General features: G+C 46.7%; 2 protein-coding genes and 1 long non-coding RNA gene across 4 annotated transcripts; 1 reads left to right on the top strand and 2 right to left on the bottom strand.

Annotated features, from left to right (window-relative positions):
- The first annotated feature begins 12,669 nt into the window (after positions 1–12,669).
- Positions 12,670–25,588, top strand: LOC139051394 (uncharacterized). Of its 2 annotated transcripts, XR_011509375.1 has the most exons (5): positions 12,670–12,929; positions 14,133–14,186; positions 15,249–15,439; positions 19,406–19,497; positions 25,445–25,588. It is a non-coding gene; the product is annotated as an uncharacterized lncRNA (long non-coding RNA). The 2 variants fall into 2 exon arrangements; XR_011509374.1 differs by lacking the exon at positions 25,445–25,588 and having other exon boundaries at positions 19,406–25,429.
- A 4,878-nt stretch (positions 25,589–30,466) lies between these two features.
- On the bottom strand, positions 30,467–34,904 carry LOC139051246 (uncharacterized). The gene is made up of 2 exons (XM_070528237.1): positions 31,992–34,904; positions 30,467–31,175 (listed from the first exon to the last, which is right to left on the bottom strand). The coding sequence occupies exons 1-2, from the start codon at positions 34,607–34,609 to the stop codon at positions 30,635–30,637; spliced, it is 3,159 nt and encodes a 1,052-aa protein (XP_070384338.1). The 5' UTR covers positions 34,610–34,904; the 3' UTR covers positions 30,467–30,634.
- Positions 34,905–38,133: 3,229 nt separating this feature from the next.
- LOC139051370 (uncharacterized) lies at positions 38,134–54,723 on the bottom strand. Its single transcript, XM_070528388.1, has 7 exons — positions 54,682–54,723; positions 53,736–54,045; positions 52,056–52,339; positions 50,091–50,445; positions 43,556–43,672; positions 39,407–39,625; positions 38,134–38,217 (listed from the first exon to the last, which is right to left on the bottom strand). The coding sequence occupies exons 4-7, from the start codon at positions 50,373–50,375 to the stop codon at positions 38,134–38,136; spliced, it is 705 nt and encodes a 234-aa protein (XP_070384489.1). The 5' UTR covers positions 50,376–50,445; positions 52,056–52,339; positions 53,736–54,045; positions 54,682–54,723.
- Between the last annotated feature and the right edge of the window lie 16,686 nt (positions 54,724–71,409).

Raw genomic sequence — 71,409 nt, 5'->3', positions numbered from 1 at the left:
TCCCGGATGTATGCGGCGGCGCTGCAGTCGCACGGGCTGTACGGACGCGTTCTCCGTGTGCTGCGTTCTGTGGTGTTGCGGCCAGTTTCAGCGTGCTTGCCGTGTGCTCGCTCTGAAGGGCTCTGAAGGAATTCCTCGAGTTTCTGTCTCGTTGGGAGTCACATGCAAAAGGATTGCCATTTGTTGGGCGTGTTGGTAGACTGACTTGCAAAGCATATTTAGCGCCAGGGAACAAGGACAGAAGGGAGACGACACCACAGTGCGCTAATTCTAACTTGACTGTCAAGAAACACCCGCCTATTTAACTGTGCATGGGTTAAATAGGTGGGTGTTTCCTGAAAATCAAGTTGTTGAAGTTAGCGCATTGTGGTGTCGTCTCCCTTCTGTCCCTGTTCGCTGGCGCTAAATATGCTTTCCATTGCAAAAAGACTTTGCGGCTTGAGCCAGTCGGCGGCAGATGGGCTCCGTGTGACATTGTGCAGCACTTTGGCTCTGTTAAAATACTTGGAAGGAGAGGGTTTTAAATACCTATTGACATCTAGACTAAGCCAATAAATGTTGGAGAACTTCTTTTGAGGTAGTCGTGCGGATCCAACGATCACCCAACGCCGCCTCAATATTTAGTTGTTGGGAATTGACTGTCTATATCTTGGCGAAGGCAATGCAAACAGAGAACACAGTGGTCAGTAAACATTTGGTATCGCTACTTAACTCACCTGATAATTCTGACAAGGAAGGGGACGTTGCGTCACAATTGACGAGTTAGTTGAAGCTGGAAATCTTACGCTGGTATCAAAGGCTAAACATTACTCCGGCAGAGCACCGGGCTTATGTGGAGGAAAGGAGCGGTGATCGCCTCATCCGTTATATATGGCAGGGTATGTCGCGCAGAATTTTTTATCTCGCAAGAAATGTGAGGACTGCCGCTCTCTTCTTTTGCAGAACTCTAGTGTCAGTAGCAGTCTCAAAATTCACGAAATTTGTGACAGGGGAGGATTGCTGTATCCGTCCAACTTGCTTTTCGAAGCACTAAAGAAACTTGAGGGAATATATTTACAACCTTCTACCGCGAAGAGGAGCGTTGCAGCGACAGTATAGTTGATGTCATGATTCTAGTGAAAGCTTTAAATTTGGCTATGCCATATATGCTGCAAATTAGATGCTTATGATTTCACATCAGCAGTTGTGCGTTTTTATGTCCTAACAAGGCTGCACTTTTACGTGAAAAGTGTTAATCAGTGAAGAGAAGCATGACGAAAAAAGAAATTGCACTTTAAAGTTAGCAATACTGTTCTTAGCAGGCTGGTGCAACATATGTGTGCTGACCCTTCTTTGTCTTTTTCATCTAAATGCACAACTTTTTCTGGTGCATTCAAAAAGCTAATTTTGTTATTATAATTAAAAATGAATGAAGTAATTTATTTGCGCATATTAATTCCGCTGTAGGTCTCCATTGTTTGGGTAGGAATGTACTTGCACTGTTTTTCTGTGTTTTGGCATACTGTGTGTAGTTTTGCAGAGATGCCTTTTATTTAGCGTCTTTCCTACCTGTTTTATTCCTTCCATAAAAATGTAGGGTGTCAGTGTGTCTCATACTCGCACATGAGCCTGACGTTCAGGAACACTTCATGATGTAAATAAAAAAAATCACGAATAAACTTATGTAGTTGCGGGGGGCTCGCGAAACAGAACGAGGGACAAATGTTTATCGCGAAAGAAGGTAAATGCCAAGCAGGGAAGCTCTTTGGCTTTGGGCTATGTACAGTCGCCCAAATCTTTAACTGGTGTGCGGGAGCGGCGACTTTTCCGGGCGTCAGCGCCGTATGACGCGGCGAGGCTGGAAACAGCCTAGTAGACGATGGGCCCAGCTGAGCGCGCTTTGTCCGCATGCGCTTAGCCTCAGACTGTTTCCAGCCTCGCCCCGTCAAACGGCGCTGACGCACGGAAAAGTCGCCGCTCCCGCACACCAGTTAAAGATTTGGGCGACTGTACGTGCATGTTGTTTTGCCTTCTCTTCTACAACAGCGGCTGAGGAACTAAGCGCTTGACGTTGGGTCGCGGATGCCCCGGCCGCTTTCTTATGAATGCGAACCGCAAAAGAAAATGTGTGCACCTGGAATCCGAGTTGGTTTAAATCAATTCGATGTCCTTTACTACGGCGCTATTTGCAACCGACTCTTCCGTTCGAATAATTTCTGATTATGTGTCAACGTGGTTCAAAACAAATTTAACGGCTTTACGTCATTACTTCTGTGTCTGCAAAACCTTTGCTGTCAAGTTAATAAATGCGTCTAATGGGCGTTGAGATGCGCTAGGAGTGCACATACAATTCATCTCTTATTTGTAGTGAGTTTCGGGGATGCATCTTAACATCCGCCTAGCATTTGCACGTCTATTTGATTGCAACAGAAAACAATTATCAAAATATCAGCGTGCAGCGCTGGCACTGCGCCGTACGTTCCGTACAGCCCATGTTCCTACAGCGCCATCTCGTGCTATCTACATGAAGCGCCTCAGCGGCGAGCGCTTCCTAAACACACTGCCCCTATTCTAGTACACTGTAGTCCGGTACGCACATGCTTCCTCTCGTCCACCAACACCTTTGTGACTAGGACTGAGCTCACGCACGGTGCCTTTGCCCGTGCGGGGAGCGCGTACCTCGTGTTGCCGACGCTAAGCCGAAGAACGGGTGTCAAGTGCTCGCGCGAGGTCGCACCACGCCGAGCCGCACTCATCGGAGGCCCAAGCCGAAGGAGATTGCCCGAGCTCTCGCGAGTTGGCCCATCGGTTATCGCGAGAGCAAGTAGCATAGCCGCCGGGACTTTTCCTAGCGGCGCGTCCCAGCTTGAGCCTGTGCTCTCGCAGCGACGTGCTACAGGCGCCCCTAACTGTATTTTTCACCCTTGGTGCGGGACCCCTTTGGTTCCCCGCCGTCCCGGGACCGGGCGTTCGTGCAGTGTTGGGTGCCGTTGGAGACAATAAACGGTTTCCGTCAACTTAGGGCATTACTGTGTTCTTGCGTGCGTCGCTCGGTAGCCCCTTGTGGCCTGAGCTCGCGCGCAGCGGCGCTAGAGGCTGACGGCTGACGCAGCCCTGTGGCTCGCTAAGCTCGAAACCGCGGTGGTCGGTACTCCTGTGAGACACGTAGACCCCACAATATATAGAAGCAAGAATGCAAGAATTTATACATTGAATAAATCGCGATGAGTTAAAGAAGTTGCTGCTACAAATACTGAAAAGATACAGGCGTTAGAAAAAAAAATTCGAAGACAAGCCAGCTCTTCCAATAATTGAATTTTAAACGTTCCCTTAAAGGAGTATAGAGAAGAGGTAATCCTAATGTCTGTAAGAACTGAATTCCAAACTTTTCTACAATCGAAATTGAAAGCCAACTTTTTATAAATTGATGCAATTTTGGGTAAAATGAAGTTATTCCGTTCAGAAAATCTAGTACTGTTCGAATTAATGATGTAGCGTAAGCAAAGGACACCTGCAGATACGTTATGACGAATGAAGCGAAACATGAGAAACGATATGGTATATTGACCAATGCTGAAGGGGTAGGATACAGGAAAGCTGACAAACAGGCAGGGAATGGCAGCACAGCTGACTAATTGTAATGAGTTTGACTGCTTGATTTCGAAAATGGTGTAAACGCTTGACGTGCCTGACATGCAAGTTGCATGACGTTAAAGTTGCGACCAGTGCAATGCACGAACATAAACATTGGGTGAGAGTACACGTTTGCATAGGATGAAAATAAACACAGTATTACGCGTCACCGTTATAACTGTATAGCGTATATCTTGTATTGTTTGTAGTGTCGACAGAGTAACAGCCTGGACCAGTTCTCAGCAACGAAGACACCCCAGCATTTATTCGTGCTCGTTTTATACCCAGTACAGGAAAGGGCACACAAGAGGCGAGCATGCGCCGAAGATGCTACACGCAGGCACGTACCATTTCGGCTTATCTACCTGATACATATCTAACCGCTTCAGCAAACTTTCTTTTCAGATCGATTCCAGCATGTACGTTGGACCTGCATTTTTTTTTTCCAGTCACATAAACCATTTCGAACATTTCTTAGCTGGCGATGAGTATTCGAGCATGCCCGCAGTTTCAAGCTGAGTTTCGGACCTGGCAGGATCGAGGAACTCTGTTCACGTTTCCCTCTTGTCACCTGCATGGAGAGTGCGGCACGCCGGCAACTAGACAGGAGGGAATGACTAGACCAACTCAATTTTCATAAAAAGCGCACTTGCGTCCCTTGAGAAAAGGCGCAAGTCAACGTCAGTGAGAGTGAACAGCACAATCGCTGTGCTTAGTACGATGGAAAATTGCGGTAGCCCGTTGCCGTGGTGCCTTTAGTTAGTTCATGAAATGTACCGATCACCTTATTCCAATACACTAGGAACGCAGATAGACTATCCTCTCATTAGGCCATCGCTGAGGCTCATTTCAACTATTGTTTCATTTACAGGACAGAGCGAAAATTCACTAGAATAGTGATCTGGGCGAGTTGGAATACGTTCATTGGGGTGTAACAGCGGAAAGGCGACATACGGACGAGAATAGACAGCAGAAACGCTGTCTTTCTTTCAATTGAAGCGTAATTAAATGACACGTGACAGACACACACACACACATATATATATATATATATATATATATATATATATATATATATATATATATATATATATATATATATATATATATATATGTTGAGGATAATTGGTCTGGGCATCGGGCATGTATTAGTATGGGGTGGAGCAGTGCGAGTTTGTAGTCGTCGCCAGTGTGCGGCCTGCTCTATAATTAGGGATGGGGCTGGGGGTGTGTATTCCCTTCGTTTGTCCCGGCAGTACGAGAGAATAGCACGGAAGGAGAGCAGGCGCTTCCCGTCCAGTAGAGGGGGCTCGGCTCCTACTGCCCGGAATGTGAGACCTCGGGACAAGGAGTGAGCCTCCTCGTTGCCAAGGAGGCCGGCATGTGCTGGCGTCCGGATTAGGGTAATGCGGCGCCGGGGCTGCCAGAAGCGTAGCAAGCGCGCAGTGGTGCGGGATATGTAGCCATTGGCATAGGTGAGAATGGCGGATTTGGAGTCAGTTATAATTTTGGTGGCAGATGTAGAGATGAGAGCAAGCGCGATGGCTGCCTCTTCTGCCTCTGTGGTGGAATTGGTGGTGATTGAGCTGGTGGTTAGAAGCTTTGCTTGATTGTCGGTTACCGCCAGGGCCATACGGGAGCCTGACGTATATTCCGCTGCGTCCACGCAAACCACCTGATGGTCCTCGCCATACTGCTTGTGGAGTGCCCGAGCCCTTCTGTTCTGCGGTTCCCATCTCGCTCAGGGTTCATGTTCTTGGGGACCGGGGGAATGTTGAGGTTACAGCGGGGAATAGGAGAAAGGGGGACCCCCTCGGTAGGGTGTGTAATTGGGGTTAGACTTAGTTGGGATAACAGAGTGCGGCCAGCCTCTGAGTTAGACAGACAGGATATTTGTGCCGTAAAGTGGCTTCTCTGAGTTCCTCAAAGTGTTGTGGACACCGGGTTTGAGGAGACGGTCATTGGATATGCTGGGAGGAAGGCGTAGAGCTGCTTTCGTGCAACTCCGTAGGAGCGCGTTTGCCCGATCTCCCTCCTTCTGTCGAAGGGGTAGGTATGGAAGAGCATATGCGGTGGGGCTTATTATGTAAGCCTGGGTGAGGCGAAGCGTGTTTCCCGCGTGTAAGCCAGCCCGGCGGTTCGCTATGCGGCGAATAATTCGGGTGGTCTATTGAGCGTGTGTTTGAAGAGTCTATGACTTCTCCGTGCGCGCCATGAGAGTGGAGAACTAGCCCTAGGACTCGGATTTTGGATACTAGTGGAATGGGGTGGGTACCTAACGTAAGGGTGATGGGAGGAACGACTGAATCATGTTGCGTGTGGCGATAAAGAAAGAGCTCCAATTTTGAGGGGGAGCAGTTCAGACCACGCTCCCGTACATATGTGTCGATGGTGGTTAGTGCCAATTGTAGGCGTTGTTCTATTTCAGTGTCACTGCCTCGGTTTGTCCAGACAAAAATATCGTCGGCGTAGAGGCTGAAATGGATGTCGGGGATTTGAGCTAGTTGTTGGGGTAGGTGAAGGAGTGCTATATTGAATAATACAGGGAAAAGGACGGCTCCCTGGGGCGTGCCTTGTGCACCCAGTCTGATACCTGGGATGCGGTGGTCGCCGAAAGTAAGTGTGGCTGTGCGGTGGCTGAGGAAGTCTCGCATGTAGTTGTACATCCTAGCGCCGACTCCCAAGGTTGCAAGGTTTTGTAAGATATCTGAGTGTGTAACGTTATCAAATGCCTTAGTAGGACCCAGACTTAGGATAGCTTTGGCGTCGTTGGTTTGGGAATCTAGAATGTGATGTTTCAGCTGTAGGAAGACATCCTGTGTGGAAAGCCCAGGACGAAATCCACACATGCCGGTGGACATCAGACCATTGCTCTCTAGGTACCGGCAGAGCCTGATCTGGAATACGTGTTCCATCAGTTTGCCGACAAAAGAGGTCAGAGTGATGGGTCTGAGGTTAGAGGTGAGCAGAGATTTCTCAGGTTTAGGTATGAAAACGACTTTGACCTCTTTCCATTGCGGTGGGAGAGTGCCCTTTTTCCAGCACCCGTTGAAGTATTCGGTAAGGGCTGCAATGGATTGGCCGTTGAGATTCCGGAGTACCCTGTTACGTACCCCATCTGGGCCGGGGGGCTGAGGACGTAATAAGTCTCTGGAGTTCAGCCTGAACTTCTGAGAATGCCTGCCAAACGCACCCAGCCCATTCTTATTCTTCTGATTATTTCCGTCTCATGATCCGGATCCGCCGTCACTACCTGCCCTAAGTAGGTGTATTCCCTTACCAGTTCCAGTGCCTCGCTACCTATTGTAAATTGCTGTTCTCGTCAGAGGCTGTTAAACATTACTTTACTTTTCTGCAGATTAATTTTTAGACCCACTCTTCTGCTTTGCCTCTCCAGGTCAGTGAGCGTGCATTGCAATTGGTCCCCTGAGTTACTAAGCAAGGCAATATCATCAGCGAATCGCAAGTTACTAGGGTATTCTCCATTAACTTTTATCCCCAATTCTTCCCAATCCAGGTCTCTGAATACCCCCTGTAAACATGCTGTGAATAGCATTGGAGAGATCGTATCTCCCTGTCTGACGCTTTCCTTTATTGAGATTTTGTTGCTTTCTTTATGGAGGACTACGGTGGCTGTGGAGCCGCTATAGATATCTTTCAGTATTTTTACATACGGCTCGTCTACACCCTGATTCCGTAATGCCTCCATGACTGCTGAGTTTTCGACTGAATCAAACGCTTTCTCGTAATCAATGAAAGCTATATATAAGGGTTGGTTATATTCCGCACATTTCTCTATCCCCTGATTGATAGCGTGATGATGGTCTATTGTTGAGTAGCCTTTATGGAATCCTGCCTGGTCCTTTGCTTGACAGAAGTCTAAGGTGTTCCTGATTCTATTTGCGATTACCTTCGTAATTAGTTTGTAGGCAACTGACAGTAAGCTGATCGGTCTGTAATTTTTCAAGTCTTTGGCGTCCCCTTTCTTATGGAACTTGTGCTTCTGTAATGGGTTCATCGAGGAAGTCGTTAGGGCGGCCTGCATAGTCGGGGTGTGTGGGCAAGTACAGATTTCGAAGTTCTTGGAGGAGTTCCATTAAAGGTGTATCGGAAGTATGTATGGGTTTGGTGAGGTTGTGTCCTAGTGTAGTCTTAGACTGTGGGGAGTCGATTAAGTGCCTAAAGAGGTACCAGGTCTGAGGTAAACTCATATTGCAATCTAGCTTGTTCCATAGTGATTCCCAGTTTTGTCGTGAAAGAGCCGCTGCGTGCGTCTCTATCTCTTCGTTGAAACGGGCGAGGCGGCGTCTAAGTGTCCGGTTCCAACGCTGCCTTTGCCAGCGTCGTTCTAGGCCTGCTTTAGCTTCTCATAAATGTAGGAGGCGGGAGTCAACTGTGTCGCTGGGGTAGTCCTCACATGGGGGAGGTATTACGAATCGGACATTACTTTGTCGTTGTTTGGATTTCAGTGACGCCCTTGATGGGGGCGGAGGTGCGGGCTGCTCTACATGATCGGAAAGAATTCCACTTCGTGAAAGTGGAGCCTATGGGAGGTCTGCGGGGTACCTGAATTTTTAAGAGAATTTCGATGACGCAATGGTCACTACCCAAATTCTCTTGTGTGTTGCACCATGTGGCCGAACCTAAGGTCTGGTGTAGTGTCTTTACAGACGATGGTTCCCATGCGTGTAGGAGAGGTAGGCTCGGTGAGTAGGGAGAGACTTGCTTGTTGCGCTGCTAACCACACCCGACGGCCTTTCGGTGTGTCATGTAGGTAACACCTGGCCGTATGCGGGGCATTAAAGTCTCCTACAACGAGTAAGGGGCACACGATTGCTATGCGCTTCGCAAGTGTAAAGAGGCGTTCGAAGTTGCTTTGTAGGCACTTTGGGTGGCTATATACACTTAGGATGAAGAGACTGTTCACTCGAGCGTGTTGCGGCACGAGCTCAATTAGAAGGTGAGCAATGTCTTGAATCGCTAGGGCATGGGAGATGGTGGTGATTCAGCGACTAACCAGAAGCGCTACCCGGGAGGGTGGGGGGGGGGGGGTTGTGGGCTTAATAGGAGTATAACCAGGAAGGGTAAGTGGGTTGGAGGGTTCCTGTGGAGCAAGGATGTCGGGCCCCTGCGCAGGACAGCTATTAGTGGAACATATGACGCTTCTGGCCAAAGCCCCGGCGGTTCCACTGCTAGAGTGTAAGATTACGGTTTGGAGCTGCCATCATGAGAGTCGATAGGAGGGGGAGGAATAACGGGGGATGGGAGTCGTGAGCTATGGCAGGCATAGGGTTGTCCTTTCCTTCCATTGCTTTAGCCTTCTTACGTCTATTTAGGGTGGAGTCCCGCTTCGGGAGGGCAGTTGAGTAAGAATTGAGCCGGGACTCAAGATCGCTACAACGGTCAGAGAATTCTTGGGTTAGCACGTCTAATCGTTCGTTAAAAGCAGCATTGTCTTGTGTTATGTAGATTACCGCGTTTTTTAGGGTTGCACATTCCTGGTTGATGTGAGTAATAGCGTCCTGCAATTTTGCCATAAAGCGAGCAGCGAAGGACTCAAGCAGTGTTGGAATGTCGTCTGGTGACGTGACGCTGGAGGGAGGGGGTGTTGCACACGGAGTTGAATTTGTAGAGGGTTCCGTGTCAGCCTCCAGTGCTAGCAAATCAGGAGAGGAAGTAGGGTTGGAGTGACTAGGCAAGGTATGGGCAGTGGGTGGGTTGGGGGTGGGAGACTTGGATGCGGCAGGATCGGGGGCAGATGGAATGGGAGATCCAGTGGCAAGAGCACTTATCTCGGCTTCCAGTTTGGCGATATGTTTACGAAGGGCGGCGGCTTCTTTTCGGGCTGCTGTAGCTTCTGCTTTGGCCGCCACTGCCTCCTCCTGGGATTTTGCAAGGACGTGTTGTAGATTTGGAGTCGCTGTCATGGATTCCGTGTGCTTGTGAGAAGACAGGGGAATGTCCCAGGGCTTGCTTCAACGGCGCTGTCCAGGCTTGCTTGTGTTGGTTGGGCGACAACTGGGGAAAATTGTCCCCGGATGTGACCAATTCTTGATGCTGGGTTTGTGTGTGGCTCGGCTTTTTCCGCATCTGGTGAAGGTTTCGTCCCTTGCACGATCCCGTGCCAGTAAGGTGAGGGCCCAGCACAGAATGCACTTAGGCGTGCAAGGAGGTTCTTGTTGCGGATGTTGTGTTCCACAGCGGGGGCAAAGATTGGTCTTGGGGTTTGGGCATACGTCATGACGGTGACCCGGTTGACTGCAACTGGTACAAGCATCCGGACTGCCGCGGTATAGGGTGCGGCGGTGGATGGCTCCCATGAATTTGATCGAGTTCGGGACTGCGCTTGCGTCGAAGGTGATTAGGATGGAGTGCGTCTTTCCCATGCGTCGAGCTGCTAGTATGGTGTACTCTGGATTTCTTCTGACCAGGTCTTGGTAGAGTTGCGTTGGGGTCTCGTCGTCATAGGCGTTTGTGATGACTCCTCTGGTAGCCCCCGGTGGGGGTGCCATGTAAGATGCGCTGGGGTAGGTTAGGTCTCCAATGGCGGGGGAAGTCGGCGTGTTCAGAGTCTCGGCTGTTGGGAAATGTGTTGTTGACATGGTGAAAATATTGTTGGTCGGGTGAGTGCGTAGGCAGAAGTCATCAGGTTGAGTGATTTGGAGCTGGGTCGGCACTGCCTTCCTGAGTCGAGGTGTTGGTATGTCTAGGAGTCGCAGTTCACCTCGCGGGCGAACGACCACTCTAATAGCGTTAGGTGGGAGCGGCGGCAGTTGCTTGCTGCGTTGCACTGCGAGGCGAGCCTCCTTGGTCGCAGCTGGTAGGTGGGCCGGTGCCTTGCCGCTGCTGGTTGCGGCTGCTGCGTCGCGCGCCACGTTCCTGGCGTTCGGGTTTGCTGCCTCGGAGGTTGAGTTGTCGGAGCGTTGAGGTGGTTTCGGCGAACTGGCTGGTAGGGAGGCGTAGGCTTTATATAGAACTGTTGTCCAATCGTCTGACTGGACCTCTTGTGCGGTTACGGTGTGGCCTTCAACCGTTACTTCCATGTTAACGGCTGGCGCCGCCGGCGCAGTACACTCTAAGAAAAAAGAGAGTAAAAAGTGAGTCACGGCAACTTGACTCTCTTTTTTCTTCCGAAGACCCACTTTTGCGCGAGTAGAGTCAGAAAGAAGAGCCAACATTCCCGCATGGGTCGTTTGACTCTCAATAGCACGCTAAGAGTCATGGAAGATCGCCATTCCTCTGATATTCGAGATGAGTCTGGCGAGAGAAAGATTTTAATGCAGGAGAAGAAATACCAGATAAACTCTTCTGTTTTAGGCAGGCCCTCGGGTTCCTGTCCTGGTTGTAATGCCGTGTATCATTCTTTCATCCTTGTGTTCTGCAATTACTTCGAACTCTATATATTGATTTTCCTTGACCATGTTTGTTGATACCTCACACGCTTAAGCGATAGCTGGATTCCCATGATAAGGAAAACTTGGATTTGTCACACTGGATTCTGACCATAAGTAAATCTAAAAAAAAGTATTGGCTACTAAAGAGAGCACAGCAAAGAGATAAGTTCAGTAGGTGCAGTCAACAGTGTCGATTGTAAATGTAATTCCGCGACTTAAACTAAATTTTGAAGATTTAAGTTCCAAAATCAACATCTTGTTATGAGGCGCACGGTAATGCAAAGCTGCAGATTTATTTTTAGCAGCTCGGGTTATTTAACGTGTACGGAATGCACGGTTACGCGCGTTTTCGCATTCTGCCCCCGTTGGAATGTGACTGCCGCGGTTGTGGTTGGACCCGTCGCGTCGAGCTCAGCAGCGCAACACCAAAGCCACTGGGCTACCGCAGTGCGTTGCGTTCCGCGGCTAGAAACAAATATTAGCGTACGCAACACTGCTTTGGAACCCCCTAGAAATATAAAAACAAAAATACAGCAGTTTCGCCCCAATGCTGCATGAACCACTGCACGAACCAAGGTTCGTTGTTTCATCGGCTGAATAAACTGCAGTAAACATTCGCTTACTCCTTAAATTAGGAAGCACTGGCTCACGCGCGTACGTGCAAACAACAGATCTCACTCAATGACGGCGAACACTCGCTGTCGCAGCGTTGGCGTGACGAAGGGCGCGAACAGAGCGGACCGAACGCTTCTGCTGCCTCTTCCGCCAAACCGTCCCCGCAAAACGGCTAGAGGAGGAGAAGCGCGCTAAACTAGCGCATCCCTCTCCCGGCTTGCGCGCGTTTTATCACGTGACCTCCTATAGATACTTGGGGCGCCCATCGAGCCCGCCTCAGCCTCAAAAACTTCCTTTAACGCGCACAGCCAACGGCGCGGGATAGGATCTTATCGCACTTGACTTTATACGAAAGCTCACGGTAACACCGACAGATATATTTCGACGGTTGTGTCCATATAATTGCTATCGCAAAATTCGCAATAAATAGAAATTTTCACTAAGGACCAACCACGCTGCTTCTCCATGCCGTGAGAGAGCGGTGAACGATAGTTCTAGAAAATGTGTTGATAAATCTCCGCCAAATGACTACGCTCGCATTTGGTGACAACAGCACACAGTCGCAAGAACTTGTGGAGGAAATACCGGAGTTCTGGCAGCTTCAGGTGCACTAGATCATTCAGTAACATGGGCGGCTTTGTAGTTCTACCTCACATCAGAGCAAACTGCACTCGACAGAAATAAAGGGCAGCCGCACCGTTATAGCTAAGCAAATTAAGGACAATTACGCCGCGTCTTCACACTTCGAGCATGCTCCGACAGCCCCCCGATAGATATTTCAAACGTAACCACGCTCGGACGGGCAAATTTTGCTTCTGCCAAGTGAACGTAGCGGGCATTTCAACACGCGTGTTAAATTCATGGCTGTTTCATTCGTGAACATTACTTAAGTGACGTAAAATTATCAGTGAGCAAAACAGTTTTTATTTCAACGCGAGGAAACAAAACCGAAACTAGGGCAACTGTTTTGCTCAGTTGTGCAGATACAAAATGATCCAAAGCCGAAGCCGTCAATAGCATGACGCCATTTTAAAAGTGCGTTGTCGTTGAGTGGTTCTGAAATCGCTGCGTTAGGGGCGACTGCAACCAAGTGTTGCGGCAAGTTACGGTGGGAGCTTCTGTCCGTGCTGTGTGATTGCGACGAGGGGACCGCCGCCAGCAGCAGCGTATCGCCGATTTCGTCTTTCGGTTTGCACTGCATCTTTCATTGTGATATGGGAGATCGCAACGGACAGAGACGACCAGATGCATACGAACCACTACCAGCGGGGACCTGTGACCTGTGCCATATTTCTCTTAACGTCTCAGGTAAGCATATCAGCTTTTGTTCCGAGTTTACAAACGGCGCGGACTCGGCCCTTCCGGTATGGCTACATTTTGCGCCACGTTTCTCTTGGCAGTTCACAGACGTTTCTTGGGCATGCGTGCGCGTATGTATGCGAAAATACTACTGGCAGACGGAAGCCTCAGGAGAGCATCTGAAATTATTGCAAAGCTGTACTGCCAGGAGAAACACCGTTCTTAACGACTCCGGTGACGAGTGGCCTGTCGCATCGAAAAATCCGTATAATATCAAGTACTGCGTAACTTGAAGTGTAGATACAATACTAGCACCAGTGTGACTTTCGCTGGCGAAGACAGGTAGTCGAAAAGACAGCTTGTGTATTCTGAAGATTTACTAGCGCTTTAGGTATATTACCGCGAATAATACAAGCGCTACAACGCTTTATGGCAGTGTCAGGCGATGTGGCAGCACAGATATCTTAAAGAGCGGTAAAGCGGCTGCATGCACAAGCGAACAGACACAGCACTTTAAAAGCGCTGAAACAGAAAAAAATTTATGTGCATTTGGCTGTAAGTAGAAAACACAAAACACGTTAGCTGACAATCTAAGCCGATGTATAATGTTATTTTTTATGTAATCTTTATTTTCATGGTGGTAAATATTTAAAAGCATGAATTTGCTGCAACCTTTATATAGTAAATCCTACAAGGCGTACAAAACCTGGCTGTGTTATGCACAGAAGTTGTGGTATTCCTACTGGATTTTTTATTTTGAGTCCGGTGTTTTATGAAAAAGAGGGTCTTTTTATTTGTAGTCTTATGTTAGTGCAGATATTTGGCAAGTAGAAATGAATTGATTGCAAAGTGGTACCTCCTGGTGATCTGCATATAAACCCAAGTTTATCCTGTCTTGGCTATTGTAATGTGCATATAACAATTTTAAGTATATACTGCTGTAGTTGGCTCACTGTCGCGTATTTTGTAAAAGTAGAAGGCTATGATTATTTTACTGTTTTCATGCAGAAATACCTTTCTTTCTTGTACCAAGAAACGCTCACAGCATTGAATGAAATGAAGTGTGGTGTATTATTCTACTAATTTAATAAAGGAAATTCCGTCTGCACTGCATCAGAGATTAGTTTACTTTCTTTTACTAAACAATGCGTTATCTCCTCTGCTACTGCTGTTCTGTGTATTTTTGTAATTTTGAAATGTACTTTATTTTAGGTATTCAAGAAATGCCAACATCCAGAAGACGCCATCTTATCCAGCACGTTATGGGTGAGACAGATCGTAGCAGGCACTTTCGCATATCTCATTAGCATATGATGCTATTTGTTGTAATTTTTGTGTCCACTTTCCTGGCCTTTATTCATTTCAGCATTATTGTGCAAAGGGTAATACTTTTACATCGAGATAGAGTAATCGTCCAAAGGAGAAACATGGCTGGAGGTGACGGCACACATAAGCCTCCTTTGTTCGTATCTCTATGTTGCGCAGTTACTCTGTCATTGTCTACCAACAAGCCCAAGTTCTTCATCAGCTACATTTACTAATTCTCCGTTATTGCAATTTCATTGATACAACATTGAAAGTACAGAGGTGCACAGGAAGACAGAGACTTGAAATGATGAAGAGGCGTAGAACAAGGAGCATCGCTGGAGCCAATGTTTCGACAAAGAGAAGGAGATAAGTTTTCTTGTCAAAACATTAGCTCCAGTAAAATTTCTTGTTCTATCACTATTTATGATTAAAAGACAGCATTATTGCTCTTGCTGAAGTATTATGCATTATGGAATAAAAATTAGCAGGGTTAAATGTCAGGAATGTGAAATTTCTTGTGTATTTTAATGCTACAGTGAAAGCCAGAAAAACAAGATGTAGAGAACCACATTGTTATTTGTCACTACCCAGTTTGGCCAGCTTCATCAGAGCATGCACTTTGTTGCATTATCGACCACTGGAATTCATTAATTGAATTGCTTCGTGATTACTTATATTTAGAGATGCTGAACTTGTTTTAATGCAGCTTAACATAGTGCGTGTAAAAAATATACAATGACATTTTAAGAGGCTTGCAGTTGACTAGCAGATCATTTCATGGTATGAGCTCGGGTTTCCACTGAGCTTCCATGCACAAATCGGATGCAGATTCTTTTTTTTTCATTGCTTGGATTTTCATAAGCATAAGTACCATTTCTTCTTTGTCGATGTTCTAGTTGTGTTGTAGGACCTAACTGTTTACATTTATTTGTATTGGTATCCATGTTACACAGACAGCTGAATTTTTCTTGTAAATTGTGACATGTTAGGACTAAGAGCATTTGTGCAAATTTGCTGCAGGTACACTCTGGTGGCTCCCGCCCTTGCATCCTACCACCACTGTGTCCTGACTACGTCCACTAGAGAGTTCGAAGCCTTTGGCGGCTCCTGCCACTGCGTCCTGCCACCACCATGTCCTGACTACGTCCACTAGGGAGTTGGCAGCCTTCGTGATGATGCCAAGCAGGCTGGAAGCCGACAGAAAGATTAAGGTAAATACATGTGATTAAGTGGCAACTTTTTGAGTGAAGTGGCTTGTAGCCACTCAGCAATGAAAGAGTTAACTTCAAAGCAGTTTAGACTCCCTGCTATCTGTGCAGGGATGCTCAAGTCCATGCAGTTTGCCTTAGCCGCCAGAAGGCTATGTGGATTACACGAAATGCGCTGCAAATTTTGAAACCAGTAGGAGACCACTTGTACAATTTTTTTTCTTGCTTAACAAAAAACTGCTCTGATAAAGCTTTAGCAATCTAAAAACAATACAGTGTACACTCATACATGGCAGTGGGCATAAATTTACTAGGACTGCCTCAATAGTAAGTATGCCGATAAACACACCAAAACTGACTTTTTTTGCTAGTTCATCCTCATCTCTGTGCACTGCTGCATAATTTATGTTCCTGAAACCAGTTTTTGCATGCAGCACAACTCCTAAATATGTGGATTACATAAATTTGCAGCTTTTGCTGTAAGCCAGATTCATGAAAATAAAGTTAATAGGCCATTTTGTCCATTTTTAATGACCCATAATAAACTGAGCAGTGGCTAATAAGCAGTTCAATTTTTGGTGTAAGGCCTCTCTTTATTGTCCTGAAAAAATTGGCCCCCTTAATGAAGGAACCAATTTTTCTGCTATGCCTTTTATGATGCATAGATTGGTGCATTACACAAAATCTCACTTAGTGCTTGCGCCAGTAAAAAAAACTTTTTAAGTTAAGTATTTCTTGAAATTAACATTTGCGCTATATTGAAGGGCCTCCAGTTTTTCAAAAAAAAATTTCAAGTGGTCGTGTGCCAGGTTGGTACAGCTCGCATGGAATAGCCTACTTACACAAATAGGGAGGGCCATGCCCTCCGTGGTTGCTCAGTGGCTGTGTTGGGCTGCTGAGCACGAGGTCGTGTGATCGAACCCCGGCCACGGCGGCCGCATTTCAATAGGGTTGAAATGCGAAAACACCCGTGTACTTAGATTTAGGTGCACATTAAAGAACCCCAGGCGGTCGAACTTTCCGGAGTCCTCCACTACGGCGTGCCTCATGATCAGAAAGTGGTTTTAGCAAGTAAAACCCCATAACCCCTTCAGGCGCGAATTAAGAGAAACACGAAGGAAAATTGTGGTTCCTTCAAATATTGCCTCTAAATAGCGACCCAAACTCAGTGGTATGAATGAAAACATGTTTATTGAGCCAACAAAAAATTTTTCTGATGTGTACATTTGTACACATGGCGCCTCCAGGACGTAAATTATCTTGACGGCCACTTACACAAGGAGTAACTGTTGTCAGGTGCTGGTAACTTGGCAAAAGTACTTAAGAGTGTATTTACAATGCATCTCAGCTTGCCTGCTTCGACGGATCCTACTTTTTGACGTGAAATTCATAGTAGCAATCCTTTGTGGCACTTAGGCAGAGAAAAACACCGCATTTGCGACAGCAAACTCGAGACTTTGAAGCACAGCCTGTGTTTCGGCACCTTTGCGGGAAGTTGGCACTGATGTGAATAGGCCAGTGGTTATTTCCATCAAACCTTGTGGAATTTGTTGGAAGGGGCATGCCGACATGTGATTTTCGGACAGGACTTGGAGAGCTGGTGCTTGGTCTACCCCTCCTGTTTGGCGCAGTCCTGTTGCTTGAAATCAAACTGCGTGCAATGTCTGATTGAAAGGCCATAACATCTTTCACTTCCTTTTTCGGCAGTCCTTCTGCATTCGCGTCGCGAATGTACTAAAGCCAGCTGTTGCACACTGCGAAGCAAATGAAGGGGGAGATAACTCTTACTGGCCATTTCTTCGTCTTTGCTTTGAGGGGATAGAGCGACACCAAAAAGTCCAGCTTGTCGACGCCACCCATGAAATTGATTGTAGTCCGCGATAACCTGCGGACAATCGATGTCGACATGTGCCTTGGCAGCTTCACTCCATCTCTTCACCTTAGTGATGTTGCCTAGTCCTACAACTGTAGAGACCATGTTGACTGGACCATTGTCGTGCCAGCGAACAATGACGACGTCTTCCTCTTGGGTAATCTTGAAGTCGTAGCTTCCACGCCCTTCCTTTTTCAATTCTTTTTCGCTTTTGAGCTCACAGCCTAGAATTCTGTTGGCCCTAATCGTACCAGAGGCGAAAATACCTAGCAATTTCAGCTCTCGGAAGAGCGGCACAGAAGAAAAATAATTGTCCATGTAGCATCTAACGTTCAGACCGCGCGGGAGCGATTCCACAGGCCGCATCACGACCGATCCACCAAGACCCAAATGTGAATGGTCCTTGCTTACGCCAGTGCCTTTCCCTTGGTAGAATTCAAAATCATGCGCCATGCCGTCTGAACTGCAGCGGACGAATACTTTTATTCCTTCACGGTTTGGCTTGTTCTTCACGAACTGCTTAGCAGGGACCCTTCCTGTAAAGGGCACCATCTGTTCGTCGATGTTGCTTTCGGCGAGAGGCTGCAGAGCAAGACATCGACTTCTGACAGCATCAATGATTGGTGCCACTTTCCAAAACTTGTTCTTCGGTGGATCCAGCGGAGCATTGCCATCAGTAACATGCAGTGCTGCTCGAAGCTTGAAAAATCGTTTGCATGTCATTGCATCCGCAATACATGGTATTCTTTTGTCCTCCTGCCAATACATGCGGATCCGAGGAAACTTCAAGATTCCCATGTGTATCATAATGTCAATGAGAACTTTGATTTCTGCCGATGTGGTATTTAGCTCAACTCCATCTCTTTGCAGTGCATAAATGTTGGTAAAATGTGCTATGTCATCAAAAATCAAAAATGTTCTCTGGAAAGTACTTCACAAAGTACTCAAGCGGCTCAAGGATAGCAGATCCTCGGTCAGGGATGAACCTGCACTCAGTGTTTACTGGTGAGAATTTCTTCTTAATCCACTTCACAACCGTTTTCTTCTTTTTTGTTGGCGGTGGCTGCACATTCTCTTCATCTTCACTGCTACTAATGTCGTGGTCATTTAGGAAAGGATCTTCATTTGAAGCAGCCTAGAATAAAATGAGAAAGTTATAGTACTAAATAACAGCAAAATATAAAATTTATTTTGAGTAGTGGCCGAACTTACCACAATTTCGGCAGATTCTTCGAATTCATCGTCTGAGAAGTCCCCATCTGAGATGTTCCCGTCAGCAATTCTGGCCAAAAGAGCCTGGGCCGACGTCGTCGATGCCTTTTGCCGGAATTCTGAATGGTCTCTAAGACCTATCAGGCATAAAAGATACGTACAAGTTCAGCATTACCCGTTAGAAACAAAATAAAATGCCCAGGTAAAGTGTTCTGATGAGACAGCCTTGAGGCGCCTTGTGTACAATTGTACACACACATATTTGACTGCACGGCACCAAGCCATCCTTAACAAAAACAAAAAAAAATCGTTGTTTGCGACAAGCCATAACCATATGTGTTAAGCTGATATGAATATCATTTTTGTAAACAAATTTTACATGAGAAAAAACAAGAATTATCGGAGTGCACTCACGTGCCGATCCGTAAAAGGTAGAGGCGTCAGTCTTGAATGTTTGTTTTGACTTGTGCTTTGCCGTAAAAAACCTAGATGGCGCTAGCTGTCCACTAAGGAAGCATGTCTCAATGCTCACGTGGTGTGTTATCCAATTTGAAGGAAAGGCGGGCGCGCGACGTGGCGCCAAATTTAATGTGTACAAATGTACACACCGCCGCTGAAGGGGTTAATTTTAAGTTTTTTTAGGGAGGGCAAAGTAAACTTGACTTTATGTTAAGATACTATTATTGATCTACAAAAGACAAAATGAAACATTCCATCCTATAAGCAGCTCTTCACACTCATTTACACTTTTGCACATTTTTATACCTGAAGTCTGGTGGCTTGTGTCTGTTTTCATTATCTGCTATGTGCCGATGGTAAACTTCAGGTTTGCCCTATGGTGAAGAATATTGTGGTGCTTATAGATATCGATCTATGTTTTTCAGGTTGCCTAGAAATTTTACCAAAGCCGTACCACACACTCGGGCAAGGCCTTTTTGCAAATGGCGTATAACCAGGCTCAACGCATGAGTGTCGAGTGAGTCTGGAGATCAAGGCAACCTGCTGTGCAACCAGCATGCAACCTTTGGTGGCCCCTCTACATGTTCCACCTATTTCACAGCTGCACCTCCGCCGCAACTTATCCAAACAGCATCACCAACTGTGGTCACTCATCGAACCATGGATGAATGTTGGGGTGGAGTGATTTGAAGAGACATTCTATTTGTCTCTTCAAATTCTTAGCAAATACTTGTGTTATTATAATTAATATGTGTCTTTAGTGCCGAGTTTTTAATGGTTCCTTTCTATTAGAATTCTCACCATCGATTCCTGGTATTATAATGTATGTCTTTATGCCCAGTTTTTCGTAGTTGTTTCGTACTTGTGTATGTAATTGATAGGTTCATACTTGTTATACAGAAGGCTAAAATGCAAACTTACAGCATTTTTTTTCTTTCTTTTGATAATCTACAGCACTGCAAAGGGTTCAAGAAATGTAACCTAACGTGGGCTCTTGTGCAGGAAAAATTTAAGAGCAATATAGAGTACTTATTTCAAACACCCATTATTCTTGGAAAAGTCAAGAATATAGGAGCACAAAAAAGAAAATATTAAACTAGAGAAACATGAGTTCCCCTCATAAGTCTGATAATAATGCGACTTCCTTTCACTGCAAAGATACCAGTAATGTACTCGCATACAAGGTTTCAAACAAGAAAGCTATGATGACCTTGGCATTTCTCAGTGCCTATTTGCCACACTGACGAATGTCAAAGGCATCGTAGGTTTCATGCACACATTGGTTGTGTTACACTTTTGAGTATTGCATTTCTCAAACACAAAGGTTTACAGCAGTGCTTTAAATAGCAAGTGCATTTCCTAATTTATTAGTACAAGAGTAACAGTACAGATCATGTAAAAAATTATTGTACAGACTATATGTCCATGGATGCACGCTTCTGATGACATAGCAGTGACGTGTTCGTGGGATGAATGTCTTTATTTCAGATTTAAATATTGGCTTCCAGGTCTGGGTTAGTCTCCTACACTGAGTAGTCTAGGTCAGAGCCCATTTACTAGAGAAAGTGAATTAAACTAGGAATTATAAACATGAAAAGATCTTGTTTAGGACACCAATAAGACAATCAGCAAGGTTCTTTGGTTATTCATTTCCAAATTTGTGAGGATATATTTTATGACTGGTTTCAATATTGTGAAAACAAATATTTGTTTATTGTCACACTAGAGTTGGCTGCCCCCATTTGTATACAACCCCTTTACAGGCTAAAAATTCAGTGTGTTACCCTATTTACTCGCATAATGATCGCACTTTTTTGTAAAAAAAATTGACTCAAATTCAGGGGTGCGATCATTACGCTGGTTAAATTTCCCGCAAAAAGAAAAAAATATATTATCTGGCATTTACTACGGGATGACAACAGGTCAACAAATAGGCGGCTGCTGCTGTATGTAGTGCAGGACACGAAAAAAAATGGTGGCCGGCAGAGCAAGCCGAATGCACTGATTGCGTTTTTCTTCTCGTGAGTACATTACAGTGCATTCAAACAGTTTCTTCCATATTAGTAATGAATAACATCGGCGAGTTTGCGGCAATAGCATAACCATGCCCACTTTGAGGGGACAGAGATGGGCGCGCTTAGCTCTGCCAGTGACATAGGAACACATGGTGGGCATGCTGCGGAAACTGCGGCATTTGTCTTCACCACTATCCTAATGTGGCACGTTTCCGCTAAGGGTGGCGAATATCTTAGCTGCGTTACAAACGTCGGCGAATGAATAGGGTACACTTCTAACGTATCAGTGTAAACGTGGCTGCTATCATTGCCGCTCGCGATTTGTTGCGTGCCCACAAGTGCAGATGAGAAGAATCGAAAGACGCCTTTTTTGTTGTTTTTGTTGACCACAACCATTATAAAGCCTACACATAATAAAGGAAAGTTTGGTTGTAGCTTTTTTTTTGTCGTAGAAGTGCAGAAAGTGATGAAAGGAATGAAATGGGGCATCTGCTTAAGAAAGTTTTTTGCATGCAGTCTGCTTGGTTTGTCTTGAAGAGTCGTTCGCATAGCAGTCGACAGATGGTAAGCGCGATCATTATTAGCTAGATTTGGCACATGACACATCGCTGCGGCAAGTTGGGGGTGAAATCGTTACATGGGAAATTAAAAAAATCGAATTTTGACGACAAAATTTAGGAGTGCGATCATTACGCGAGTGCAATCATTATGCGAGTAAATACGGTAATAGGCTGTTTTTGGTTTCGTGCACTCTATGTTAAGGGATGCAAATGGTGACATACAACAGAATGCAAAAATGACTAATGAATTCAAGCAGGGCATGGGGCTTTTTAGGCAGATGAGTGCGTGTGCTATTTATAAAGCTCCCCGTGGTATGCCTGAAGGCATTTTCTAACACTTTAGTAGAATACACTGACACCCCCTTATTAACTCTTCGAAACAACTCTTTTATATATTTGTACTAGAGATTTGAATATACTGTCATTCATAAAGTGTTTTATTAGATTTGAATTGTCATTTATTTTTGTGTAGCTGCTGTTTTTCAGTTATGTCCTACACAGTGGCAAAATATTTTTGTGGGCACTTTCCTGTGTATAAAATTTTCAGAAATAGCTTCATGCCGTATCTTATTTAGCTACTCGTATACTGCAAAGTGGTGATACCTATCCAAATGGCTTGTACAATTACTGGAACTATGCAAAAATATATTAGGCCACATTAAATAATTTTACAGATTGCAATTTCAATTAGATATCAGCATTCTGCATATCTTGAAGAGTACGTATGCCAAATTTCGAAGTATAGGACAACTATAAGTGCATAAGGTTATTCTCATGCTATTGTGAGAAAATGTTTTTGAAGTATATTCAATAGTTTTTTTCACAATAGCATGAGAAGTATGCAAGATTAGTAGGCAGGCCTCTCTGCCTGCCTACTAATTTTGCATACTTCTAGTAACTTTACATGCTCTTTGAATAGATATCGGCACTTTGCAGTCTACAAAGAGCTGAGGTAGCTACAGCACACTGCTTTTTGTGAAAATTTACACAAGAAAGTGCCCGCAAAGATCAGTGTATTTTCCCATTGTGTAGGACATAACTCAAGAAGCAGCTAAAGAAATACTGACATATATGACATCTGCATGAAGAACTCTACAATTTGCTCTCTTTTCAAGCCTCTAGCACGAATAATAAGACTGTTTCGAGTAATATTCAATCAGCAAAACATGCCCCTTGCTATAGTGACCTACAACCTAGAAACACAAATTGAACGCAAGTCTTTTTGTGGAAGCGACTCTGGGCTGTCTTCCCAAGGGCTTCTGTTAAACACTGAAATTTCCTGCATTTACCAGAAGTGCAATACTCAAATGTTTGTGTATGTGCAATTGGTATTGGCAAACTAACAGAAAAAAAGACAGTTCTGTGAAATGGAGAATTGACTATAACTTTGTTCGTCATTTACATTTTGACTCCATATCTTTGTTTTGTGCTTTGTACTGAGTGTTTCAGCAGTGACTGCCGCTAAAAATTGAACATAACTGCTTCATGACAATGCGACAATTTTCGCTAACAGAAATTTATAGCACTGGCAGGCATTATAATTACCGTACTCAATAACGTCTAGTTTGTAAGAACTCAGACTAGCACCAGTTCCGAGATACACAACCCAAAAAGACATGATCAGAAAGGTTTATCTTCCACACAGAATTGTCCCATAAAGCTTACAAAATGTTTTGTGGCTAAGTAATATCTGCAACAGCAAAGCATGTTCCACCAAGTATGGCGATAAATATTTCAGAGCTGTCAGTCTGAGGACTCCTACAAACTAACAATACCTTCAGCACTGACTAGCCTCAATAATTGGAGGTCAGCCATTTTGCTGAAATTAATAAAACTTCAATTATTGTGATCTTGTTTACGAAAACATTTGCAATTGTAATTCAGTTCTAGTATCTGTCACTTTTGTAAATATTTTCCAATTAGTTTTTCAGACTACAATTTTTGGTAATAGAGGTATTCATTGCAGAAAGATCTAGTACATGGCACTTAATAATAAAGGTACTGGTCATCGTAGACTTTCTGTTGCACAGCTGTTTCTTGAAATCTGAAAGGATGTACCCGCCTCCTTATGTTAGCTAGAAACGGAAATCTGTCAGTATGTTTTGTTTAAAATACAGCTGATCAACCCGATAGTTAGGCTGCTTGCCAAATATAAATTATAACGATAATAGTGAAGGACCATAATAACAGAGTGATGCTGACTCATAACGATGCCCAGCTACATCCACGCAGCTGTGCCATACAATGTGCATGTGTTCAGAAGAGCCAAATGCCCCAGAGAGAAAGCAACAGTAACTCATTGTTTGTCATCTTGTTCAAGCAGATTATGCGCTAGCTGTAATTTATGCTCAGTAAATACATAAATCAGTCATGTCAGGTGTCTTACTTTAGGTTGCAAGTTCGAAGTTCTTGTAATCTTGCTTGTTTTTATTTTGTTTTCTTTGTGAGAATGAGTCACTTGGTTGCCTTCGCACATATTCTCAAAACTGTTTCATCACTGGGAATCAGGAAATTTAATTTGCATATGAAATTCCCAGTTACTAATTTGGTAGGCTTTGAGCTTAATTCTCTTATCTTTTATATGTTTATCTACCAAGTAGTCTTATCGTTCATTGAAACATATCCATGTAATGCAGAGAGGGCACCCAAATTATAAATATCTCTTCTTGCTTTCTACCCTGCTCTGGTGTTTTCAAAACCTAGCATTGGTGCAATGGCCTGTCTGCAGAAAAGTAGTAAAGTGGCTAAATTTAAAGGTCAACAACATAATTAAGATACAAAGCAAAAATATAAGTTCGCAATTGTCCCCCATAACGAGAGTTCTGCTTAGAATTTTAAAAAAATTGACATCCTGCTGTGGTGTGAGAATTGCTTTGGGTTCCAAGGGGACTACGTAGCACCTGTACTAGTGTATACAAAGCAAAAAAAAAGATCACTCCAGATGGGAGCGGCAGTGGGAAGTCAAGCACAGATGCTTTATTTCACGCACCATTAATGTGGTTTATCATTTGCTCCTGTTGTATGGGAATGCATACATTGGGAAGACAATCCTTTGCGCCATTGTTACCTGAGCGGGACACCAGAGAAAGGTAGAAATTGAGAACAGGTATTCACACTTGGTTGCCCACAGTGTGTTATTTGGATGTGTTTCACTCTACAAAAGACTACTGTGGTAGGTAATCATAATGACAAATACAAAAGAATTAAAAGAGGTATGTGTCTGTCATCCGTCCGTGACCTCCAGTGTTTATAGAAACACTTCTTTGTGTATATGTGCCAAGCCGTAGGGAGGCTTTACGTAACTCAGTCATGCTTGCTAAGCTTAAGATTGGAATAAGGAAAATCACAAGAACATTGTATGAGCGATTTATAAATGTGGCACCTAAAGTAACTTATTCATGTATGTCCTGAGGATAGATTACAGCCAGTGCATAATGTGCTCTTACAGGATGACTTGTGATGAGTAAAAGAAGCCTTCCTCACATCTTCCTCTTTGTTTCTTTTGGATCTTTGTGCACTATGTGTATTGTTACAGCTGCGTGCATGCAGCTGGGTATAGTTTGTTTATGTGTTCTGCTTCCTCTCGTACTCGTCATTCATGCGCTATCTTTGCCGTAACAAAATACAGCTGCCTATGCTACTTATTTTGTCAACGTGTTTGGATAATGGAAAGTTTTGTATTAGCGGTTATTTCTACCTGTGAAATTGTCTGTGTCAGCTATTTTACTTAGTCTTGCAAAAGTATGCTTCTCAACATAAATAAATGATCAGTGTAAGTGTTGCTGTATTTATTTTTGTAATTTTGTCAGTTATGAGGTTTTTATACACTGTTGCATGTTGTATGACAGAATAAAATTGATGCACAACTTTTTAATGTGGTGTTTTTCAGATCAATTTTCATCACGCTAACATGCACAAATTGTGTGGGAAAAAGTGCCAACAAGAGTACCATAAGGTAAGACAGCTGTTTTTACTATTAGACTGGATTATCAATTGCCAACCAGTTGTTTTCAGCAAGCATAGCATAATGCATAGATAATGTAATCTAAGTTGGAATATTGTTTTTATTGCACTTCATTATATGGGTCTCCTTTGTACATAAGTGCAGCCTCTCTTATTTGTTATGTGTAGCCTACTTGCTTAGAATGTTAAGTCGTAAGTTAAGCCTTTTAGAACAGTGAAATAGGTTGAACTTATGAATATTTTGACATATAAGAGACTTGTGCGGTGGTGAATTAACCTTCTACATGAGTTACATAATATTTTGGGGTCTCATTATGGTTCTGAGTGGCATTGCAGTGTCATGCATATGCAGCTGCAGGCTACATATTGGATATTTATTTAAGACTGTTTTGCTTAGTTGGCTATTGATTCCAGTTTAATGGTAAAGAGAACTGTCTTGCTTTCATAGTGATTCTGTGCTGACTTATACATTTGAATTTTCCAGAAGACAGTAACAAAGATTGATGAAATATTAACTTTTTCTTGCTAACCTGCCATGTGCCTTTTGTCAAGTTTACTGTGCATTCTTTGTTATCCTATGTTGTCTTTTCATAGTAGTCTTCTTGAGAACTAGCCGTAGTCGTGTGTACTTACAGCAAGAGTTGTTGACACATTTTGAAAAGCGGCTCGACACTGCCATCCAAGAGTGAAACGACTTGCAAGAGGCCGCATTTGCCGCTAGCATTTGCAAGAGGCCAGCACCACGCACTAAGGGTAACTTGACACACATGGTGGAGTCATCGGACTCGTCTAGAATAGTTACCTGAATCATTCTTGCAGTGTTCACGAGACACTTTATCTTGAGTCGTTCGACTCATTTAGAATTGTTAACGGACTCCCTCAGCACTAGTCTTGTAACCCTTTTGAGAAGGTATAGGTGACTATTACAACAGAGTATGCATGACTATTGTGTGCAGAGTCACGCGAACACCTTGTATTGAGCACAGATAGTCTCGGGACTCTCTGCCAAAAGAGAGTTCGGGTGTCTCCCACAAAGTGAGTCGTATACGTGACGAGTCCAGACTCTTCGAAAAGAGTAAGGGATACTCTTTTTTTTCTTAGTGTGTAGCGGAGTCCGAGGGAGGCTTAGCTCGGCGGCTGAGCGTCTCTGGCCGATAATCGCTCTTAGCACAAAAGAGGTCAGATTTCGCCCGGAATGGCCGGCTTCCCTGTCTTCCTTAGGCACTGATGTCGCTTTTCGAGCAGATTAATGGCTGTAGGAGAGATTGGGTAGGAGTAGCACGTACCGTTTGACGGAGCTGATTTGGCAGGCACCCGCTTGCGGTGGCTCCCTAGCGGCGAAACTCAGATGAAGTTGAAGTCCGCATAAATGCTTACCCTAATTTCCCCCGTGGACGGAAGCGGCCAGCCTGGCCGCACGTTAGACAGTGGAATGGAGATGAAAGGGCTTCAGGCGCGAAACGTGCACGATCTTTGTTCCGCGGCAGCGTCGGCCAGTTGAGGCATCAACAGGTGTAACGCGATAGTTCACCGGCGAGGTCAGCTATGGGCCAATATATCGTGACTCAATTTTCTGACATAAACCGGGTGTTCATGCAGGTTCCATAGGAGCCCATCGTCACCAGGGCGTACCGATACCAGGGCGTCACCAGGGAGTACCGAGAGGCATCGTACCGATGTTTTTGATCGTCTTGGCATGCTTCAGTGTTCACACGGGCGCGATAACGAGATTGGGCAAGACGAGACACAAACTGGTCGCAAATGAATAGTGAGGTTTTGACGGGGTCAGAGAAGAAAGAAATATCTAGTGATGAGGTGGTGTGGCGGCCGTATACTAAGAAAAATGGAAAGTATCAGGTGGTCCGTTGAACAGATGTATTGTATGCAAATGTTACAAATGGGAGAATCCCATCCCATGGTTACGATGGTCAGGTTGAATATATATGAATAGCATGTCGCACAGCGTGCGATGAAATCACTCTGTTAGGCGACTGGTTAGAGAGTGGCAGCTAGACGTTGTCTTGCGCACGGTGTTGGACGCTTGCAGAACTTAAGAGTGCCTGAAAGAAATGCCTTGCCTCGGTCGCTCAAAAGAACGTCAGGCACCCCGTGACGTAAGTAGGTAGCCTGCAAGAAGGCCCTACTTGTGAGGCAGCTCCTGAACGTACTGAGGCTGTTTCAGCGTACCGGGTCCAGTGGTGAACAGCAGCAGATCTGTTGCTGTCTGGACTAGTTGGGAGTGACCCGAAATAGTCAATGCCGACGACAGAGAACGGTTCTGCTGGACAAGGAAGTGGTTGTAGCGTCCCTACCGGAGCAGTAGTAGGTCGCTTACGGTGTTGGCAAAGCGTGCACGAGGCAACATATCTAGCTATACTCGTGGAAAGCCACCCGCCGTGGTTGCTCAGTGGCTATGGTGTTGGGCTGCTGAGCACGAGGTCGCGGGATCGAATCCCGGCCACGGCGGCCGCATTTCGATGGGGGCGAAATGCGAAAACACCCGTGTGCTTAGATTTACGTGCACGTTAAAGAACCCCAGGTGGTCAAAATTTCCGGAGTCCTCCACTACGGCGTGCCTCATAATCAGAAAGTGGTTTTGGCACGTAAAACCCCAAATATTATTATTATCGTGGAAAGACCTGGCCAAAAGAATCGGCTGCGTGTGCGCTCGTGTGTTTTGCGGTAACCCAAGTGGCCTGACGTAAGGTCATCGTGTGAGGCCCACAGAACTTCAGCGCGAAGAAAGCGCGGTAGAACGGGAACCGATTGATGGCCTTCCGGGTGAAAAATGTAACGGTAGAGCACGTCGTCTTCGACCTTGAACAGCTTGTGCTGTTTCCGTAGACTGGCATTGAGTGGAGATGAAACACCGCTAAGGCGATTGATGATACCATGGCAATAAGAATCGGCGTGCTGGTGCGTGGAAAGCACTGAAGGGTGTTTTGATGGAGTCAAGGAGGAAATCGATGTAATAGACGATGCTTCCTCTGTGCGGCCAATTTGACAAGGTGATGTGATGTGCTCCGATGATGGTGGTAATGGGCATCGTGAAAGAGCGTCGGCATCTTGGTGCTTCCTTCCGGACTTGTATGTGACATCGAAATCATATGCTTGTAATCGTAGTATCTAGCGGCCAAGGCGTCCTGACAAGTTTTTGATTGTTGACAACCAACATAATGCATGGTGGTCAGTCACACACGTGAAATATCGACCGTGGAGGTATGGACAAAATTTCTGAATGGACCAGACAACAGCCAAACACTCTTGTTTGGTTATCGAATACTTCTTTTCCGTGGAAGTCAGAACGCGACTTGCATTTGCAACCTCTTCGCAAAATTCGTGGTGGCGCTGCAGCAGTACGGCACCAATTCTTTGACCACTAGCGTCAGTATGCAGTAATGTGGGCGCCCTGTCATTAAATGACAAAAGAACAGGTGGGGATGTTAGTGCACGCTTGAGTTCTTGGAACGCGACTTCATAGTGATCGTTCCAATCGAAGCAACTGGAACTAGCAAGGAGCGTGTGGAGGGGCGAGGCAATGCCGGCGAAGTTCCAGATAAAACGTCCAAAGTATGAGGCGAGTCTAAGGGAGCTGCGCAGTTCTTTTGCACGAAGTGGGCGTGGAAAGTTGAGCACTGCGGAAATTTTGGCCGGATCGAGCTGGATCTCATGTTTGCTAACGAGATGACCCAGCACTTTAATCGTTGTGCTAGCGAAACGGCACTTCTTCATGTTTAGTTTAAGTCCGGCATTAGAAAGGCATGTGAGCACTACATTTAAGCGTTGCAGATGATCAGTGAAAGTCGAGGACAACACGACGATGTCGTCAAGGTTACAGAGACAAGGTTTCCTCTTGAGGCCTCGAAGAACAGTGTCGATCATTCTTTCAAATGTGGCGGGAGCATTGCATAGGCCGAAAGGCATTACGTTAAACTCGTAAAGGCCGTCCGGAGTAGAAAAGGCGGTCTTTTCTTTGTCCGTTTCGTGCATTGGAATTTGCCAATATCCGGAGCGAAGATAAAGGCTGGAAAAGTATTGCGCGCCTTGCGAAGAATCGTGGGCGCGCGTCATAGATATGGGGCATCGGATATACATCCTTACGGGTGATCTTATTTAGCGCGTGGTAGTCAACACAAAATCGCACCAATCCATCCTTCTCCTGCACTAAAACGACGGGTGATGACTAAGAACTGGCGGAGGGACGTATGATGTTTCTGTTCAGCATATAGGCGACGTTCTCCTCGATGATTTTGCATTCAGCCAAAGAGACTCGGTAGGGACGACGGCGTGCAACAGTCTGGCCATCGATGTCGATACGATGGGAGGCAACGGAGGCCTGTCCGAGTGACGAAGTATTCATATCAAAGGAGGCCTGATGCTTCGTGAGCAATTTTAGCAACGCTTCACTCTGAGCAGCAGTAAGGTCGGGACTTATCACGGAAGCGAGGACAGATGAAGCAGATTTGCCCTGTTGAGGAAGAGCTTGCAGGGCGGCAAAAGGAAGCAAGGAGACTGGTTGGGTGTCCGCATAACAGGTCACTGCAGAGCCTTGAAGTAGGAGGATTGCCTCAGTGGTCGTGTTTAAGGCGATGATTAATGCAAAGCTTTCTTTGAACCGCACAAGGCAGGAAGCGAAGACAATCCAACGGGCCAGACAGCGGCCGTAAGAAGTGATGAACACGTCGCCATTGGTGGTGTCCGTAGAAGAGAAAGTTATGATTTACTCGTGGCCGGGAGGCAGTACAGAATCGGCAGCAGTGAGAAAACGCAGTCGTAGCTCATCGGCACTCCCGCTGCAATGAACTGTCTCCGTCATATGGACTACATGTTGACGGCAAGAGATTAAAGCGGACGCTGATGAGCGGAAGTCCCAACCTAAAATGAGTTTGTAACATAGCAGCGGCAGCGTAGCTGCCGTCATGTAAGAAGGGAGACGTTGACGACCCAGTGGTTAGCCGAGAACAACGCACAGGTGTTTAATGCACGTATATATACAAAGCGAAAGGGGAAAGGGAAAAGGAGGAGTGAACAAGAAAAAGAACTTGGCGCCTGCGCATTGACAGCGCGCACATGACGCGGCGGTTTTGATACCATATTTTACAACATTTCTTCCCTCTTAAAAACGCTGCACTGGTTTGCGGGATCTTGTGGAGCGTCGAACAGGTTGCATGGGTACTTGGTCTGCCCCGGATGCCACGGGTGGTGGAACAGGTATCTGGTGGTCCAGGTCTCGAAACGCTTCTTGGGGTGAAGATTCTCCCGCGTCTTCGGGGCTCGCGGATGGCTCTTGGCAGAGTGGCGGTGCGCTCTGAGTACGGTCTCTGCTGATCAAGCCTGGGTCGGTTCCTGGTGGTTCATCTGGAGACGATTCAGTGCGGGTGCGCACTTGGTCGATGTGACGCCGCACGATTGCTTGAGGAGTCTCCACTGTGATCATCCGTCCTCCCGATGTCGCTGTTACCCGTCCTGGTATCCATTTACCATTTGACCCGTAGTTGCGGACATGTACACTACAGTCCGTTGGAGGCAACCACTCGTCGTTTTCCTTTTTAGAATTAGACACAGTCGCCGCAGGGAAGCAGGTGTCCAGGCGCGATCGTATCTGGTAACCCAGCAGCATTTCCGATGGCGACTTTCCGGTTTTCTGGGGAGTCCTTCTGTAATTAAGCAAAAAACGTGTAAGGTTATGCTCCAGCTTTCCGCGTCGCATCTTCCGGAGACCATCCTTGATTGTCCGTACTGCCCTCTCCGCCGCTCCGTTTGATTGCGGGTGATAGGGTGCGGTTCTTAGGTGTGTAATGTTGTTCCTGTCAGCAAACGTTGCAAATTCCTGGCTGGTGAACTGAGTTCCATTGTCGGATACGAGGGTTCTTGGTACCCCGAAATGGCTAAATATATCCCGTAGGCAGTCAATGGTGGTTGTCGAAGTAGCCTGGTTCAGCGGCACTGCTTCTATCCACTTAGTGTGGGAATCTACTACCACGAGAACCATTTTACCTTCTATTGGTCCTGCAAAGTCGACGTGAACCCGCGACCATCTCTCCTGCGTTTGAGGCCAACTTAACGGCGGGGCCGCTGGTGGCATAGGCAAATTGGCAATGCAGTTCTCGCATTGAGCTGCCGTGCGCTCTACTTCGCGGTCAATTCCTGGCCACCAAAACAAGGACCGCGCAACTGTTTTCATTGCCGAGGACCCCTGATGCGTTTCATGCAATAATTGTAGCAAGCGCTTACGCGCTGCGACAGGTATGACGACACGGTGTCCCCAATAGACGAGATCGTGTGCCAGAGATAGCTCTAACTTGCGATCAGCAAAGGGAGCCAAGGAAGGGTCAAGTCGTTCTGCGCCTTTCGGCCACCCGTGTAACACGTTTTGCTTTACGCGAGCTAAGGTTGAGTCATTGGCGGTCAGCTCCTTCAGCTCACGTGTTGTGACTATCCCTTCATCCAGACTTTTCAAACAAAATACGTACTCTTCAGGGTCAGGTTCCGTGACGAGATCGGAGCCCTGCAGAGGCAGTCTGCTCAGTGCATCCGCATTCAGTAGCAGCCTTCCCGGAGCATATTCGAGCTTGTAACGGTAGCCTCCCAGGTAGAGGGCCCAGCGTTGGATGCGAGCTGCAGCCATGGCAGGCGTCTGGCGGTCGGGCCTCAGCAGTCCTAGAAGTGGCTGGTGGTCGCTAACGAGGACGAACTCTCGACCTAAAAGGTAATCCCGGAACTTAGTCACCCCAAAAACAAGTGCCAGTGCTTCACGTTCTAATTGAGAATAATTTCTTTCGGCTTTTGTCAGGGTTCGGGAACGGAACCCGACTGGTCTGTTGGTGCTTCCAATTGTGTGAAAAAGAACAGCGCCTATACCACGAGCGGATGCGTCACATTCCAACTTCAGTTTCCTCGATGGATCAAAATGCACAAGTACCTCGGCGTCCTTAAGATGCTGCTTTGCCTTCCGAAATGCAGATTCCTGTGATAACTTCCACTGCCAGCGTGCGTTTTTTTCTAGCAACTGGTACAATGGGAACAGTGTATCGGACATATTCGGCAAAAACTTTGAATAGAACGAGATCATACCAAGGAATGAACGCAGCTCACCTAGGTTTTGGGGACTAGGGGCATTCATGATAGCATCTACATTTTGCTCAGTTGGGTGAAGGCCGGTACGATCAATACGATGCCCAAGATAAGCGACAGATGGCTGGCTAAATTTACACTTATCGTATCTGAGCTTCACACCGTGTTCTCTGAACCGTTCTAACACCATTTGCAATCGAGCTCCGCAGTCTTCAACCCTTTCCGCGACTAGAACGTCATCCAAGTAAGCCTGAACGCCAGGTAACCCAGATAGTATGGTATCAAGTTTTCTTTGGAAAATTGCGGGAGCCGAGGAAATGCCGAACGGAAGCCTATTGTAACAAAACAGGCCTTTGTGAGTGTTGATAACGCAAAGCTTCCGAGAGTCCTCGTCCAAAAGCACCTGGTTATAAGCATCCCGCAAGTCGAGCGTACTGAACAACTGGCCTCCTCCTAATGACGCAAAGATATCTTGAATTACCGGAAGTGGGTACTGCTCCGTGGCGCAAGCAGGATTTAGAGTAGCTTTAAAATCACCGCAAATTCTGACCGACCCATCTTTCTTCAGAACGGGTACAATGGGCGTCGCCCAATTCGAATGCTTGACTGGCGATATTACACCCAGCGACACTAACCGGTCAAGTTCTTGCGATACCTTGTCACGTAGAGCATATGGAATAGGTCTCGCCTTACAGAATTTGGCAACAGCGTCGCCCTTCAGCAGGAGGCTGGCTGGTGGTCCCTTGATCAACCCCAAGGTTTCTGAGAAAACGTCCTGGTATGTGTCGCAGATGGCATGGATTCTGTGACAGTCCACTTGATCCGCCGTGGCCTCGCCTTCACCCGTCACTTGTAGTACCGGAACGCCCGCTTGTTCCAGGAGCATTAGCAGATCTCGGCCGCACAAGCTTGGTCCGGGGCAGTCTAGCACTACAAGGGCACAGTTAACGGAAATATCGCGGTATTTCACACAAAGTTGAAGCTCGCCCACCACCGGTAATCTTCCATTGTAGCAGGATAGCTTCACGTGTGAAGGTTTCAAGCTTGGCCAGCATTTGTGATGTTTATCAAAAAGCTGTCGCGATATTACGCACACTGGGGAACCAGTATCTACTTCCATGGATAAATCCACGCCTCCCCAACTAAACGTACGCCTAATTGGTGGCTGAAGAGCATTCTTTCGTGCTGACGCCAACGTCCAGATGTGCGCACTATCGCTGTTGTCCTCTTCTGAAACGGCGTCTTCCACCGCCAAGGCTTTCGCGTGATGGACGCTCCGATTGCTGGGAACACGGTTACCATTGCGGCTGCGACACATTTTTGCCAAGTGACCCCTCTGACCACAAGAGTAACATAGGGCTTTAGCCCATCGACAGCTGTTGCTGTCGTGTCTAAAACTGCCACACCTTCCGCACTCCAGTCGCCCTGCGCTTTCCGTGCTTGATCTCGATGGTAGCTTGCGATGCGCTTCCACTTTAAGCACAGGCGGTACGTCTACGGACATTGTTCTGGCGTCTTTTTCGGCAGTTTCAGCGGCTATTGCTATCGACTCCGCTTCCTCCAGCGTTAATTCCTTCTTTGACAGAAGTTGCTTTTGCACGGCCTTTGAACGCACGCCACAGACAATTCTGTCACGAAGTAGCCTGCTCAGCGAGTCGCCAAAATTACAATTGTCTGCTATGCGCCGAATTGCAACGAAAAAATCATGAATGGATTCATTCTCCTGCTGACAGCGGTTGAAAAACTGGAAACTTTCAGCGATTTCGTTGCGTTTTGGGTCATAGTGGTCATTTAACACCCTGACTACTTCGTCATAGCTTAGGGCATTGGGCTTTGCAGGTGCTATCCTTCCCATTAGGATTTGGATCGTCGACGTGCTAAGTGCAGCCACTAGAAGTGCCCTCTTCTTAGTAGAATCCGAAATGGCATTAGCTTCAAAATACGCTTCCACTTTGATGAGGTAAGGCTTCCACTTATCTGCGACGTCGTCGAAGTTCGGAAGCATGTGGGAGGCCATCGTGGTCAGCGGTACGTCTGTCTGCGGGTACTTAGCGTCGGGTTCTACCTTGACTGCGTGGGTGTCTTCCTGGCTCGTCGCCACTGTAACATAGCAGCGGCAGCGTAGCTGCCGTCATGTAAGAAGGGAGACGTTGACGACCCAGTGGTTAGCCGAGAACAACGCACAGGTGTTTAATGCACGTATATATACAAAGCGAAAGGGGAAAGGGAAAAGGAGGAGTGAACAAGAAAAAGAACTTGGCGCCTGCGCATTGACAGCGCGCACATGACGCGGCGGTTTTGATACCATATTTTACAACAGAGTTCATGAGCGCACGGGAACAAAATCGCGAACTTAATGTGATGACGTATACCATCAATGAAGATGCGTGCTGTACATTGGGCTGATGGCCGAATGATTGCTCCATTAGCCCTAATCGAGGATGATCCAAAATAAGGTGCCTTCACTCTCGCAGACGAGAGCAAAGGTCCGCAGGCATAACTGATATAGTAGCTCCCGGCCGTGTCAATCAGAGCTAACAAACGCACACCCTCCACAGACACCAATACCATGTTCGACGGACGTTCAGGAGGACTTGGAGCACTTCGCGGCGATGCAGTTTTCCCTCCAAAAACTGCACTGGTTAGTTTTCCGGTCGCTGGACATAGAGTTGGGAGACAGGCCGAAGTGGCGAAACAGAACTTCGGAGCGGCGATGGGGAGCGGCGTCTCGAGGCACGTGTGTTGTGGGCGGTGTTAGAGAAGTCGGCCGGAGATGGAGATTGGTGAGCGGGGATTATCGTCATAAGTGCGGTAGACGCGAGTAGGTGGCTCATCGCGTTCAAAGGCAGCGTAACCACGACGTTCGTCTTGCTGGCGGCATCGGCAAAACCGGGAGAAATGTCCTCGAAAGCGGCAGTAATAGCAGATAGGCCTCGACGAACGCCAGGCAAAGTAGTAAGGCGGGTTCGGAGCTCGGGCGACTAAAGGGGCCAGGTGATCGTGAACAGGCGCAAGCGGTGTGATAGGAGGCGGTGCGGCTGGCATTGCAGCAACCTGGGCGTAAGAAGCCGGTTGTGGGCAAGGAGAAGCGTTGGCATGGTGGGCGTTCTTCGGGGAGGTCAATTCTTCCTTAATAATGCCGCGCAGGTCAGTAGAAGCAAGTTGGACGTGAGCGCTGCTGCAAGGGGGTGAGCCATGCGCTAGCAGTTCTCACGAATTATGGCTCGAGTGATGGACCGGAGCTCAATACTGTTTGCCAGATGGTTGTCGGAAAAGTCTGGTTGCAAGCGAATTGATTGCAGGGTGTCGAGGCGCTGACAGACGGAGAAGACTTCCGACACCATTGAAGGGTTTTGAGCGGCGAGTGCGTTGAAGACAGTAGATCCTATACCCTTGAGAAGCTATCGCAAGCGATCAGTTCCTGGTATGGCACTGTCGACACGGCGGCAAAGCACGAAGAAGTCCTCAATGTACGAGGTATACGACTCGCCATAATGCAGGACGCGCTCAGACAGCCTCTTTTTCGCAACTTCCGAACGAACCGTGGGTGTGTCAAAATCCACCGTAGATTCTCCTTGAAAGACGACCAATCACGGAAGTCTCTCTCGTGATTCAGGAACCACGTCTTGGCTACTTGAGAGACGTAAAATGGTACGTTTTTTAACCTCGAGGCTGGCACTTGAACCTAGCTGGTGGACGCCGCAGGCAGGATTTGCGACATGGTGGCCTCTTGGCGTAAGCGGCGTCCCGAACGTAGCTCCAGGAGAGATCTTGAAGTGGATTGAGGTCGAAGAGATCTTAAAGCGGCTCCACCACTTGAGATACCACGGTCGAGACGACGCTTTATTCCAAGAAGGAAAAATAGGGTCGACGCAAAAATAAACACGAGTTGATAATTGATGATGGCTTTGTACAGATGAAGATGAACTGGCATAAATGCTTACAATATATATAAACCCAAAACGAGAAGAACTAAGTTGAACTAACAATGAAAGCAGCCAGACACCATACGTATACCGTTACGTACGCATTGTACAAGTTTACACATTCACGCTGCGTTAAGATAGACGGTTGACTCGCACACACCGGCGCATGCTTCTCGTCCTAACTGCAACACACGCTTGTGGCATTCTAGTACCTGTTTCTTTCCCAGCACAAGGACACTTCCCTCGTCTGTTGCAGTCTTTCTTGGTTTCGGTATAGTCTAATTGGCACTCTCTCATAAAGGCATTCCGTGAGGGCGTCAGTGGTATTGCCCCATTGAGAAAATAAAAAGAACTGCCCGCTGAACCCACCACCGGATAAACACAGGACACGAAGGCAGTCCCTGAAATGTCTTACTTGGCTCCACCATTCATGCCGGAGCATACAAAACCGGGGACTTATAGCGTGGTTAGTGTTTTTGTTCAGAATCTTTTTTATGCTATACTTCATGAACATTTCATGAATTGCGTTAAGGACACGATAATTGAAGACGCTGATGACGTCCAGTTTAGAAGTGATCGTGGCATATCTGCATTCTTTCTAGACGTTACAGTCGCATCTCCCTTACACATTTCGAGCGTTGAGAAATTCATTCATTCAATTTATTTTTCCTTTGTCGACAAGGAGTGGACGGGACCAAAAGTCGCAACAGCGATTTCACAGAGGTCCCAACTACCTAATGATCCAATGTACATACTAAATACCGGAGTTTGCATTGGTTCAATGGTGCCACCAGTGCTCAGACAACATTTTCTGAAGCTGTGTTCAGTGGGGCCGTGAATCAGAACTCGCAGGTTTATTTGGTTGTACGTGTGCTCCAGTATGTTGACGATTACTTGGTTTTTGTGGAGGGGATGAACAACGCCACTAACATGGTTAATGTTCTCAATGCTTTTAGAGAAAGGGGTTATGCCTGGCACTTCATCTGCGAGGTTGCTCATTGTGATAAGTTACAGTTCCTTGATCTGTCGTTCCGATATAAGGAGAAGCACATGTGCTAGGCATATGCACCACAATCAGTTAAACCCCTTTTGAACGTCACACCTGAGCATCTTGGTATAGTGAAGAACGGTTTGGCAATTTCATGCCTGACTTCTGCACTGTTAGAATGGTGTGTTGATAGCATGCAAGTCAATTTTCAGGAGCAGGTGCAGCGGCTTAGCTCAACTATCTATGGTTCTAGTTTCTTGACATGTGCTTCTCAGTGACTGTTTGATAGGATAAAAGCAGCTGGAAGAAAGCGCCCTGAGGAGTCTGTCGAAGCCTTTAATAAAGCCAAATATGTGGTTATAGTGTATATACTCGCGGTGCCATACCACCTGAAAAAGATTGTCAGTAGGTACGATGTTGAAGTAGTCTTTTCGTCAAAAAAAAAAACTTGGCAATAGTTGTGCGCCCATTGAAAGGCTGAATGCAAGGCGGGTCATCAGGGTAGTAACTGTTTAGTAAAACACACACCCCGCTTTGCGCCTTGTGGCGATGGTGTTGTTTATAAGGTGCCGATTTCATGAAGAAAAGTATACATTGGAAAGACCGGACGACGCGTTCATGTCCGCCTTAAAGAACACTGCAACTCCTTGAAAGGTACGCCCGATTCCCACGTGTCAAGCCATTCTCGTAATTGCGGTTGCGCACCGGATTCTGAAAATGCGGGCATCGTCATGAGATACAAAAATCAGCATACACGAGAGGTAGCTGAGGCTCATCATATCCAGAAGAACATGTCCGTGTGTGCAAGTCAACCGTCTATATTTTTGACGCATACTGAAAGTGCATGTTTGAATCATATGTAGCGACATGTGTATGGTGTTTGGCATCTTTTGTTCTTAGTTTGGCACGTTTTTCTCCCGTCTTTGGTTTTTTGTGTGTGCCGCTGTGTGTGTACATATTTGTGGCGTGTCATCAAGGCTGGAGTTGAAAGTCTGCGCATGTGTCGTCTCCTCTCGTCCATGTCTTTTCGTGGACTGCTACACCATGAAGGCAAAATTCATCGGCTGACGATAACGAAACTTTTATTCACGTCACCGAACAGGAAGTCAACAAATAAAGAAAAAGGTACAAACTGTAGCATTCCCAAAGTGATTCACTTAGTCATCATGTCTGTAGAGAGGTGGGTATCGTCCGTCATTTAATCTCACACTCCAGAGAACCATCTCTTCTGCCTCTTACCCGCCGTGGTTGCTCAGTGGCTATGGTGTTGGGCTGCTGAGCGCGAGGTCGCGGGATCGCATCCCTGCAGCGGCGGCCGCATTTCGATGGGGGGGGCAAAATGCGAAAACACCCGTGTACTTAGATTTAGGTGCACGTTAAAGAACCCCAGGTGGTCAAACTTTCTGGAGTCCTCCACTACGGCGTGCCTCATAATGAGGAAGTGGTTTTACACGTAAAACTCCGTAATTTTTTTTCTGCCTCTTCTCCCCGTTGATTTCTGTTCAATGTATTCTTTGACGCCTTGGACACAGTCCACTTCGCAAAATTTCGTATAAACATATGATTACTTCACAACAGCTTAACTACGCATCAAAAACAAATAGCGCAATTCAATAAACAGTGTTTAATCGACCATTTAAAGCTAATCAATTGAAATGGGGATATACATATGACTTAAAAAAAAGAAATCGCATACCCCAGTCTCTTTTTGATTCGCTTAGTTCAATTCCTGCGATAAAATACTCATGGACCACTAACACACCGACGTGTTTACGGATCCCACGTGACCTCGAGAAAGAGGTCTTGTATTGAATTGCGCTATAACGAAAGACCTCGAGGGTACGATGTTCGCTCTGGAAGTGTTTGCGTCCATCCAACCAAGGGTCTGGAAAGAGCGCACCGAGGCGTTGCGTATGTGCTCGGTAAGCGCGGCCGAGCGCTTCGCCATGTCCATGCTCCCAATGGCTCCCAAGAGCACGTGACCCAGAGCTGCCGGTGCTAACTGCAGCATTGCGGTCACGCAGATCTCGGCGCTCACCACGGGCGAATCCCGGAAGTTCTCCCTCTTGGAACAGCTAGACAGTGTTGCCGAGAAGGCGTACACCTCGTCCATGACAACCTGGCAGAGGATGGTCGTTTCATATAGCCTGGTCTTCTGTACAGCTACGGATTTCAAGACTTGAGGCCGCATATCTCCAGCTATCCCTTTCGAGCATATACAGGGTGTTTCACGTAACTTGAACCAAGCATTTGAAAAAAGTGGTTAGCCACAGCTGAATGGAGCCAAAGGCATATAGTTGGCCATCATGTGGCACTCCTTAAAGTAAATTGCCACATGGTGTGGCTCAGAAAGAGACTGAAGAAGACGAGAACGAGGTTCGTCTCGGCATCGCGCGTCGCCGCTTGCGTTTTTGTAAAGTGCAAGTGTATATTCGGCTTAATTATTTATTTGCTAAGATGAATTATGCAAAATTTTTAATACTAAGCTTATGGCCAAGTGCATTTCGTTGCGTGGTACAGGTGGTTCAGAAACAACCTATCCAATTTTTTTGCGGCAATTGTATATGCTGCGTGGCGATTTCTTTCGGCGTTTAAAGAAAGCCCGCGAAATAAGAAATAAAGCCACGTGATTGCGCTCGAGCGCTATAGCATTGCAGCGCTAGCTCTCAACCGTGCTTCCGGCCTATCGCTTATCAGGGACGACGGCGCTTCCTTTCCGTGTGCCGCCGCCAAAGGTACTGACGCACTGTGAAGCAGATGCCTATAGAGCCGCGGCCGCTCACTTCGCCGCGGTCCACGCGCACGGTTCTTTCGCACGAAGCGCGGTTGATAGCGCTGCATAATAATTCTTACATAATACGGTCCCCGAACTAATTGCCATAGACATTAGCTTGGAAGCAAGAATATTGGAGACTGACTATGCTTTGTGGAGCTAAATAATGAAATTGAAAGACTAAAAATGCTGAACGCTTAACTGCAATGTCGCCTGCCGAGGCAGTTGCACTGCTGAATTCAAAGTAGCGGGTTCAATCCTGGCCGCTGCGGCCGCATTTCGATGGAGGCGAAATACGAAAGCGCTTGTGTTCTTAAATTTAGGAGGCCAAGAAACCTTTATAGTCAAAATTATTCCGGAGTCCCACATACGACGCGCCTCATGATCAGATCGTGATTGTGGCACGTAAAACCCCCGAATTCAGTAAACTCTAATGAATATTAAACGTTGAAATGCCTCAGTCTAACTTACGGAAGCACCTCAAGACGAAAGTGCACTTTCTTTACTGACCTCCATCGTGCCTCCTTACCATCGGGCTTCACACCCTCAGCACGTTCAACCTCAGCTTTGTGGTGTTTAATAAAACCTCAAGTACCACTTACGGTTCCAGGGACAAGAAAGATGGCCGACCTGCCTGCCTTGGCCTTGAAGCAAGCAGCTCTGGATTGTTTGCACACTTTCTACTTTGATCGAGTCCACATATATACGGATGGTTCTTCCACTCAGACCAGCTCCACCAGCGCAGTGGTTATACCATCACGATCACTAAGCATCCAATACAAGATTTCTCACTTGACAACATCGACCGGTTCGGAGCTTGTTGCCCTCCGAGGCGCCGTTGTTTATATTAGTAACCAACCGGCTAATCGGTGGGCAATATTCTGCGATTCAAAGGCGGCCTTACAATGTCTTCTGTCATCTTTTCGTCGCGCCTCATGTGAACAACTCGTGTCGTAGATACGAGAAATGCACCATCACATGATCACGAAAGGACACGACGTCGTGTTTCAGTGGCTGCCTGGTCATTGCGGTATCTCCGGCAACGACCTCGCTGACGAAGCTGCTAGGAAAGCACACGAAGGAGCAACCCTTGTTTCTATACCTTCATCGCGGACCAACGCAGCCCAGCACTTAGGCAAGCTAGCGCACTCTTTGGCATTGGACAAGTGGCACACACCTGAATACACTCAACATCGATTGCATTCCCTCGATCCCTCTATGCAACTGCGGCTGTTACCAGGTCTTCCGCGAAATGAGGAAACAGTGCTGTGCCGCTTACGTTTGGGCGTCGCATTCACAAATGCATATGCATTTTTGATTGGAATGACTAATAGCGCCGAGTGCAATGCCTGCGGTGTCGAGGAAACCATAGAACACCTACTGTGCTACTGCCCATCTTTTGAAGATGAAAGGCACGACCTCTGCACAGCTCTCAATCAGCTAGATGGAAAGCCGTTCACCTTGAACAAGATCTTGGGACCATGGCCTCGCATATCGCAGCTACAAAAGGCCACAAAAGCGCTGCTGCGATATTTGAAAGATACCGGATTGAGTCAGCGTCTGTGATCCAGACTGAGTGACCGACCGATATCCCCAGTGGACTTTCTCTTCTTTTAATCGTTCCGTCCCCCTTTCCCGAGTGTAGGGTAGCCAACCGGGCTCAGTCCTGGTTAACCTCCCTACCTTTCATTTATAATTTTCTCTTTCTCTTTACTGACCTTGGGTTCGTTGCTCACGAAAAATTCAAAGTTTTTCCTAACATGCGATAAGCGTCGCGGTGATTTAGAAGTGTTTGTCAAAGCGGTTCTTTTGTCTATTTCTTTCTTTCTTTCTTTCTTTCTTTTTTTTTTGCTCTCGGCGCAATGGTCGGTCCCGATCGCACACTTTTGTGGCACTTGCATCCACCGCGGTGGCGTTGCGGCTATGGAGTTACGCTGCTATGCCAATCTGCTAATCAAATCCCGGCCATGGCGGCCGCATTTCGATGAGGGAGAAATGCGAAAACGCCGGTTTAAAATGCATTGGGTGGACGTTAAAGATCACCTGGTGGTCTAAATTAATCTGGAGTCCTTCACTACGGCGTGCGTCATAATCATGTCGTGATTTCCGTACGTAAAACTCCAGAATGTAAGTTTTGTGGCGCTTGCACCTACTACCTTTAGAAAGCGTGCCTTCAGAGCAGATTATCACAATGCCAGTACTGTAGTTTTCAAATCGCGATCACAAATTTTAAAGGAAGTGTTAATAAACTGCCCATGCCATTAACCGACCTTATTGCTGGCCATGGTGTTGCGACAGCATAGCTTCCGCTACCGCAGATCAAAGGCGATATATATATATATATATATATATATATATATATATATATATATATATATATATATATATATATATAGAGAGAGAGAGAGAGAGAGAGAGAGAGAGAGAGAAGACGGACCGAGATTATTCCTATCACAGATATCAGACGACACAGAACGGCGACGTAACTTTACACATACGGTATATTCCTGAAATAGTGCGACTGCTCAATGTACCCGAAGGCGATCAGTAGCATCAAACAGGAATCTCCTTTGAATCAACTGGGAACACAAGATCTCGTCATGAACCGTCCAACTGCAGTTTCTTGCTGAAATTAGAAGACGCTTTACCTAAATTTTTGCAAACGCTCTTGCACTCTTGCACGTGCTGGGACCTTCATAAAATTTCTTTCGTTTTCGTTGTAAATCAATTGGATAATTAAAACAGGTACTGCATTCCTAAACAAATAGCCGCGATGGCTGAAAAGTATTGCGTTGTGCTGCTTAGTACAATGTAGCGAGGTCGATTCCAGAAGGTTACGTTCGCATTTGGAGTGGGGCAGAATGCTGAAACGCTCTTGCACCGTGCTTTGAGTGCACGCTAAACAATCTCATGTGTCAAAAGTGATTCGGAGCCCTCATCTAAGCGTACTTTACATGCCACGAGTTGCCTTGGGACGTTAAACCTTAACCGTTCTTCGGAGAGCCTGTAGATTTGCGAGTAGGCGAACGTGAGCTCCTAGCTGAATCACATCGTGAACGGTTTACTTTTTTTCTTTTACCAGGTAGTAGAACACAGTGATCTGCGCCATTGTTTGTGCTATCGAAATAATTTTTCAGCCGGTAGTATTGAAGGCTGCAGTGCGCCGTATGCCACTGAATAGAGCGGGCAAACTTAACCGCGTGTCAAAACATTTTGCAGTATATACGGTCGTGTCACTTCCATGCCATTTAGAATATGGCTGCACATTATACTGACCTTCCAGCCCAAGACCAACAGCACGTCCACCGTGGTGTTCTCGAAGCGGGCCAATGCGTTCCACAGGATGAAAAACGGGCTCTGGCTGGAAACCAGAAGGAGGTCCTCAGGGCCGACCTGCAAGAAACACCCATCTTATGTATGCAATGTTTTAGTGCATTCAGAAAGAGCTGTCATTTAACCGGAACCAGGTTTACAATAGATAATAGCCAAATGATATGTAGCTGATTTAGCACTATGACAGTGATTCGGGCTGGCTGACCTGTCACGCTGCGAATCCGAGTAGAGCTTAAGAAAGAATGACGAACATAAGTTAGTTATCTGACGTGTTCTCGCGCCTAATGTCTGCCCTTGTCCTTATATTATATAGCCTTACTCGCATTCCCAGTGCTTGAGTACACTCGTAGCATGTGTGCTTCGCAGTCGCAGGACGTCGTGTCGGCAGTTATTCCAAACGCCTGCTTGACTTCACAACACGTGGACGCAGTGTATTAAACCCCGCCTAACATAGGTCGCATGTTAGTTGCATGTATAGACCAAAGCTTTCAGCCAAAATGTCATGACTGGGCTTTAAATACCATACCTATTTAATTTCCCTTAATAACTATAAATGCAGAGATCTGTTCTGGTTGCACCCTCAAAGCAAACAAAGAAACCAGTGTTAGGAATGGCCGTACGGGGTGGAAACATGCCAGCTTTCAGCCCACTGCGCGTGTTCCAAGCCCACCAGACGGGGCGCCCTTCCGAGAACTGCGGATGACCGGCAGCCACGTGGCGCGCGGTCAGCTCAGGAATGTGGTAATCGGCAGCGCCACCCGGGACGGAGCAAAGTTCCACGAAGCCCTCTGACGTCGACACCGAGAGCTGTGCGGCACTGAAACCTGTGTGTGTGTGCAACACGAACATTTCCGTCCACTGGAACTCCGTCCACGGGGAATCCGTCCACGGGGCCCTCGAACGGTGACGTCGGACGATGACGTCGAACTATGACGTCAAGCGGAGAGGATATAAGCAGCGTTTGCCGGCTGCTAGAGTGTGCTCGTCGTCGGGAGCTGAGTGCTCGTTGTCATGCTGGAAATGTAGTAGTGAGATGTGTGCTCGTAAACTGTTTGCTGTGTGTTAGTTTTGCGGGCTCCATATGGGAGTCGCGCTAGACTGCCAATGTATCTTGCTTAAAATACTTAATATGTAAATAAATCCTGTTCACCGAGTTCCTCTCTACGGCCTTCAACTCCTTCCAATGGTGGCAGCGGCGAGGTCGTCCGAAGACTCCTACATCTGGTTGACAGTGGTGGGACCGTCCGACGAATCTAATACCAGGAAGGATACCTATAAACAAAGTATTTTATCCTAGCTGGAACCAGCGTGTCAAAACTAAAAATCTTTCGCGTTCGGTTTGGGTTCGGGCTCACGTTTATTGGATCTGGTTGAGATTCACCTCCGGATCGAAAATTATAACGGTTCAAACCGGTTCGGAGCATTCTGAACCGGTTCAAACAAGTTCGGAGCATTTTGAACCGTTTCATTTGAGATCAAATGGGTCAGAATCATCATAATCAGCCTATTTCATGTACACTGCAGGACGAAGGCCTCTCCCTGCGATCTCCAATTACCCCTGTTCTGCGCCAACCGATTCCAAATGGCGCCTGCGAATTTCCTAATTTCATCGCCCCACCTGATTTTCTGCCGTTTTCGACTGAGCTTCACTTCGCTTGGCACCCATTCTGTAACTCTAATGGTCCACCGGTTATCTATCCTATGCATTACATGACCTGCCTAGCTCCATTTTTTTCTCGTAATGTCGATTAGAATATCGGCTATCCCTGTTTGCTCACTGATCCACACCGCTCTCTTCCTGTCTCTTAACGTAATGCCTAACATTCGTCGTTCCATCGCCCTTTGCGCAGTCCTTAACTTGTTCTCAAGCTTCTTTGTCAGTCTCCAAGTCTCTGCCCCATACGTCAGCATTGGTAAAATGCACTGATTCTACACGTTCCTTTTCAATGATAATGGTTAGCCTCCCGTCACGAGGTGAAAATGTCTGCTGTATGCGATCCAACCCATTTTTATTCTTCTATTAATTTCCTTCTCATGATCATGGTTCACTGTGCGTAATTGGCCTAGGCAAACGTACTCCTTCACAGACTGTAGGCTGACTGGCTATTCTGAACTCTTGTTCCTTTGCCCGGCTATTCATCATTATATTTGTATTTTACATATTAATCTTCATCCCCACTCTTACACTCTCTCTATTAAGGTCCTCAATCACTTGTTCTAACTCGTCTCCAGTGTACTTAAACAGGGCAGTGTCACCTGCAAACCGAAGCTTGCTGATATATTTGCCGTTTATCCTCACTCCTAAGCTTCCCCAGTTTAATAGCTAAACTACGTCTTCCAAAAACGGAGTGAATAGCATTGAAGAGATTGTCTTCTTGTCGGACCCCTTTTTTATATATGTATCTTCCTACTTTTCTTCATGAGAATTAAGGTAGCTGTGGAATCTCTGTAGATATTTTCTAAGATATTTACGTAAGTGTCCTGTACTCCTTGATTACGTAATGCCTCTATGCCTGCTGGTACCTCAATTGAATCAAATGCCTTTTCGTAATCTATGAAAGCCATATAGAGCGATTGATTGTACTCTGCGGATTTCTCGATTACCTGATTAATGATATAGATTTCATCGATTGTTGAGTATCCTTTCCTGAAGCCAGCCCTTACTTGACTAAAGTCCAGTGTTGCCCTTATTCTATTGAAAATTATCTTGGTGAATATTTTATATAATACTGTGAGAGAGCTAATGGGCCTAGAATTTTTCAATTCTTTAACTTCTCCGTTTTTGTGGATTAGTATAATGTTGGCATTCTTCCAGTTTTCTGGAACCCTTGAAGTCGTGAGACATTTCGTATAAAGAGCCACCAGTTTTCCAAGCATTATGTCTCCTCCATCTCTGATTAAATCGACTGTTATTCCATCTTCTCCTGCCGCTTTTGCCCCTTTCATATCTTGCAAGGCCCTTCTAACCTCATCGCTAGTTAAGGAGGAGTTTGTATCCGGTTCATTATTGATTCTAATGGAGGTATCCTGACTCCTCTGGGTACTGTACAAGTCAATATAGAAGTCTTCCGCTGCTTTTACTATACCTTCCAGACTGCTGATGATACTACTCTGCTTATCTTTCAGTGTATACATCTTGGTTTGTCCTATGCCAAACTTCTTTCTCACTGATTTCATGCTGCGTCCACTTTTTCCTGCTTCCTCATCCTTTCTCACGTTACAATTTCGGATATCCCTTATTTTCTACGTGTTGATCAGTTTTGACAGTTCCGCGAATTCTATTTTATCTCTTGAGTTGGGCACTTTCATTCTTTGTAGTTTCTTTATTAGGTCCTTCGTTTCTTGGGAGAGCTTGCCTACTGGTTGCCTTGGTGCCTTACCTCCCACTTCAACTGCTGCTTCTGACGCCAGCCTAGTTACGGTTTCATTATTTACCCTCTATGTCATCTTCATCTCTCTGTTCTAAGGCTGTATATTTATTTGCAAGTACCAGCCTAAATTTGTCTACTTTTACCCTTACTGCCTCTAAGTTGATCTGTTTCTTCTTGAATAATTTCACTCTTTCTCTCTTCAAATTCCGGTGAATCCTAGACCTCACTAACCTATGCTCACTGCACTTTACCTAACACTTCAACATCCTGTAATATGCTGGTATCGGCAGAAAGTACGAAATCTATTTCATTTCTTACTTCAATATTAGGGCTTTTCCAGGTCCACATTTTGTTGCTACGCTTCCTGAAAAGGTGTTCATTATTCGCGGCTAATTCCTTTGCGCGAATTCTACCAGCATCTCTCCTCTACCGTTCCTAGAATCGACGCCGTAGTTGTCAATTGCTTGTTCAGTAGCCTGCTTTTTCCCGACTTTTGCATTGAACTCGCTCATTACTACAGTATACTGAGTTTGCACTTTTCTCATCGCTAATTCAACATCTTCATAAAACTGAGCTACTTGCTCATCATCGTGACTGGATGTTGGAGCGCACGCGTGTACTACCTTTAATCTATACCTCTTATTAAGTTTGATTACGACTACTGCTACCTCCTCATTAGTGCTGTATAATTCGTCAATGTTGCCTGCTATGTCCTTGTGGATTAGGAATCCTACTCCGTATTGCTTATTATCTGGGAGACCTCTATAGGAGAGGACATGGCCGTTAGTCAGCACTGTATAAGCCTCACCAGTTCTTCTAACCTTACTAAGGCCAATGATATCCCAAACAATGCCTGATAATTGCTCAAAGAGTCCTGCTAAACTAGCCTCACTCGAGAGAGTTCGGGTGTTAAAGGTTGCCAGGGTCATTTTGCATTGGCTGCCTGCCCGGGTCGAGAGATTCTTAGCACCCTCTGCTACGCTACAGGTCTCACCGCCGCCTTGGTCAGGTGCTCCGCAGCTGCTCTGGACTGAGGGCCATTGGTTGATCGAATGAGTCATTAGGGAGGGCGTGGCCGAATACTGCACCAGGAAGGCCAATTCCTGTTCTGGTGAGGGAGTGTATTTTGCTGAATCTTAGTCGGTCTTTCTATTTTGGTTGTACCTGGATTAGTATAGCCCCACTGACTCTCGGCATCTTTAACCGGTGTCAGGCTGAAAAAATATTACTGGCTCTCCCGTAATCGAGAGTAGATGTAAGCATGAAATGGCAACCGGCAGAACAGCTTGGGTGGAGATGATACTAGCCACAATGCTATACTAGTTCGCAACTACAACTAGACACTAGTTCGCAACGGCACACCCCACCACACCACACCGCACCACGCCATACTGTGCACTGGTCTATATGGACGCAATAGTTTCCTGTCACAGAGAGAACCTCATTGCAAGTCTCGTCTCGGTCAAACAGCCATCCACGGCGTGCCGGACGTGTAGCAGGCATCACGGACCACTGGCGTTAAAAAGAGCACAGACAACTTTGTCTCAGTGAGAAAGGATGGCAATCAAGTGTTTAGGGCCCTCTATCGGCCATTTGAAACGTCGGTATTGGAAATGACAAATAAAAATTCATCGTAGTAGAAGTTACAGCTTCAGTGATATTGTAAACAAACAGGAAGAACACGGAAGCAATATTTTTTGTAAGTTGTTTGGGTGTAACTAGAGTATGTAATGCAGTCCTGTACAAAGGTTGGGGGGATCTCGTTTTGTTCTCGCTACTTCCCCAGATGTTCTCGTTTGAGTGCCCGGATGACGGTTCCGGCTTTTGGATCAAGGTCACTTGAAGGTCGCTCGGGAGATAAAAGCATTTCATGCTTAAAAACAACATTTGCGTGCTACGGGTTTCCGGAAACTTGCGTGGTGCTCTAGGACGAACGTATAAACAAGTTCGCTTGGCGCATTGCGTAGAAGCCTGGAACATGCTCGCGAGGAAGTCTCATAAGTGCAAAGTGAAGCCCATAAATGTTCAACCGTTAATCATTGGAGTTCTTCTCCACGTGTACGCAGCAACTCTGTGACCAGCTCTCAGCAAAAAAAAAGAACACGAAAGCTTTCTTACGCAACTTATTTGCAGAAATGCAAACGCCTCACTAAGACAATGCAATTGAAATTAGTTCCCACCACCTGTGCTGCATGGTCTATTAAAACCGTGCCTGAGTCGCATAACATATATATTCCAAATCAGATCCTCGCCGTTGTATAGTTCATCGGCCAGTCAGTGCATGACGGCAATTAGTTCAACTTAGCAGAAGCATTTTCTGTTGAACACCTGAGCGCTGATGCGGGGATATATGAGCGATAAACATGGCATACCAGGCGCCGAACCTAAGTGCCTCTACGCCGAGCCACGCTCAACGAAAGAAAGACAAAAGAAGGCCTGTCCAGCATGTCCAGGGAGCACAGTTAGCCGCGCGCCGCTTCGGCAGTTGCCAAACGCACCGGCACATAAAGGCGCACTGCACGCGCTGTATAGACACGCGCAAATTTCTTCAGACGGCAACGAGGAGTGGGCTGCTGGCGTAGAGCTTAAAAGGATGTAAACTTGTCATCGCTCGTTCTAGATGGCAATCCGCTCGCACCCATAGATTGTACGTGGCTCGAGACGCATGTTTCACTGCAGCGCTATTTCGATTTTGGGGACGAGAAAGACTCAGGGTTGACAGAAGGCGCGTGCGCACACCTGCGAGGTTGGTTTATTCACTGCAGGGGTATATCGGATCTACGTTTGCAACACACGATACTGACGGCCTTATACCAGAGACGCTGAACCTAAAGAAGGGCCGCGCTTCCGGACAACGACGAGTGCGGAAGGGCAGAAAGACCAGTCGTAAGAGCAATTTTTGCCCAAAGGAGCTCGTGTAACCGGCGGTGCTTACACGTGAGCAAGATAGCAGCTAAGAAACACCTCCACAGTGAAGAGGCTGCCAATGCTAATGCGTTAGGTAACCGACGATTTCCTCCTCTCTTTCTTCTTTCCTTTTTTTTTAAGTGCATCATCTCAAAGCAGTGTGAGAGCTTCGTACTACAGCAGCGTGCGCCCAGCCGTACCTGTACGTCCGGCTTGAGGCAGCTGTTGAAGACTTCCAGCCAAGCGCTCTCACTGACGCGGTCCCGGGTGAGCGCGGGCAGCTGTCTGAACTGGTAGTATCGCGGCGAGTACGGGTGATGGGCGCGCGAGGTGATGTCGAGCGTGGACAGCTCGGCGCGCACGCGTGCCATCCATTCGGCCACATCTCTCGGCCGGTCGAGCCGGGCGGCGAAAGCGCGCAGGCAGTCCGAGTGCATGTCGGTGGTTGTGCTGCGCCACGGCTGGCGATCCACGTCGGCCACCATCAGTGAGTAGCCCTCGTCGGTGAGCAGGTACGGCACCAGGGTAAATTTCACCAGCGGGTGGATGTCGTATCTGGGCGCGGATGTATACGGGAGGAGTCGAATACACATTGACGAGTGCACATGTAAGAAGCGAAAAAAGAAAGCCGTTTGAAAAAATGTGTGTTTATGTTAATATCGTCAGAGTAAATTTATTACACAACTCTTTTTAGTGCGTGATGGTCCCCATATGCAAGCCTATGCACGTGTCGAAGTATCTGTGTTCCACTGCAGTACGCCAAAAGCCGCTGGTGCTTGAAGTAAAAAGCATCCTAAGCATCCTGCAGGCCATGCAACGCAGCTGGCTATGGGCGGCTAACACGGCAACGGGACGCCGTCTCCTAGAGCACGGCCGGTCTCTAGGGGAGCGCGCGCTTTCCTTCGAAGCGAGCGCTCCCCTCAAGACCGGCCGTGCCTAGAGGAGTCGTCTTTATATTTCCCGTAACTTGCGTTGCGCCAAAAAGAATGTATGGCAAACCTAAACCCCAGGTTACACAAGAATACGTTTTTCTACAGTTATTATGCCGCTGCACAGGCGAGAGACACTTTTGTAGGTTACAGTGGGCACTCCTCTCCGGTACGTTGTTCTCTTCGACAAACTTCAACTTAATTCGTATATGTGGACTGCTGCGCAGTGAATATTCTCTTGATCTGTAATTATACGCAGACATAGGCCAACCCAATTTTACAAGTTCCGAGCAACTACAGCTATGTCTATCCTGCGAAGTGTACGCACACACGACGATATACTCTGTGGGCACGCGTCACGCACACTCCACATTCCAGCCAAACAGAGCACAACTTTGATGATAGCTCAGAAAATAAAGTGTACGGCTCCAAGCCGCACCTCACAGCAGGTATGTGGGTTGAATGCTCACTAGAACACGTGAGGGACTCTCACTTTTCTTCGCCGGATAACATTACACATCGTGTCTATACATGGTAAACGCACGACTTGTGTATAATATGTTTATATTTGCTCCACTTCGCATTTGTGTTGGCTTAGCTGGATTGTGGATTTTCTCTCTGAAACTGCTTGCAATGGGGCTAAACAAAGTATTTTCCCGCCAAAAACTATTTAAGTTCATGGGCACGTACACAGCACAATCCACTTATAGTGGCACCATTTCTAACGATTCATAACTTGATCCTTAAAAGCACTTCTTGTTGGGCTAGTTTGTAGCTGTTCATTATAAAATGTACAGACGCCAAATAAGCGGACACACACAAGAGAAGAGAACGGGACAGGGCGCCACTGGAAAATGTTTTATTCACAGAACGCAGGCACATATATACCGTCAGTCAACACATGCGCACAGAGCAAACATTCATCCACGCATCTAATCAAACATTTATCACACACAACGCTCAAGAAACCTCATCTCGGCCTTATATAATGATATTGAAGTTTCGCTAACGGTATATATGTGACTGCGTTCTGTGAATAAAACAGTTGCCAGTGACGCCCTGTCCCGTTCTCTTCTCTTGTGTGTGTCCGCTTATTTGGCGTCTTTATATTTTATAATAACTTGATCCATTCGAAATATTTATCGTCATTAACTTTTCCGTTCACCGTGAGAAAATAAACCACAAGTAACGCTGTGATTACTACTGCGTGTTCGATATAACGCCCCATGTTTTGACCTTCAAGTTCCGCTCGACCATCGCGCTTCCGGCTCGATCCTAGCGCGTGTGCTCGCCGAAGCCCGAGGCCGACGAGGAAGCTGAGGAAGTCGAACTCCTTGCGTGGTGGTTCGAGAGAGGGCCACACGAAGTGGAACTCGGTCCGCAGTTCGTGCAGGGCGACCGTGTGTTCTTGCTTATCGGCCATGACGGCCAGACAGCGCTGGTAGCCCGCAGTCACCAGCGAGCCGGACGTGAACGAGAAGCTGCTCGGGCTCTTCTCTAGCTCTTAAACCAAAAGCAGCCTGCGGCATATTAAAAAAAAAGAGGAACAGCGTCCACGCGGTGAGTCCATGCTTGTTATGTACTGAAGACACATGAGAGAGAGGAAAGGATGCAGAGTGGCACATTCCTCCTTCGTGGGACTTTGCAACGTTTTAAACGAGACACGGATTCGCAGGACGATGGATATTTGAAGTGATCAGCAATGGCCGAAGAAGCGATGTCTGAGGCTGAGCGTTTCCACACGGACAACTTTGTCTTCCTTGGGGCAACAAGAAGACAGGCCCCTGCAGATGGAAAGTTCCCTTTTCGAAACGTTGGCTCCAACCTGACAGGCTGATACACCTCTTGTTTGACCACTTGTTGATCACTTTTGTGAGACGTTCGTGTGACGGGGAGAGACGACCTGTACTGAAATATATCAAATTTCTGCAGAATCGGGATGCTGGGGAAGCCGGTGATACAGGGCGTGATTTCCACTTACAATTGTCACTTCAGTATGGCCCGCTCCACCCCCCCTTTCTTTATTTCAGAACACAGCCACGCTCACCTCCTCCACCCCCCCCCCCTTTTCCTTTTTCAGAACACGTGAGAGAAGAGCATTCTTTTCGTTTTTTTTTTTTTTCCTCAGCCGCGTTAGATGTAGTTGAGCGAGTTTAAAGATTGGTTAAATGGAATTTTAGTGGACCGAAACAACAGCTGGGTTATGTGAGATAGCATACGTTTGGAAGATTCCAGGATTAATTTTGACAACATGAGTTCTTTTATGTGCACCTAAATCTAGGTGAGCGGCACTTTTTGCATTAACAAACGTCGTAAATTCCGTAAAAAACTACCGGTGCGCATGAGCATTGCTGAATGTGCGCCTGCGTGCGAATGTGCAATATGAGTTAAGTTGCATGCAAAATTCACCCAGTGAAGTTATTGGTCCACGCGGCGCTTCACGCTGGCGGCCATTTGTGCGCTGAACGCGAAGCAGGGCAGCGGGTGGTCGCTCCACAGTGCGTGAGTGCGGGTTTGAATTGTCCCGTTCTAATATCATTCTTCTTTGGCAGGACCGTGCTGTACATTAGCAAAACCTTTGAACAGAGCGTGATGACCTGCAAGGTACGTTTGCGTGATGGTTGAAAGCGTCCCACGACAAGGAAACAGGGTTGTCTCTTCTTTCTTTGTGTCACTTTGCCTCCTCCACCCAACCCCGTCAATCTTTATGGAGTGTTCAGAATCGGCGATAATGATGAAGTGCGCAAGCTCTCAGTTAGCAATACCGGTATACTAAAAGCGCGAATAACGGTGGCCTGTACATAACCGGCCGTTCTCATGGTGGCTGCGCAAATAGGCCTTGGCGAGCACCTGTCCCGCTATCCATATAAAAGTGCCGCACGGACTGCGTCGTTGACGGCAGGCGTCGCCACGTACCTCGTGCGCGACGCGAGTAGTTCAAACTGGTCTCTGGTGCCGCCGTGACTGCCGTTCCAGAATCCGCACACGTGGTCGTAAAAGTTCTCGCACGGGTCCACGCAGCGGTTCACGCTGGCAGCCAGTTCGGCGCTGAAGTCGAAGCAGTGCGACGGGTGGTCGCACCAGGGGAACAGCCAGTCGGTCAGCCAAATGAAGGACATGCGCAGCGCGCAGTAGACGCACGACAGCGCCAGTTGTATGGGGAGCATCGAGGACATGGACTGACGGCGAAGCTCTCGCCTTCCAGGGCCTCTCTCGATAAGCCTCCCTGCAAAGTGCCCGCTTAAAGTCGACCGACGCATCAAGTCGACCGACGTGGTTGCTCAGTGGCTATGGTGTTGGGCTGCTGAGCACGAGGTCGCGGGATCGAATCCCGGCCACGGCGGCCGCATTTCGATGGGGGCGAACTGCGAACACACCCGCGTGCTTAGATTTAGGTGCACGTTAAAGAACCCCAGGTGGTCAAAATTTCCGGAGTCCTCCACTACGGCGTGCCTCATAATCAGAAAGTGGTTTTGGCACGTAAAACCCCAAATATTATTAGTAAATGTGCTCGATGAACGCGAAGCTGAAAGGAGCGGGTGGCGCAGAAATACAGTTTACGGCGAAGCGGGGGCGGCACGGGCCACTAACGAGCTTCTTCTGTTGCCTTGTTAGCGGACGCTTATCGTCGGCGCGCGCTTAGAACGTCACATTGGTCGCGTGGAGGGCGTGAGCAGGGCTAACCGCGTTTCCGGGCGAGAGAAAGCGTCAGCCGACGATGTTAGAAGCTGTGCTCCTGCAAATTTGAAACTGCGTCCACATGTCCGCAGGGTAACCAGCACAAAAGCTGTCAAAGGTTAGTTATCTTTCTGCAACTATAAGCGGTACTCGTGTACCCTCGAAAGTGCCGCACATCAGTTACCTTTTATCGGCGTCACAGGATCGAATAGCACGATGCGCGTATGTCCTTTCATAGACAGGACGATGATGATATGATAATGATGATGATTCAAGCACTGGCCCGTACCCTCAACAGAAGGTTTGTCAAGAAGCGCCAAGAAATCAGTGAGACGGCCCTGTAATGTTTTCGAAAGTTTTACCATTCCTCAATGGCAAAATTAATTAATTAAATTCCTGGATTTTACGTGTAAAATTCGAATAAAAGATTACACATTCGCTCTAAATTTTGGGAGAAAACGCAATTGGGTATTTTGAAATACTCGAAACTAACGAAATATTTCCCAGCAACCAATTGTTCAAGTCTGGTTACTTTTCACCGCCTGCTAAACAATGCATTGCAAATTATCAGAAGTGAAAGACCGACCAAAATTTTCGAAGCTATGCAGAATCAATATGTAATGTAAGCTTTGTTTTCGGTTTCGCGGCGGATGCCTACATGACAACCTGCAATCGCTGCTTGTAGTTTGTCGTTTGATGTTTTTGGCAGTCTTGTCATTAGCAGTTTTATATTTTACGCAAGAAGCAGTTATGTTTTCCGTGAAACGGGCCGTTTTACGTGTGTTTACCGCACACAAGTTACTAGTCAGTCAAGAACTTTATTCAGGGCCTCAGGAGGTTTAAGCCATTGGAGATCGCACGCAGGGAGCTCCTTGGGCCGAAACCGTAGGCGACGCCCAAGTCGGGACTGGAACGTGGTGACGCTCCGCCAGTTCTTGGGCCCTCTGGACGGCCTTGAGTTGGAGTTTGAGGTCCGGGCTTTTCAGGGCTTCTTCCCATTCGGGCTCACTGGAGAGAGGGCCCTCTGGTAACGCGGTACATTGCCAAAGCATGTGCGAGAGTGAGCAATAGAGTTCTGGGCAGTCTGGGCAATTTGCCGGGATTTCTGAGTTGTAGTGGCTTAGTAGGCCTCGTGACGGATACGAGTCCGTTTGCAGCATTCGAAACACGGCCGCCTGCGCGCGTTCGAGTTTGGCGTGCGGGAGCGGGTATTTAATTCTGCCTTTTCGATAGTGTGACGTGATTTCTTGGTAAGTGAGTAGCGGGTCATTAAACTGAATGTCCAGCCCCTGGGAGGCCGTGGTACCGTCGCGGCGGGCAAGTTCTCGCGCACGGTCGTGGGCCGTTTCATTGAGGTTGGGTTATTGCGGGTGAATGTCTTTCCCCATGTGAGCGGGGAACCAGGAGAGGCATCGTTTGCAGTCTTTTGAGCTCGCTAGTAGTATATGCGCTACCTCTTTCGATACGTTGCCGCTTTCGTAAGCCCGAATTGCAGCACGCGAATCCGTGAGGACATGGGTAAATGTGGGGTCTGCCATGGCGATGACTACGGCTATCTGTTCTGCTTTAGCGCTGGTAGTTGATTTAACCGATGTGGATGATCGTAACGTTCCGTTGCCGTCCACAACTGCTATCGCGAAAGTTGATGTATTGCCGTACTGGGCCGCGTCCACAAATGCGGTGGCTTCACGATCCGCGTCGATGCGGTCGAGAATCGCGCGGGCGCGGGCCCGGCGCCTACCCACGTTGTGTTGTGGGTGGACGTTTCTGGGAAATGGTGATACTTTGTAGTTGTCTCTAATTTCACTCGGTAGGGTAACAGCGTGCTCGAGATAGGGAGATGGGGAGACATTAGCTTCGCTTAAAATTAGTCTACCGGCTTTGGACGAGGATAGGCGGAGTATTTGCGCCATAGTCTGAGCCTCGATCACTTCGTCGATGTTGTTGTGCATGCCTAGCTGATCAACCTTTGCTGTACTTGCTCTTTGTGGAATGCCCAAGACCTGTTTGATGCTCTTGCGCATAAGTGTGTTTAGTTTCGTCTTTTCTGTTTTCGTCCAGTTGTGGGCAGAGGCGACGTAATTAATATGGCTCATAAGGAACGCGTGGTATACGCGCAGTAGGAATTATCTTCGCAGAGACCCTTCCTGCGCCATGAGACTCTGTGGATGAGTCTGATCATATTTTCGGTTTTGGCGGTTAAGTGTTTGATCGAGTGTGCGTGGCATCCGGTGGCTTCGATTAGAAGCCCAAGAATGCGAATGTGGTCGACTCGCGGAATCTGTTGGCCGTCTCTTGTATGTAGTGCGATCGGAAGTTCGTCTAGAGGAGTTAGGTATCGGACTCCTTGGCAAGACTTGCGATATAGTAAGAGTTCCGATTTCTTGGAAGATAGCTTCATTCCTGTCTCTAGTAGGTACTCCTCCGTGGCATCTAGGGCAACTGTAATGCCTGCTCCATGTCTGCCAGGGAGCCTCCCGGGCTCCAGATGGTGATGTCATCTGCATATAGAGCGAAATTTACGTTCGGGATGTCTCGTAGTTTGTCTGCGAGTCCCTTCATCACTATGTTAAAGAGTAATGGAGAGATGACGGAGCCTTGCGGTGTTCCGACGGAACCCAGCGTGTAGCAGTCCGACTTAAGTTGTGAGACTCGCAGTCGCGCTTCTCTGTCTTTTAGGAAGGAGCGCACGTACTCCTGAAATCTCTGGCCGAGGCCGAGGCCTGCCACAGACTCCAATATGAAGTGGTGCGAGACGGTGTCGAATGCTCTCGTGATATCGAGGGCGAGGATGCCTCGAACGTCTCTTGTTTTAACGTCAAAGACCTGTCTGTTTAGGAGCAACATGACATCTTGCGTGGATAGGTGGGGTCGAAACCCTACCATGTTGTGTGGGAGCAGTTCGTGTTCCTCAATGTAGCGTGACACTCGGTTTTGAATAACGTGCTCGGCTACTCTACCCACGCATGAAGCAAGAGAGATGGGGCGTAAATTGTCGAGGTTAAGTGGTTTGCCGGGTTTTGGGACAAGAACCACCGTGGCCGTGCGCCATTGCGTTGGTACCTCTCATGTTTCCCACACGTGGTTGATGTCCTTAGTAATGTAATGGCCTGGTCGTCTAAGTTACGTAACATTCGGTTGGTTACCCCGTCGGGTCCTGAGGCCGACCTGCTGTTTAGGTTGTGTAGCGCCTCTCGGACTTCTGCTTCCGTGAAGGCAGCGTCTAAGTTTCTAAGCAGCTTTTTTTTTCTCCACAACTTCCGACCTTTTTCTTTTTGGTACCACTTACTTAGCCTTTTTGGAAAGCTAGTCATACAATAGCCATTCAATCTTGAAACGCTTGTCTGCAGGCAGGCGCTGCAGTTGTTGAGAGGCTATTGGTGCAGATTTTAGAGCGCAGCTTTAAGCGCCCGTTCCTGCGTTGAGTGTCGGCGTGCGTCGGCGGCGTTATACACCGTAACTGAGCGAATGAGCACAGGCGAAAGATGAAAGTGAACGCGGAGCGCAACAGTATGTGAAAGAAGAGCGCGCCAGGAGGAAAGTCGAGGAGGAGCGGAGGGGAAACAGCCTGCTCATGCGCTGAGTTGCCGGCGGCCACGGCATCCGGCGCCACGTGGGCGATTTCATCTGCGCTTCCGATAGGGGGCCAGGGTGGCTTGAGGCGGAGAGGACTACGCTCGTCCACGGCGTCAGATGCTGAGGTCAGTCCGCGGTCCCAGCGTGTGTGACGTGTATCACACTGCTCGTGCAAGGGGCGATGGCGAGCGGCTACGAGTAAAGCTCGATGTGACGCTGCCTTGGGTGTTGTCGCCGCTGACACTGGTGGCACGATTTCATCGCGACGAAAGGCCGATCTAGTCGTTGGTGGAACCAAAGTGGTGCGAAGAAAAGCGTAGTGCCGCGCAAGACGGGCTGTGCGGCGACGATGGCTACGATATGGCGTCGCAGTAGCGCGAGTCGTCTGTATGGAAACAAAGCGCGCTACACACAGAGTTTTCTTCCTAATATAAACCGTGTACCTATATAATCATAATATCAAATATTGGCACGCGAAATTAAAACAAGTATAAAGTTGCCCTCAAATTTCGCATTAGGGAGTATCGTAATCGTGGGTGATTTCTTTTATGACAATGAGTCATTTTGTGTTTAAAACTGATCCTCGCCCCTGATAGTATTCTCTTTGCTTACATTCTGTAAATAATACGTCTGCGTTTGGCTATTCTGTGTTCGATTCGATTTTCGGTACTTCCTATTCATAATTACATCCGTATTCGAAAAAAACATTTATATATTAACCCACTTCAAATATACGTAATCGTAAGAGCTGTTTGCCACTGGACGGCCGCCTATGCTAATAACGTGTAACGTCATCGGGAATTGCTGGCACTTGCTCTTGTACGGTCAGGTCTATAGCGTAAGCGCGTTTTATTGTCAACACAGACCTCTTGCGCCTGCTCTTCTTGCTGGTGGCATCTGTAAGTGAGCCATTTCGCAAAGCGTGGAGCGGCGAAAGGTACGCAGATCACGCCGCTTCGGGAGGGGCATCCCCTGCACTGAAGAATGAAAAAAAAAATGCGCAATAAAGGCCGGGACAAAGACGCAGTGCATAGGATGGGCGCCAAGATTTTGCCTTCTTCATTATGAACTATACCCCCCAAGAAAACGCATTTTGCAAAGTCACACCTCTCCTGCATACTTCACTGTAGATGGCCCCTCATTATCGCTTCTTGTCAACTTATCGAGGAGTTTCTATTCAGTCGTAAACTGAACAATAACCCGCTCTACAACCGGTTCCAACAGGAATCGTAGTAATTGGTGCAACCAGAATTTTTTTTACGCGCAACGTATGGGAGGAATGATGGTAACTTAAACCTGTTACTTGAAAATACATTTTGTTTCTTCTCTTATTATTCGCTATGAACCTACAGCGACAAGTCAGGAATGCAGGAAATGCTGCGTTCAAAAGCATGCTGCGCCTACTTTGATTATACATACGCCATCTCAGAAAATTGTTCCCTTGCAGGGAGGGGCGTGGCCAGGGGGGCTACGCAGGGGCGGCTTGTGGTAAGCTCCACCCCCCCCCCCCCAGAAATGTTTTCGTGCTGTCGTGAGCCGCCGACCAAAACAACTCCCGGCGACGAAAATCATGCTTGATTTTGTCTATAGAATGTCTTTTTCACGCTCGAAATGACATTTCAGCGCAAACATTGCGAAATCGGGCTGGATTCCGCGGCAGCACATATGCATCGGGAGTCACATATCGTAACGCATGGCCCCCTACCGAGCACGAAGTTTCAAGGGCGTTTTGGTGGTGAGCGGGCTCATCTCGGCATCTCGCGGAGGCGGCGGAATCTACGGAGCGCTTAGATTTCAATTCTGAAACTTTATGGGTATGATGTTTTCATAATCTTTTGATGCGAAAGGTGCATTGACATTTCCAAAGTCGTGCATTAGATTTTCGATTCCGGAACTTTGTGGCTTTAATGCTGTTATAAACATGTGACGCCAAAGGTGCGTTGACTTTTCTAAAGTCGTACATCGGACCATACAAAGAGACAAGCAAAATCAACACTATCAGACAAGTTGACAAAGCACACAGCGAGGTCTCATGAGACGAAGCGTTGTGGTGGTTCATTTCTGCCGTCATGTCACAGAAATAAATTTCAACATGTTTTTTCACCAGCGCCAAAGCATCCATGCCAAGACAATAAAGACAGCAAAGGAAACTAAGTTCTTATTTATTTATCTACTTGGACTTTTCTTTGCGAGGACACATTGAGCTTCTCTTTCATTTCTTTGTTATTTTTTTTTTGTTCTCGCTACCCGCGGGCTGCCAATCCAGCCAGAGCGCATACGTTTTTCTCGTGCTGCATCGACCACCACGTGGCGCAAGAAGACGCGCATATGAGACGAGAAAACGAAACAATGCATAGTCGCTAGCCGCCATCACTGCGGGGACTCGACGGAGTGCAACGCGTTCGCTTGAGGGCAACCTCTGCGGAAAATTTTGTCAAGCCGGTAGGATACCGAGCAGTATGCGTATGGTTCTCTGTGGACTAAGTGTCTCACGTTTTCTTTGGTATTCCTTTGGTAGCCCCACTAGGTGCCCAAAGTAGGCATACGATTGTAGCCAACATGCGTTCCTTCGCGTTATTTCATTTCGGCGCCCCCCCCCCCCCCAAAAAGAAAAAGACATTGTTGCGGCGCAGCGAATTGTCGCATGGTGAAAGTTCGATTTTGTTACTTCTTTTGCGGAAAGTAATGGGCCACAGGACGCTTCAGTTGCCGGATACTCCTATTATATTATTGCGATAGCAGCTATGTGGAGACTCCAGGTGCATTCCTGCCGTCGCCATCGCCCTCACGTTCCGTATAAATAAAGTCCAAGGGCGATAACGTCGTGACCGCGCGACGCATGCGAGTGAAAGCGAAAGGGGGGGGGGGGGGGGGGTGACATGGGTGAGCCGATGATGGTGGCTCAGTCTTGTGTGCGCAAAGGAGAAAAGCTTTGAGGAAGCGCGCCGCCTTCCGTCGCGCGCGATACATCGGGGGGAGTAGAAGGAGGGGGAGGGGGCTGTGATCTTTGGATGTGTGGTTGCGCAACATGTTTATTTGCCTTGTTTGACGCATCATATATAGTGACTTTTTCTTAGATATGTATATTTAAATATTTTGTTGCGAGGTCTAGGGCCAAACAATGAAATGTTCCTTACCTCAGCAAGGAAGCCTTCATTGCGGTGAGGCCACCTTATGTCACTCTGAAAGTTTCCTTACTGAGGGACCCTCGATGAAGGCTTCCTTGGTGCTTCCTCAGCGTAAGGTAGCTCCGAAGCTACCTTCATGCGTCCTCACGCCGCTCCTGGCCCTGAACGAGCGCTTCACCTCACTGCTTAGCTACGTGACGCTTACTTGCGCAGCAGAAGTGCGAGCATGGTACGTCTTGCCAGGCATCTTCGTTTCAGTCACGCGTGTGGCATGATCGTGTTGCTAGGCGTTGCTAGGCGTTGCACGACGCCGGCGTGCCAGCGTTGCTAGAGCACATCAAGTTTTGCACGGTGATGTGGTACTTTTTGCGTTTAGTAAACAAAACTAGAAGAAAGCGTCCACGCATCTCTGCATTAGCTCTTCAGTTTAAAAATTGTGCGACGATACAACATTCCTTTATTGAATAGTGGTGTTAGCGTGAAGCTTTTAAGTGATAATCTCGAACCCAGCCATGCGGCAACCGCTCCTTACGTGAGGACGGGCGAAGGGAGGTTTCAGATTACCCTTGCTTCCTCCATCAATCCTTCGCTGTAAGGAGGCCTCACGTAACGTTAGGAAACGCCCGAAGGAAAGGAACGTTTCATTGTTTGGGCCTTAGTGTATATGCGCAGTGAACTTTGTTTCCAGTGGCACTTTTTGCCCTTTATCAAGCTGTATCTTCATTTGTATATTCCATTGTATCATCGCATCTCTAATTACGAAGGCGCGTCAAATGAAAGTGAGCCAACTCACCCCGCGCAATAATGGTTCAGTTCATTATTTGAGAGGCGTGCACGTAGCACATAGGCATCTCCTTTACAAAAGTGACATGCAGGGGGAGGATAAATGTTCTTTAATGCTCTTATACACTGGGTTGAACATGGTTGCGTGACATAATGGACACTCTAAAAGTTGAACAGTCTGGTGTCGTGAGGTTTTTGACAGATGAAGATATTTCCCAAAAAGAATTTAGTCGCCGTATGGCGGCCGTGTGCGTTGAGTATTGCATTTCATTGGCCACTGTGAAACATTGGAGCAAATGGTTCAAAGAAGGACGTGAAAGTTGCAAACACGATCCATGGCTGGGCCAAAGCCACCATGCAATCACCCCCAACACAATTACAAAGACTTATTAGACAAGAATGGAGGATAAGCATCGATGAATTGGCAGGGCGGGTGAACATCAGTCACGGTTCGGGTCACACCATATTTCATGAACATCTCGGTTATCGGCTCTTGTGTGCGCATTGGATGGCCAAGATTTTGAACCACCGCCAGAAGACGGAGAAGTTCGGCGCTGCCTTGACTCATTTAATCTGGTAGCACAATGAGGGTGACGACTTTTTGTCTGCAATTATGACCGGGGACGAATCATGGCGCCACTAATACGAGCCTGAAACACGACGGCAAAGCTTACAGTGGAAACATCTGAATTCAGCAGCCCCTAAGAAAGCAAAGGCCGTCATTTCTCCCGGAAAGGTGTTGTTGACTGTTTTTCGATCGTCAGGGGTCATTATTGATCGAATTTACTAAACCTGGAGAGACTATCAATCGTTTCTGATATTGTGAAACGCCATATTGGCTGCATGTCGCAATCAAGAACACACGACGTGGAGAACTTAGGAATGGGGTCATCTTGCTCCACGACAATGCCTGTCCCCGCGTCGCTGATGTGGTTAATACAAAACTGGCAAAGTTCAAGCGGGAAACGTTGCAACATCCGCCATATAGCCCAGACCTGTCGCTTTGCCATTTACACAATCGGGAGCATTTGAAAATACTCAAAGGAACCAGATTCGTGTAGGACGATGACGTAGAGTCAAATGCAGATTTTTGAAGCAGCAACCCAAGTAGTTTTATGAGACGGATATTACGCGACTCTTTAGTCAGTGGGACAAATGTCTAAATGCTCATGGAGATTACGTTTAAATAAAGTACCCCGTTTGTCATATATTCGCATTGGTTCACTTTCATTTGACTCGCCCTCATATATATCGCAGAAGTCCTGCTTTCTATATGTGCTCTCTGTTGCGACTATAATTTTGGTGCAATTACTCACAATACACGACCGGTGACAGCTTCTCTTGCGCAATACATTCTACCAAAGGACAGCATCATTGTGATTTTTCCCTGATCGTTGCATATGTACAAAAATGTAAACAAGGTTCTAGAATGAGACAGAGAGAGAGAGAGATGCAAATTAGAGGAATGCTAGGAGGCTAACGAATTTTTATTACAGAATTTGCCCTCAACTTGTGGATTTCATAGCCTTTAGATTTTTCATATCAGCGGCATGCACTGCTTTGCTTGTTTCAAACTGATATAGTTCTGAAGTCCATGTGACATTTGCTTCACTTGTTCAATATACAGAAAACATGGAAGCATGGATATCAGTTATTTCGGGATACAATTTTGAGACATACGAGTATATTCTTTTTATGAAAAAAATACATACTTATATTGTCTTGAATTGGTTTGCAGCATCTTTGACAATGACAAGGCAATTATTATTAATGTTTAATGTATTTGATCTCTCGACTATTTCTATAACGAGGAGGCCGAGCTGCAAAGTGGGCGTCCCCCTCCCCCGAACGAAATTTCTGGCTACGCCACTGCTTGCGGGTGACGCAAACACGAAGCGTAAACGCCGTACTGCCTCAGCAACAATGAAAACACCGCGTTCACAAACCACCCGCCGTGGTTGGTCAGTGGCTATATGGTGTTGGGCTGCTGAGCACGAGGTCACGGGATCGAATCCCGGCCACGGCGGCCGCATTTCGATGGGGGCGAAATGCGAAAACACCCGTGCAGATTATAACTGTGGGACCTCTTTCTGTATAACTTCTACTGCATATATGTACCACTAATGAATGAAGCAATAAACTTGAAACTTGAAACTTGAAACTTGAAACTTGAAACCCGTGTGCTTAGATTTAGGTGCGCGTTAAAGAACCCCAGGTGGCCGAAATTTTAGGAGTCCCCCACTACGGCATGCCTCATATTCAGAAAGTGGTTTTGGCACGTAAAACCCCAGAATGAATGATGATGAAATGATGCGGTCACACATCAAACACGCGAAACACTCAATACCGATGGGTAGGGGGATAAAAAAAAATCCCCGACGGTTACGATACTCTGTAACGCGAAATTTGAGCGCAGCTCTATACGTGTTTTCATTTCGTGATATATTGGCTGGCGCGGACAATCTCTCGCGTGCGGCACGTTGCAAACGGAATGAAGTGTGGGGCGACTGCCTCTCTAATCTGGAGATCGCGAGAGGCAGCTCGTGGGTGACGCGTGGGTGCGATTCACAGCAGCCGCCGCCGACAGACCTCCCAGGCGAAGCGCGCTACTCTGGCGGCACCTCGTAGTCATTGTCGCCGCACTACGCTTCTCGTCTCACGCTTTCGCCATGCCCTCCTCTTCACTGCGCTCCACGTTCGCTCTTTCATCCTTTGCTCGTTCGCTCGGTTACGCCGACGCTCGCCGCAGGAACGGGAGCCTTCAATTGCGCTCTAAAACGGCACGTTCGCTGCGCTCATTACTTCCTCATCAAAAATCTCTATGGTCTAAAAAAACACCCTCTAGATGCAATCACAAACGTAAACACAGTAATCCAAACAATAGTAATGTATTATATTGTAGATAAACACCTTTCTTTATAACCCTTTACCCTCTGTGGTTACTCAGTAGCTATGGTGTTGGGCTGCTGAGTGCGAGGTCGCGGGATCGAATCCCGGCCACGGCGGCCGCATTTCGATGGGGACGAGAACACCCGTGTGCTTAGATTTATGTGCGCGTTAAAGAACCCCAGGTGGCCGAAATTTTAGGAGTCCCCCACTACGGCGTGCCTCATAATCAGAAAGTGGTTTCGGCACGTAAAACCCCATAATTTTTTATAACTCTTTACAGCCTAGCCAGCACAAACATGCGGGTCAATAAAGACACTCATTGAAAAGCACCTGCTTCAGTTTCGGTTTCAGAACCCTCTGCCACCGATGTCACCGTTTCAAAGAATATATTGGGGAGCGAGCAATCGGCCACAAAAGTGGCATCTGAGCAAGCGTGACCACACCGGCTCTCTCCAAAACACATGTCAACATTTCCTGTTATACATGAGTTTTGTGGAGAATTCGCATAGGACAGCAATTTCAAGACGGAAAAAATGTAGCACTCAAAAATTTACCCATTCTCATTCTCATCGCACGTGTTCCGTCATCACGCGTGAAAAAGCAGCATGCACGTTTAGGAAGGACGGGCTTTTGTCGTCGTGAAATGAATTGCGGCGCACCACAGGTTGGCATTCTGTGCACTATTGTGCTAGCACAGTTTGTTTCTTTATTGCGAATAACTTCTTGGCATCTTATTTGTCGTTTCGTGGTAGGTGTTTGGTGGTGTTTTCTGATGCGTGAAATTAGCAACGCGATGTCATGTTTCGTGAATCGTGATTACCATTTACACTGAAAATATTCATCCCATGAATGCGTGCAACAACTTCAATTATTTTTCAAAACAGTAGCTACGTATTACATTGCCCATCGCATAGGTGCATAGATGTGCCGGTGATTTTGTGAAGGATAGTGAATCACAATGAAGGTCAAAATTGTTTGGTGACGTGTCTCTGTGCGTACCCCTTAAAATGGTATCCAAAATGTTTTCAACAAGGCACGATAAATCGACCAAAAGACCAATTTTAAAAATTTTATTTTTAAAATATAATGCACACTGTGCAGAGCAATACCATCCAGTACCGAGTGCGCAGGAGTGCTTGAAGCCATTGAAAAATGACACCAAAACTGCACCTCCTGGTATTGAAAATTACGGAGGTGAGGGTTTGTTTACATGTTGTTTTCCATCATTTTTTCTATGCGTATGTACTTTTTTGTAATAAATATGGCTAGATCGGTTAAATATATTCAATTTCTGCCATTTTCATAAGTTGTGATTGCAAATTTTCTCACCAGGGATGCTTTTGTAGCGTACTGAAGCGTAGTCATTAGTTTTTGTTGCGACCACTTTCTCAGCATGTTTAATGTTATTTTGCCAATCTACCAGGGGAAGTCCACTCCCCTTGCTGACAAATCACTTGGACTGTGCCCAAACGCTGTGCTGAGACTCATGCACACATTGCCAAAGGAATATTCCGTCTTTTTTGAAAGATACTTAACCACCATTCCACTCCTGAATTAACTGCTGAAGGAAGGCATTGATGGCACAGGTCAAGGCAAATCAAGTGAAACATGTCCACCTCAGAAACAATGCTAAAATGAAGCACGGTGTGTTTGACAAACTCACTCGAAACGGCGAGAAAGTAGCCATGGTCAGGTGGAAAGACAACAGGACAGTGCTACTGACTTCAAGGGTGCGATCTTGTACGCGTTCCAAAATAGAACGGAGGCGGTTCGTTCCACCGAGCCAAATACGGTTCGTGAATTTGAACCGCGCCGAACGCCATGACGTCAATTGTGAAGTGATATCTGCTGTCAATCATTCCGTGTCGTCTGCTATCGGACGAACGGAACGGAACATACCGCCTATTTCGTGACGTAAAGAACGAACCGCCTCCGTTCTATTTTGGAACGCGTACAAGATCGCACCCAAAATTGTTCTAAGGCCACTAATGTTGAACATGTGAAGTGGTGGTCCAAAAAGGAGAAGTACATCGATGTGCCCGCTCCTGAAGTTGTCAGGCGTTATAACACGAGTATGGGAGGTGCCTATACCTGTGATAAACTAGTTGAATATTAGAGTGGCAATGAAAACTAAGAAGTGGACCTTGCAGCTGCCAACTGCTGGCTGGAATACAGGGGCGGCTGTTGAGAAGGTGCGGTGAACAGACGCAACACAATGAGCCTTCTAGACTTCGGCCTTGCTGTCACTGGGGCACTTTGCACACCAATGCAACCAAAAATAATTGAAAACAACAACGAAAATGTACCTCAGAATCAATCTGCAGAGATGGCTCTAGGAGTGGCAAAAATTTCCTGCATACACTTGGACTCGTATAACCACTGGCCATATGGCCTAACATCTGCACGTTGCTGCAATCTTCCAGGCTGCACTTCTCGTACTCGGACGCATTGTGAGAAATGCAACGCCTACCTGTGCCTCTCACGCAACAAACACAGCTTTAAAGTGTTCCATATGCAGTCTGAACAGTCTGAACAGTAAAGCTGTTTTCAATGTATCTCTTGTTGCAGTAGCTCAAATGTATAAAAGCCCAGCCAACAGATATGTTTGTTTGCTGTGTCAAATATTCCGATTTTCGCATTCTAACTTTTCAAAACATCATTACAATAGAGCAAACAATAATATTTTTTACAAGTTACCTGATGTTTCTCCCATATTTTGGGGGGGGGGGCAGGAAATGGATAAAGGTTTGGAGTTTGTGAGTGGCGTTAATTTCTTCAAATGACCACTGAGGCCACTGATGTCCACAGGTGCGTAATCACGTGGCACTTTTCGCATTTCGTGTGCTATGAGTCATAATCATCAGCCTGGTGCAGGACGAAGGCTTCCCCCAGCGATCTCCAATTACCGTTGCTTTGCGCTAGTATGACCCCACGTTGTGCCTGCGAATTTTCTAATTTCATCACACCACTTAATTATCTGCCGTCCTCGACTGCACTTCCCGTATGTTGGCATCCATCTTATAATTCTAATGGACCAGTGGTTACCTGCCCTACGCATTACGTGGCCTGCCCTACTCTATTTGTTTCGTCTTAAGAGGAAGCTTTAGCTCGGGCCCAACTCCGACGCGGCCTATTCACATACATATAAAAACGCAAAAACGTTTTTCTGAGAAAACCCCTGGACCGATTTTGATGAAATTTGTTGCATTTGAGAGAGTAAGATAAATTGTAGTGACTGTTGGAAGCAGAATTTTGATTTAGGGCTTGAATTTCGTTAGAAAGATTTTCAAAAATTCAGAAGTTTGAAAAATATAGAAGCATGAAGTTTACAAACTAATAGCTCTGCATCAAGAACAAATATCGCGGTTCTGTAAACGACATCCATTCGATAATTCAAAGCGGACAAATATTATATGCCATTTTACACCTTACGTGAATTTTTTACATTGTTTACGAGGGTTCTGCAAAAGTTGTAATTACATATTATTACATTTTTTGAGGTTCATGTGCAACATATCAATTTTGTCCGCTTTAGATGTGCTATCAGATACAATTCACAGAATTGCGATATCATTTTTTCTTGTTGAGTTACAGAGTTGTAAACTTGATAGTTTCGTTTTCTGAAAATTTGCAATTTTTGTCAATTGTTCATAAAATATTGACGGCCTAACTCAAAAATTCGAAACCAACAGTCACTAGATTTTAAGTTTTTCTTTTAAATGCAGCAAACCCAGTGAAATTTAGTGCAGTGGTTGCCGAGAAAAACGAATTCTCCTTTTACATTTATTTAGATAGGAGCCCCCGAGCTAAAGCTTCCTCTTAAAGGGAAGCTGAAGTGGTTTTCAATTTCCATGAATTGCTGGGATTGGGAAGAACAGACCTAATAATTTACGGTTCCGAAATTTTTTTCTTCGTTTTGTTAATATAAGGGGCGGAAATCGCTTTCTAAATCACCCCCGCGGACACGCCCCCGTCGCTTCCCGGAGCGCCAGGTGAGGAGGTTACCAGAGGAGAGAACCGGCGAGAGTGACGTCACTGGCGGGGACCGAGCTGCCGGACCGGCGTGCTGGCATGCGCTGGCATGCCTCTTTCCGTCCTGCGCTTTACTGAACGACGCTACGAGAGATTTGCCGCCGCCGCCGCTCACGTTTGTTTTGCGATTTTCGTAAACTGTTCTTTCCTTCTGTGCTGCGTGAGTGCCTACAGCCAAGGGCGCCCAACATGCCCTCGTTCTGTGCAGCATTCGGCTGCGCGAACACACGCGGGCGAGACGATGTGGTGTTTCACAGGTTCCCGAAGCACAAGAAGCTTGCAGCGCAGTGCGGTGAGGAGAGATAAGTTCGTGCCGACGAAATCAACCGTGCTGTGCTCGGACCATTTCCGCGATAGCCGGATAGCCTTACGACAAATGCGGAAACGCGTTGTTGCTAGCGTTGCTATACTCCGTTTCATACATCAGGTGCAACGCTGTGGAGGCTTGAGATACTTCTTGCAGTGGCTGTGTTCGCACTTAGAAAAAGTTCGGTGTTTCTTGACCCGATTTTTGAGAAAACTTTTCATATATAAGCTCAGTTCTGAATGAAAAAAAAAGAATTTACCCATAGAAACAATCCGTGTACTTATACGGCTGCTAACACGTTCTTTTAAATCAATTTTCTTTCCGGCATTCTTTAATTGCAGCCCGTCGCGGCAGCTTCACGAGCATGCTCGCGCGAGCAAATGCCGCTGGCACGCTGCGAACCATAGACGGAAACGCGCGCAGTAATAAATTTTGGTAACCAGACTTCGTGCGTAGCTTCCACAGCGTTACACCTGAGGTATAAATTTCAGTATAGGCTTGCCTAGTGACATTCGACGTACGGTTGCAGTTATGTTTACCACACGGCGGTGCTAAAACTGCCTAATATCTTTATGTCAACACTAGCATGGAGCGCGCATACCGTTTCTTGATCGAGCCACAATCGCAAAGTCGTCGAACCATATTCTGAATATTGCACATATAATCCCCCTGACCATCTCGATCTGGATGTGTATGATAAGCAACTTCCATGACTGTACCTCGCAGCACTGCATGTCCGCGCTTTGAAACGCGGCACTTATGTTCGCGATCGTGTATCAACGCTCAGAAAACCCCGGGACTTAAGACAAGCAGCGGCAAGGTGCTTGACATCGCGGAATTGTACCCGTGTTTACAATCTAATGAGAAGTTAGTGCTTCGGCATTCTTGCAGCAGCAAGTTCCCAGTGACACTTTAGCGCATTTTTTCTCCCGTCATTGGAACGTGCAGCTACATGAAAAAAAAAAGCATGCGTAACAGCTAAGATTTCCAGCGCGCGAGAAGGTGTACACATCGCTCTCGCTTTTGGCACACTCAACATCGTCGTTGCCGCCGTTGCCGCCATCGTTTTCCGTATCGACTGTCGGTTCGAACATGTACGGCGAAAATACAAGCTGTCCGAGACAGCGAGAACGTTCCATAATGCTTACAACTCAGCTATGCAGCCGGAACAGAACAGCGTGCTACGCTCTCAAACGGCGGCATGCGGCGGCGCCGACCGGCGACTGCCGCCACTGACGTCACAGCGGCTCCGACCAATCACGGGCAACAGCGGCGTTCGCGCGATACCCTAAGGCGCTGGTGCGCGTTTTCATGAAAAAACAGCCGCTTGCGCTTGTTTCCGCCTTTCTTGAACGAGATATTCGTGTTCAGGGGACTCAAAACTGTAGAATGCCGCAGAGAACTCATTTTTTTCGAAAAGTGTTTCAGCTTCCCTTTAATAGGAAGCTTTAGCTCGGGCCCAACTCCGACGCGGCCTATTCAAATACATGTAAAAACGCAAAAACGTTTTTATGAGATAACCCCTGGACCGATTTTGATGACATTTGTTGCATTTGAAAGAAAAAGTTAAATTCTAGTGACTGTTGAAAGCGGAATTTCGATTTAGGGCTTGAATTTTCTTAAAACGATTTTCAAATATTTGACCGTTTGAAAAAAATAGAAGCACAAAGTTTACAAATTCATAGCTCTGCATCAAGAACTGATATCGCGGTTCTGTAAACGGCATCCATTAGATCATTCAAAGCGGACAAATTCAATATGTCATTTTACATCTTACGTGAATTTGTTGCGTTGGTTACAACGGTTTTGCAAAAGTTGTATTTCGCTATGATTAAATTTTTTTATATTCATGTGTAATATAGCAATTTTGTCCGCTTTAGATGTACTATTAGATTCAATTCACAGAATTCTATTATCAGTTTTAGTGGTTGAGTTACAGAGTTGTAAACTTCTTAGTTTCGTTTTTTGAAAATTTTCAGTTTTTGCCAATTTTCAATAAAAAATTGACGACCTGACTCAAAAATTCGAAACCAACCGTGACTAGATTTTATGTTTCTCTTTTAAATGCAGCAAACCCCGTCAAATTTGGTGCAGTGGTTGCCGAGAAAAACGAATTCTCCTTTTACATGTATTTAGATAGGAGCACCCGAGCTAAAGCTTCCTCCTAATGTCAATTTAATAAATTTACTCTCAGTAA

Source organism: Dermacentor albipictus, unplaced genomic scaffold (assembly GCF_038994185.2).
Source record: "Dermacentor albipictus isolate Rhodes 1998 colony unplaced genomic scaffold, USDA_Dalb.pri_finalv2 scaffold_11, whole genome shotgun sequence".
NCBI classification, from domain to species: Eukaryota; Metazoa; Arthropoda; class Arachnida; order Ixodida; family Ixodidae; genus Dermacentor; species Dermacentor albipictus.
The sequence above is the reverse complement of the archived record's forward strand: the minus strand, read 5'-3'. Positions and strand labels throughout refer to the sequence as shown.

Excerpts from the sequence above, each read along its gene's own strand:
- LOC139051246 (XM_070528237.1), bottom strand. The coding sequence starts at position 34,609 with ATGGCCTCCCACATGCTTCCGAACTTCGACGACGTCGCAGATAAGTGG. Across the intron at positions 31,176-31,991 it reads ACGGAACCTGACCCTGAAGA|AAGGACTCCCCAGAAAACCG; the intron begins GTACGTATTTTG and ends GCTTAATTACAG.
- LOC139051370 (XM_070528388.1), bottom strand. The coding sequence starts at position 50,375 with ATGGTGGCCGACGTGGATCGCCAGCCGTGGCGCAGCACAACCACCGAC. Across the intron at positions 43,673-50,090 it reads GCCTCAAGCCGGACGTACAG|GTCGGCCCTGAGGACCTCCT; the intron begins GTACGGCTGGGC and ends TGTTTCTTGCAG. Across the intron at positions 39,626-43,555 it reads TGTTGGTCTTGGGCTGGAAG|GTTGTCATGGACGAGGTGTA; the intron begins GTCAGTATAATG and ends ATCCTCTGCCAG.